Raw genomic sequence first — 69,797 nt, forward strand, 5'->3', positions numbered from 1 at the left:
AATGCCAATGGAATAATACCGATCTTTGCTACGTCACTAGTTGGAATAAAGGGAGGAATGCCACTGGTAATCAGATGCGCCATTGTTTGGGGGATGAAGAAGATGTTATCTGATAAGGCCTATATTAAAAGACCTTCGGCAAGTCTTACCATGGGTTCAGTCACTATCTGCATTGACACCACTGGTCTAGATCATGTTGCTGTTGACGAGGACATGAATGGAATAAGAAAAGCTATAGAATGTTTAAAAATTGCTGGTATAAACGTCATATTGGTTTCAGAAGATATTGAATCGGTTTCAGCTGACATAGCTAAGAATTTTGGCCTGCTTCCTGGCTCGAATGGATTGGTGCTTGAAGGTAAAGAGTTTCGAAATTACAGCGATGAAGAGAGGAAGAGTAAAGTCGGTAGCATCAAATTCATGCGAAGCTGCTCACCTTCTGACAAGTTCCTTCTGGTGCAATGTTTAAGGAACGAGGGCCATGTAGTGGCAATGGTTGGGGGCAGAACAAATGACGTTCCAGCATTAAAAGAAGCAGATGTGGGGATTGTGAAGGAGACCAATAGCAGTGAAATGGCCAGAGAAAGTGCTGACATCATCATCAGATCAGATTCCGATTTCTGTTTAATGGTAACAGACGTTGTAAAGCTGGGAAGGAGTATATATGAAGGAACTCGGAAGTATATCCCATTTTTGCTCACCATGAGTATTGTAGGGCAGTTGATGACTACCATCATAGCGTGTTCTTTTGAATATTTTCCAATTTCGATGATCGAACAGCTATTGGCAAACTTTTTTGTGAGTTTCCTAGGTGCCCTTGCATTGCTGACTGAGCCACCGACAGAGGAACTGATGAAAAAGTGCCTGATGATACATACAGCAACATTTTTTAACAAGGCTATGTGGAGAAATCTTGTCTTGCAAGTTATTTACCAGACTACCATCTTAGTTATGTTCCAATTCAAAGGCCAAGCCATCCTGAACATCAGCCAGAAGGTTAGTGATACCATTATCTTCAATAGCTTTGTATTTTGCCAAGTATTTAACCTATTCAATGCAAGGGAGATGGAGAAGAAAAATGTGTTCAGGGGTGTTCTTCGTAACGGATGGTTTTGGGTGGCTGTGGCCGGTATTCTGGTAGTCCAGGTGACTATTCTGTGGATTGAAACTCGCTCCGTCAGCAACCCAATATGGAATTTGGTGCCGTGGCTCGTCCCTAGTCTAATTGGAATGGGGACGTTGGCCATTGATTGGGCTTCGAAGTTTATATTGGGCTTCATCATGGATTGATCGACTAAACCATCTGGCTCGCATATATCTAAGGAGTAAGAAAGGATAAGACTGGGATTCAAATCTAGTTTATTTTCAATATGTCACTTTAGTTTATTTAAGACGTTGCGTTTTGTTAGTTTTTAACGGACGTTGGTACTTTATCAGATTTTAAACCATGGTAGTGAAGCAAAATAAAATGGTTTATTTGAGTATTTCTCTCTAATTTTTAGCTTAATATTTCTCTCCATTTTTTCTGCCTTATAATATTTGATTATTTTAGAACTTTAGATATCCAATCGGCATGATAAACAAACTTCTTACTTGTACATCATGAGTAGCCAACATGTGTTGCAGTGATATTTTATTGTTCTCCTTTTTTTTTTTAATGAAAAGCCTTACATTGGGTAAATTTTTAACCGCGCTAAAAGACTCTGGCTTTATTGGCATAAACTACCAGTCTCTAAAATTGAAGTCTTGGGTTTGAAATCACCCTCCCCAAATGAATAAAAAAAACAATTATTTTTTGGGTATGTTTTAACCAACCTCATGATCGGATATCCTTTTTCTTCTTGCCTTCTTCATTTTTAGATAATTTTCCATTCTAAGGGATCTCTCTAATCATTGTCAACGCTCGCTCTCTCAGGTTCTCAAATTTCTATCACTCATCTCACACAATGGTTGCATGTTTGCGTTTCCCTTTTCTCAAGACCGGAACGGTGCGTTTGCTAGAGCTTATAAATCATGCAGAGCAAAAGAATAATTCTTGTATAAATACCTCAAATGTTCCACGAGTTTGTCCAGCAATCCACTCTACTTCGCTACATGGATTAGTTTAGCGACCTTTCGGAAAGAAGCTGCCTTCTTCAAGTTCTCCGGTTGAGTGCACTATATAGCAAGGAGTAGAGCGATAATCAAAATTCCAAAACCTAAAACTTTGTACAGATCTAGTGAAAAATTAAGAGAGACAGTTTTTATATTTTCATGTGTCTATTTTTATTTTTTTTTATTAGGGTGGTGGGAGTTCGAATCCAAGTTTTTTATTTAGAAAACTGGACTATATGCCATCAGGCTCTTGATTAAATGAAAAGTGTTTTGTATAACCTTAACGTATGTAATATTCTATAGCTGGCTCTTAATGGCTTCAAAACACGTGACACTTAGCCATTAAATCAAATATTAATCCCTATTAAAGACATGTCTCAATATGGTGATCTCAAATATCTCGTTCATATGAACAAATAGATTGTGTGACAACTGACCACACCTACAAAAGATACGCGGGCAATATTAACTTAGACTACTTGGTGGAAATTATATATGTTAAATTCTAACAAACATATGCTATAGAATAATATTATATTAATGTATAAAAACTCACAAGTAATCATGGAATATATTAAATGAAATAATCACATAATAAATAACATGCACGGAGTGTATAAAAAACATGTCAACGCATCTAATATTATTTAATATATTTTTTTTCTTAATTAAACAATAAATAAAAAACAAGTGCCCCTTGACAGCAACTTCGTGGCCTAATTAAATGGCGTGCCTTGTCATAGACCAGCTACCGAATTTTGGTTCAAATCCGGAGAGCAGCGTTACACTTTTTTTTTGTTTTTTTTTTTTCTTCCTCCTGATCATGCGTTTACACCTTTTGTACCGTAAAATTCAGCGACATTTTATTTTGAATTCCATTAAGGTACCGGAATGTTCTTGCGTGTCACTGTTTAATAAGGTTAAAAAAAAACCCGGTTATTATCTAAGTGATTGTTTTAAGCTATTAATTAGCCCTTAATGCCTAACCATTTAATGGTTAAGTGTTTCAGCCATATGTGTGTGTGTGTGTGTGTGTGTATATATATATATATATATATGTATGTATGTATGTATATTCAAAGGATAGTACGCTCTAAGTGAAAAAGGGTCTCTATCATTGCCATGGGGAAAGTTTACGTATTACAAGATCGAAAATTATTTATTTGTTAGCATTTATTTATTTTATCAAAACGATTATTTTCTGTTAAAATAAGTTTATTATCATCGTAAATAATTATTTTCATTGCAAATAATTCATCATAAATGCTCACTAATTTTTGTAGTGACTCTGATGCCACACTTATAAACACAAGCATGTTAATGACTCCAAACACTTAAATTAGCATAGATATTTCACAATCCAATTGAAATACAGAACTCATCAAAACATTTATCAAATGTGAAAAAAAAAAAAAATCAGAATCATCAAGTCGCATAACATTAACCATAGCTTAATCAAACTGGAACTATCTGTCTTAAGTATGTAATTGTGTCCAAGTAATTGATTGTCTAAATCGTGAAGAATGAAAGACAAATGTGTCTGAATCATACAAAACCATTCTTCGTTACGATATATAATATATATTATAAATTTATGATCATAAAGCATGGGTTTTCATTACTTTCTTTTTCCACCAACATTATGTATTGTCCCGTTTGGGTTGAGAGATGAGATAAGATAGTTTGTAAATAGTAGTAAGATAAGTTGAGACTCAACTCACCTCTCAATCCAAACATATATAAAGCAAAACTTGGAATGTTATTCTAATTTGCTTTCCTTTGGGCTAACTTGATTGCATATTAGAGGCTAGCTATATACATATTGAAATTAACATATTTATTGCACACAATTAAGTCATGTTATTGTTGATGTCCTGTTTCGCGTGCCTGAGTCACTCCACGCTAGCAGCTCTCGGGCTCTTCCTTGCGAGGAGAATAGGAGAGCTCGGGGGCGGTAATACCTCCGATGCTCAAATTAGTCTAAGGTTATGGAAGAAGAAGAAGAAGAAGAAGAAGAAGGAATGGAAGCTAGAATGAAATGGCAACAGTGTGAGAGTAACCCCCTCTCAACAAAGAGAGGGGTATTTATACCTGGCCGGGATGGATCCCGAGGTGATATGGACAGAAGGGCGGCCCCGTATTGTCACCACATGTTCCTCCTGAACCCTGCTCCACGCCAAACCTGTCAATCCTAGCCTGGACCGTTGCTGGCTTCCAGGTGGCTTTCCTGCGGCATGCTTGCCCCTGCTTCATTTAATGTGGCATGGCCCCGAGGTGGTTGTGTCAAGGGAGAAGATATCCCGATGGTCGGCCAGCCTTGGTTGTCAGATTGCCCTGTTAGGGTCAGGGGTACTCCTGTCAGCTATCTTGATCCCGTGTCAAGTAATGTCGTTCACCCCATCTTCCAGTCAGAACACCTAATCCCATGTTTCTCATCCTGAACTCTCTGGCCAAGCCGTTCCATCCCAGGTCTTAGGCACAGGCTTTGGGCCTGTTTGCTGGCCCACCTTAGGTCCCGTGCCTGGGCTGGGGCCTGGTCCCCATCCCAGCTTGGTTCTTGGGGATTTCTTCATTCACAATTATAGTGTCAAATATTAATTCAATTCCCTAGATGATATCCACGTACGTACCATGCACAGAAATTTGATATGAGGATTCAATAACAAGGCCGGGAAGTTTTCCGAATTCTGATGTAGAGTAAAATGTATATATTAATCGTCGATTAATACGCGAGTGGAGCAAAGAACTGCAAAAGAAATTAGAGTAGAGCGCCATGCAATTACATACATGCAGCCCATTGAACCGAAGAATCAAGCATGCACATAATTAAATATGGTATTGAACTAGAATATCTAATTATGAATTGGATCATGCAACGAGTAATTGCATGGACGCCGGCCAATATTGAGCGAAGACACCAGAAGGTTAGAGATCAGAGACGAAAGTGAAGAATCATGACCTTCGGACTGCCAAATTGGACAACGTGATCGACCAACATCTTCATGAACAGCAGATCTCTGATCTCTCTCTCTCTCTCTCTCTCTCTCTCTCTCTCTCTCTCTCTCTCTCTCTCTCTCTCTCTCTCTCTCTCTCTCTCTCTCTCTCATGCCACAACGTAGACTTGATAATCAGTCTCTTGATATGAGGTGGCAGGGTGTGCACTTAAGGAAGAGAATACAATCATGTCTTAAAAATTCTTTCATTTTTTAATTAATAATTTTATTTATCATCTTCACACATTACACACCACATATATTTTAATTTTTTTTTTATTTTTCCTATAACATATGTGGTGTATGGATGATAATTAGTAGAACAACTCAATTAGTTTAACAAGAATAAAATAAAATAAAATAAATAATTATAAAATAAAAAATAATAAAAAATAATATTAAAATATGTAAAGTTTGTGGTGTGTGATGATGAGTAGCACACCTACATACATTTTACATATTTTAATATTAAAATTAGTTTAATATGTGTGGTGTAAATATTTTAATATATTAAAATATTTTTAATTAGTAGTTTTCTACCGTGGGCATCTATTTGTATTAATTTATTATTTAATTAACATATTCTCAGAATATTAGTTTCAAGTTGATATATTTTGTAATTACTGTCTCAATATATCGATGTCCCGCGCCGGCCCCGTCTTTCCTGAAAATATAGTTTAGAACCTATTATTATTGACAACTAGCTAGAGGCTTTTTTTATTCTCACAAATTTCTCTTTCTCCGTTGTATGTCCTCCTGGTTCCTCTATCATCCATAGTCTTTTCTCTCGTCTTTTCTCTGTTCGTTAGTGGGAGTATCGCCTCCAATGATATTTTTGGAGTAAACTATCGGCAGGCAGTGCACGTAGTACCGCACGTCCTCGGAGACTTCTTCAACCCTTGACAAATCATTTCTCTTCTTCCCATCATCTTCCATGTGATATATACTAATATCCTCATCCACTGTACGCTTCGTCTCGTCGTTAGGCTTTTGACAAACAGAGATCATGAAATTGGTTCACTGTATTTTGTCCTCTCTTTTTTGTCCCCCAAAATCACACTATTTTGGCTCTTGAAAATATCTACAGAGGTGTAGGATACGCTTGGACAATAGAATGAGATGATAATTTTGTAAATAATAGTAAGATGATTTGTGAATAAATGCGGCTAAGAGCCACATGGGTGTGCACTAATAATAATAAGACATGTAGAAACTCTACGAAAATTAAAGATGAAGCTACATACAATGAATATGTTTCCCCCCTCCCCCACATATCCAAAACCCTGTCTTCACTCTGTTGTCCCCACACACCTATCGTCGTCCCACTCACCCCAACCCCCAACCCTCGTCCCCGCCCACCCCCAAAAAAAAAAAAACCGATCTTATCTCTGTTCCCCTCTCTCTCCTCCTCCCCCACCGTTGATCTCATTTTCTCCCCCCGCTCTCTCTTACTAAAATTCTCTTTGACTAAGACTCTCTCTCTCTCTCTCTCTCTCTCTTCCCTTCGAACAACAGTTTACTTTGTAAATACTGATAACGTTTTATGCTTATGGTATATTTTAAGGGCTAGACTAGGTGTATTTGTTGCTCTATAACAGGTTGTGACCTTTTGGCAATGGCTCGCCCATTTTGAAATATTGAATTAATTCATTCTAGACGAGTTGTTGTCACTGATCATCTTGAGGAGACTGTTCTAGTTGAGCATCTTGCCCATATAGTTGCATATTACTCCCTTGGTGGACCAACAACATATTTTCTAGATATTATCATCCCTTTGGATCCAAAATTTTTGGTTACTTAGAGTTGCATATACATCTTCTATCTATGAAGGAGTTTTTTTCCCTTGCATGTCTTGTTCATAAATATTTTTCCTATTTGGTAAGAGTTTTTCAATTTTAATTTAATCTTTTTGCCCTAGTTCTTGACATTAGTCCGGTAATAAAGTTGGTTTTCTTTTGTAATTTAGAAGCACTTACATCTTTGGTGTTACCATCTCATTTCACCGCTTGGAATAGTTTGGCTTAAACTACTTCGATATTTTGGTGACTTGTACATTTTGGTTAGTAAAACCATCTTGATGGAGATGAAGATGGGTTTGAATCTCTTGAAGGAAGATGAGATTTGTCGAGAGAGACGAAGATGAAGATGAGTTTGAATCTCTTGAAGGAATATGGGATTGTTGAGAGAGACAGATTGAGAGGTTTGATGCATCGAGAGAAAGGCTCGGGGGAGAAGAGAGGAGGGTAGAGAAAAGAGAGGAGAAGGGAGAGGAAAGAATGGACTCACACCCATCATAAGTCGAATGAATCTATTACGTGTTGCTCTTTTAGTGGTGGGCGTAAAAGGGAAAATGGCACCCCGACTGGTATGAAGATTTTTTCTTTGTGAATAGTGAGATAGTTTGATTTAATTATTTATTGAGTTTTGAGAAATGAGAGATAAAAAAGTTGAATAAAAAATATTATAAAGTTAAAATATTATTATAATATAATTTTTTAATATAGTTTTATTTTTAAATTTAAAAATATTGATTTTTTTATATAGAAATTTGAAAAAGTTATAATGATTAGTTTGAAAAAATTATAATGATTAGTTTAAAAGTGTTTTTTTGTAAATTATAAAATAATAATAGTTAATTGTAAAATCAGTACCTGTTTTATTCCTTTTTATAATTTGAAACCTCAATTTAAACTTTTGCAAAATTAATATCTAATGTTAAAAAATTCGCAATTAGCTAGGTACCTCTGTTAATCTCTTGTTAAAAATTTATGCTGCGTGGCAATCCCACACCCTGCTGGCTTTTTAATGATAGATTGACAGGTCAAGTACTTTCAAGATTTTTAAGATTGGATATTAATTTTGTAAATGTCTAAAATTGAGATCGAATTACAAAATTATAAAAATCTAAATACTTATTTTGTAATTAACCTTAATAATAAGTACGAAGGAAAGTTACACTTCACATCACTAGGGCTTGGATTTCTTTGACATTGGTACATATGATATTGTAAGATTTCTAAAACTAATCTCTAAGGTTAGGTGCCCATTTAAAAAGTGTAATGATGCTCTTCCTTCTTATCAACAACGCATTTTATTTCAAAAAAAGAGAAAACAACGCATTTACATGAATCTATGCTGACGTTTCTTGTTTCAAGGATAATGATAGATTAACAAATGTGCAAAAGTACAAAAAATATTTAAACACTGATTTACAATTATTCTACCACTTTAAAATAAAATAATATTTTTTTAAAATTCAAACATATCACAATTAAATTCAAAGTCAAAGGAACTCTTAAAAATCAATTTTTATTATGAAGTTGTCGACAAATTGTATAGTCTTCAGCTTTTCAGTACAAGACCATTTCCTAGGAAAAAAATAAAATAAAAATCCCTATACATGTTAGCACTCTATTGATTTGGTTATAGAAAACACTGACGTAACACATACTTACCTGCCAGGCTTCAACTAGACATACGACATGTGTGATATTGATATACAATCAGCTTTTGAAAATAAAAAACTGTCAACCTTCTCGTTTGGCATATAATATAGAGCCGTTTAGCACGAGGATGGCTCCAGATAAGACTAATGGCTCTTTTTTATATTTTTATATTTACTTTTTTAATATTTTTAAATATTTTTTAAAAAAATTTACGACACCATTAAAAAATATTTTTTTAATCATTAAATAAAAATAAAAATTAAAAAAAATTATGAGGATCGAGTCCTCGGTGAGACTAGTTTTATTTTATAATATAAAGATTTTCCTATACATCATCTACTATCCATCTTCACACATCAAATCTGACAAAATTTTTTTTTTATATCAGACTCATGCATCAACTTTCGACCTCTCTTTCTCTCCTCAAGCCCTCTCTCTCTCCTCAAGTTCTCTCTCATCAAACCCCCTCTCTCTCTCTTCTCCACCCCTCTCTCTCTCCTTAAACTCTTTCTCTTCAATCTCTTTCTCTCCTCAAGCTCTCTCTCTCCTCAAGCTCTCTCTAATGGACATTAAGATAGACCTAATCTTAAAGTTCCTTTACAAGTTTCAGATGTTCATATCACTCTCTCTCAAACCTCTCTCTAATTGTGCTTCCTTCAAGCGAGATTGAGATGGAGGGGTTGGGGCAAGAACTGGTTTACTTGTTAGTGAATCCAGTTTGCCACATAAGATGTAGGGTGTATGGTAGTAAATAGTAGTTGATGAGTAAATTAATTTATAATATAAAAAATATAAAGTAAATAAGAAGGCATTGAAAAAACAAGTAAACTATACTGTCTAGTTTGATTATACAGATGAAATGAGATGAAAGTTAAATAAAATATTGTTAAAAAATAATTTTTTAATATAATTTTTATTTTGATATTTGAAAAAATTAAATTATTTTTTGTATTTTATTTAAGAATTTGAAAAAATTATAATGATTAGATGAGATTGTTTATTTTCAAACCTAAAATTACTTAAATAAGGAAAATTTACCATATAGGTCCCTGGAGTTTGAGCTTTTTCCAAACTAATACCCATGGTTTAAAAATTTTCAAAACCAACCCCTAAGACTTGGTCCGTACTTCAAAAAAGTCCGTCCATACAACCTCTACTAAATCAATAACGGAAATATGATTTGACAAATATGATGCATCACATATCCACGCTAAATGTGCATTTCAAATAGGTAGATTATTGTAAATGAGTTTTTAATCTTTTTTAACTATTATGCAGTTTAAATGAGATATTTTGTTGAAAGTTGAAAAAAATATTATTATACTATTATTTTTATTTTAATATTTAAAAAAATTGAATTATTTATTGTGGCACTCTCAACCCCACGTGTGATTTGGTAGAAGTCGTGACATCAAAATGATGACCACAAAGATCATACACCCCATCACCATGTGCTAGTGTGTGCAAGCATGCAATATGTGTGCAAAGTTAAGTAACAGAAAATTTTAAACTTTACAACCCGAAACAAAGTCCTCCAAGAGGTTAATACAATCATCTGGGTGGGAAAATAAATAAAACGGTAACAAATCCCGCAACAAATACAAATAAAAGGGATCTCTAGCCAAATCACTCCTCCTCTACATCAAAGTCTACGGATCTACAAAACAAAACCGTAAGTAGGAATACCATAGTGAGATTTTGCAATCTCGATAAGTAATCAACATGCAACAACTAAGAGTTTAAAACATGAGTTTATACAAAAAACAAAGTAAAACAGCCATACAACCAAAAAATCACAATATCATTTCTTCCACCCTTTCCCAAAATAACATGTTTAAACCAAACACTCACACCAAAAACCCATTTGGCCCAAAACACAACATTTTTTATTACACATGCACTATGGTCTCCCATAAGGACCATCTGCATATCCTGACTCCTTTTGTCACACCACGCGTAACGTCCATGCGTATGACTTCGTAATGAGCGATGCCCACCTTTGCGCCTAATGCGTTTGTGACCAAACATCATCTAGCTCCAGCTAGCAGAGGGGTCACAGAGTCAGCACGAGAGCGTTACCATCTCGTTTCAGCCCTTTGTCGCCTAGCGACAACCTAGAAGACATCACTCAGTTTATTACGCTCCTGAGTCACCAAATCAACTCCACCAAAATAATGCCCCATCTCAGGTTGGGGTCTTGATATGCACGCACCCATGTGATATCCCCAGTACACGAAAACGTAGTTTTCAATTCACACAAAACGACATAACACAACACAGTTAAATAATTATAACAAATAGTAATTACGGTAAAGATACAAATGCATGACAAATAGTATATTAAATGACATGGCATAACACACATAAGACAATATTCAACATCACAATAGTCATAGTATTCACAGTTTCACAAACCAACCTACATATGTAATCCCATCCTCCATCCGGCCCATGGCCCAATTCCCAACCATTACTACGATATCAAACCCAACACTTCATCGGGCCCAAAGCCATTCTTAACATAACCAGATTGCACACAGTGTTAGTGATAAAATTATATTGTAAACTCAAGGGTCACATTGGAGAGGTACTTACAATGCGTACATGTAAAACTGGTTGATCGAGCGAGTGTCGATCTACAGCGTCCCACCATTGGATGAGCGCGTGCGTCACTATGTGGATGAACAATTAGATTATTGTAAATACGTAAACTAGAAATTAAATACAATGCAAGGCAGATTTGGCTCACCAAGATGACGCCAAAAGTAGCAGAGTAACGGCGGGGCAGCAGCGAATACGGGCGAGATAGAGGGCCTTTTGTTGGTTTTTCTCGAAAAGGAGGTCAGATCTAGGTTGCTAATGGGTGGTTAAGAGATTCTCATGATGGAGGGTGGCAGCATGGTGGGGCAGTGGCCAAACATGGGCCGTAGCTCACGGGTTAGGCTGTTTCGAAGGAAAAAGATGACGGGAGAGGGAAGTGGAAGGCTAAGGGTGGTTGTGCGACCACTGAAAGCCGCTGACAACGGAGGCTCATGGCAGCGCTGGGTCAAAAGACTTCCTAAGGCTACAAGAAGGGGGATTCGAGGGAGAGGAAAAAGGGTAGATGCTTACCGACGAGGTGCTGAGTCACGGCATGTGTGGCTGCTCGGTGGCTAGAGGGTGGCGCAAGGCGGTAGATTTGACAGTGCACAGTGGAGACCCGAGAGGGAGAGAGATAGCGTGAGAGGGAAGGAGAGCTTAAGAAGGAAGGTATAACCAAGGGGTGGAGGTCCAGCGTGCACGTGGGTGGTGATGCGCGGCTGTAGGCGGCGGATTTGGGCCGCGATGTGGGGAAATCGTGTGAGAGAGAATGGGCTGCGTGAGGGGCATATCGGGGAGATGAGTGGCTGGGTTCGGTAGAGGGGACGGTCACCGGCATGAGGGGCTCGGTGCTGTGGTGGTGGTTGGACTGCGACGACGCCGCTGGGCTGAAGAGAGGAAGAGAATCGATGAAGGAGGAAGGAGGCGTCGACAACTGAAGAAAGACAAAGGAGAGAAAGGGAAAGTGGGAAATAGGGGAATTAGGGTTCCTCTTGGGGATTTAATCCCAACCATCCATCTAAGGGTCCTTAGATTAATCTAACAGTGGTGATTAATCCTGAAAAATAAAATAAACAATAATAATACTAATAAATAAATTAAAACACCCTAATTTTTAGGATCTCACATTTATTATATATTGTGTGGGAGTTTGAGAAAGTTGTAATAATTATATGAGATGAGATAGTTTAGTTTTGTGTAATCAAACAAGCTCAGTATTTTCTAAACATCATTGACATTAATATATATCTATATATAAAAAAATTCACTAGTAATCATCTCCTTAACCATTAAGAAGAAATAAAAAAATAAAAATACATGAGTGAACATATTTGATAGCCATATTCAAGAGTTAGAGTGGTGCTACTTTGACGCTTAAAGTAGCCAGCTCCAAGTGACCGCTAGGTCAAAAACACATTTTCACTTTTTTCATTTTTTTATTCATATTTTTTTATCATTTTAAAACATTTTTAAAAATATAAAAAAAAACTTCAATACAATAATAGTCACTTAAATAAGAAAATACAAAAAATAAAATACAAGAGGTGTCAAAATGAGGGGGCAAATTAAGTGGGCAAAGTAACATTTTTCTTAAGAGTTATACTATCATTTTCCTTAAAAAAATTAAAAATGCACTGTCGCCATGCACAATTAGGCTCATTTGGAAAGTGAGATGAGATGAAAATTTTGTGAATAGCAGTAAGATAGTTTATGAATGGCAGTGAGATACTTTGAGTGGAGCATTTTTAGGGTTTTGGGAAAAGAGAGAGAAAAACTTGAATAAAAAATATTATAAAGTTAAAATATTATTAAAATATAGTTTTATAATATTATTTTTGTTTAGTGATTTGAAAAAGTTTAATTATTTTTTATTTTTTGTACGAAAGTTTGAGAAAGTTATAATGATTAGTTTGAAAAAGTTGTAATGATTAATTTGAAAATGTTTGTATTTAAATTATATTTGAGGATAATATAAGATAAGATGAAATAAGACTTTTGAGATGAGATCTATTATCAAACAAGCAATTAAACAAGCGTGCGCGAAAGAAACGGAATTATGGGTCTAATGGGCTGAATTTAGCCTCATGGGAAAGAGAATTAGCATTTGAGTTTAATGGACCGATCTCATGGGCTTACTTCGGCGACTGCATGGTGAGATGTTGGGCTAATAAGAACGAGGAGTCCACGTTAGACGTAGCATAAATATTTACAGCCTAGTTATAGTCCAGGTCGGCCTTCATCCTCTCTCCCGTCTGGTCAAAACTCTTCTTATAAAGTAATATACGTAGGCTTCGAAGAAAACTCCTAGAAAGAACTTTTGGAAAAAAAGAATTAAAGTAAATGGTTTGTAAACAAAGGAAGAAGATCAAGCTGTCCTACAAGAACTTATGTCGTACGTAGTATGTCTACTGTATGCTTCGACGAAAACTGCGTCAACTCTTTTTTTTTCCCTGTTTCTTTTGTTTTCAGACATACTTCAGTACGGGCTTATACATATATAGAGGCTGAATCGACCGTGATCCAAGATGACTATGACCTATGCCACGCCACCATTAATATCATTAAAAACCTAAGTGCATGCTAAAAACTAAAAGGAACCCCAATTAAAGTACTTAAATCTATAGCTTGTAGTGAATAAGATTTCATCATATAGATTGTTTGGAAGACACTGGAACTTACAGCTCCCGAATGTATTGGAGCATGAGACAGAACAAGTTTAATTTTTAAATAAAGGAAAGGAGCCATATATTGATGCAGAATAATTTAGTTAGTCTGTTTATCATCTTTCGTTGCTGTGCGGTCCATGTAAAGCTGCACATAAGACAAATATACTCAGAGAACAATTTTCTCTCCCTTTCTTTGCGTCCTTTCTGCACTTTTCCATTTTCTTTATTCTGTTACATGGTATCAGAGAGCCCCTCGATCCTAAGCCTACGCCATGACATCTGACTCTGAAAACGCAGCCCCTAAAACACTTCACAATTCATCCTCTACCGAAAGGTTTCTCAAATTTTTAGATCCTTTCAACCCCTTTCGTATCGACAATGGTGACAACCCCACTGCTGCATTGGTTTCAGATTTATTGACTGCTGGCAACTATGTCAGTTGGTCTCATGCTGTGAGTCGCGCCCTTCGAGCCAAAAACAAGATTGGCTTCATCAACGGGACTCTTTCTAAACCAACTGATGCTACTAATCCACTTTTGGAAGCATGGAAATGATGCAATGACTTAGTCGTCTCTTGGCTTCAAAATTCTGTAAGTAGCTCTGTTAAAACCAGCCTCGCCTTGGTTGATGATTCCAGGGTTCTCTGGCTTGAGCTTCAGGATTGTTTTACACAACAAAATGGTCCTCGCATATTTCAACTTAAATGAGATCTTGCTAGTCTCTCCCAAGGTCAGGATTCTGTTAGCCTTTATTTTGGTCGCCTGAAATGTTTATGGGATGAATTGGCTATTTATGACCCTCTACCTGCTTGTGATTGTGGCAAGCTAAAGATTATCCATGAGCGTTATGATTGAGATTGTGTTATACAGTTTGTTATGGGCTTATCTGACTCTTATTCCCCTTCTAGAGATCAGATCATGCTACTTGAACCCTTACCTCCTCTCAATCGAGTTTTCTTTATGATCCAACAACAGGAGCATCAACACCAAATGCTTAATCACTCCCCCTCTTCAGAACTCATGGCCATGATGGCTAACACCAATTCCTCTCATCCTAAACATGTCTCGAAATCTACCAATTCTGGTGGACAGAAATCAGCTCGCCCTTATTGCACCCATTGCAAAATTCAAGGTCACTCACTTGATAATTGCTTTAAAGTTGGGAATGCTTCACCTCCCCTGTGCATTCATTGTAACATGACCGGGCATTCTGTCGAGAAGTGCTATAAATTGCATGGATATCCCCCAGGTCATAAGCTCCATGGCAAGAACAAGAGTTTTGCTACTACTGTTACTCCTCGGTCTTGTTTAAGTGATGAACCCGATGCAGAACCTGCTGAGACAATGGCTTTGACCAAGAATCAATACAATCAACTGATTGCTTTGCTACAATCTAAGGACACCAGCTCAGCCATGGCCACCATTTCCGTTGCTCAACCATCCTCTTCCCTATCCCCTAATCATCTCAGTACATCAAAAATTTCTGGTATGATTGCTTGTTTCTCCTTTCAAACACACAAATCTATTTCTTCGCACACCACTCCTTGGATAATTGATACAGGAGCAACATATCACATGATCTGTTGCCCTTCCTATTTTACCTCTGTCACAGCCACAGTTTCCTCCTTGGTTAAGTTACCAAATGGTGCAAATGTTCCTGTCACCCACATTGGTGTTGTCCACTTAACAAATAAATTGGTGCTGAAAAACGTGCTCTGTGTTCCTTCTTTTAATTTCAATTTGATTTCTGCTAAAAAGCTTGCTCTTCATTCTTCATGCTGCCTTATTTTCTTTTCCCATTCATGCTTTGTACAGGACTTAGCATCTTGGACAACGATTGAGATGGGTGAAGTGAGAGGTGGCCTATATCACTTGCTGCGCTTTGGTGTGTCACCCTCAGCTTTGGTTGATGTTTTACTAGCTTTCCTTCACAAAGACCAGCTCATTAGTAGTTCTGTTAGCTGCCCAAATTCAATCTGTGATTTATGGCATTGTCGTCTTGGACACATCTCTTTCTCTAGATTACTTTTAATTGATGATCCCCTTGTAAGACAGAATTTGCATTCCAATAATCAATCACCTTGTTGTGTTTGTCCTTTAGCCAAACAACATCGTCTTCCTTTCTCCCTTTCCACAACTAAATCTCTGCATGCTTTTGACATTGTTCATTGTGACATTTGGGGTCCAAACTCCATTGTTGCAATTGATGGTTCCAGATTTTTCCTCACTCGTGGATGATTTTTCAAGGACCACATGGGTCTATATGCTGCAAACTAAGTCTGTTGTGAGATCTTGTATTGAGAGTTTTTACAACTTGATTGAAACACAATTTCAAACAAAAATCAAAATGTTTAGAAGTAATAATAGCAAGGAATTTCACATGAAGGAATTTTTTACCTCCAAGGGTATTATTCATCAAACAAGTTGTGTTGAAACACCCGAACAAAATGGGATAGTTGAACGTAAACATCAACATATCATGAATGTAGCTCGTGCCTTAAAGTTTCAATCACATATCCCTCTCAAATATTGGAGTGACTCTATCCTAACTGCTGTCTACATAATAAATAGAACCCCCACCCCTTTACTCCATAATAAAACCCCTTATGAAAGTCTTTTTCATAAGCCCCCTACCTACCATCACATGAGAGTTTTCGGTTGCCTTAGTTTTGCTTCTACTTTATCCCATAGAAGAAAGAAGTTTGATCCGAGGGGGAGAAGATGTGTTTTTTTGGGTTATCCATTTGGAGTGAAAGGTTACAAATTGTTAGATTTAGAAACTGAACAAATATTTCTCTCCCGTGATGTTGTGTTTCATGAAAACATTTTTCCCTTCAATACAAGTCTCTCCACCATTAATAATCCTCCTACTTCCTTTGTTCCTCGTCTTACTCCTACTCCTTTTAATATTCCATCACAAACCCTCTCTGTTTTCCCCTCAAATTCTCCTTCTTCTCAGTATTCACCCATGCCAAACTCTTCACCATCCTGTCTTGAAACCTTACCCACTTCTGCTTCCCCTTCCACTTCACCTTCTAACTATTCTTCCCTTCCCTCTCCACCACCACCACCTCTCCCACCCCCTCCTCCTCCTCCTCCTCCTCGCAAGTCAACCAGAACTAGGAATGCACCCAAGTACTTGCAGGATTTTCATTGTGACCAGACCTCTCTCACGTCTTCAACCCAGTTTTTGACCAGGCAGCAAGGTCCTCTACATGGTACACATTTCCCTTTAGCTAATACTTTGTCTTATCATAATTTTTCTCTTGCTTATCGTGCCTTTTTCACTAGTATTTCCACCCACCTTGAACCTCATACCTATAAACAAGCACTGAAACATCCAGGCTGGTGTCAAGCCATGGACAAAGAATTAGCAGCTTTAGAAGCAAACAATACTTGGGAGCTTATAGACTTACCCCTTGGCAAAGTGCCAATTGATTGTAAATACGTTTACAAAGTGAAATATAATTCCAATGGGTCAGTTGAGAGGTTAAAGGCCCGCTTAGTAGCAAAGGGTTACACCCAACTTGACGGGGTAGACTATCACAAGACATTCTCACCTGTTGCTAAGTTGGTTATCATGAGATGTTTATTGGCAATTGCTTCAATCAAAGGCTGGCATTTACATCAATTTGATGTAAGCAATGCCTTTTTACATGGGGATTTAAATGAGGAAATATACATGAGAAAACCTCCCGGTTATACCAAAGGGACACCTACCCAAGTCTGTAAATTACTTAAGAGTTTATACGGCCTCAAACAAGTTTCGAGGCAATGGTACTCTAAGTTCTCTACTTCTCTAATTGATTCTGGTTTCTCTCAATCAAAGGCTGACTATAGTCTTTTCACCAAGGAATTCAATGGCTCATTCACAGCTTTGCTTGTATATGTCGACGATATTCTTGTGGCCAACAATGACATCAATTCTGTGAACCAGTTGAAGTCTTTCCTGGACAGCAAATTCAAAATTAAGGACCTCAGTTCTTTGAGGTATTTTCTTGGCATCGAGATTGCAAGGTCTTCAAAGGGCATCCATTTGTGCCAAAGAAAATACACTTTGGATATTTTGGCAAATTCTGGAAGTTTGGGCAGCAAACCAACTAAGGTTCCTATAGAACAAAATCTGAAATTGACTCAATCTACTGGCACTTTTTTATCTGACCCGAGTGTATATAGAAGATTAGTGGGTCGCCTTTTATACCTCACCATCACTCGGCCTGACATCTGTTATAGTGTTCAAACATTGAGCCAATTCATGGCTCAACCCACTGATATGCATTTACTAGCTGCCCAGAAAATTCTCAAATACCTCAAGGCTGCACCTAGTCAGGGGCTACTTCTTTCCAGCTCATCCTCTCTTCAACTTACTGCATATTGCGACTCGGATTGGGCCTCCTGCCCTGATACCAGGCGTTCAGTAACTGGCTACTACATATTTCTGGGATCATCCTTGATTTCTTGGAAATCTAAGAAGCAATCCATCGTCTCTCGTTCATCTGCCGAGGCAGAGTATCGATCAATGGCAGCTACTTGTTCTGAGCTTACTTGGTTGCGTTTCATTCTCTCCACACTTCAAATACCTCATCCTCAAGCTGCTTTACTGCATTGTGATAACCAGGCTGTCATTCACATTGCTGCTAACCCTGTTTTCCACGAGAGAACTAAACATATTGAGCTCGATTACCACTTGATTCGTGACAAAATTCAAGATGGAAGTGTCTCTACTCGATATGTTCCTAGCAACCTCCAGTTGGCTGATCTTCTAACAAAGGCTCTGCCCTCCACTGTTCTTCATCATCACTTATCCAAGATGGGAGTTCTCAATCTCCACTCTCCATCTTGCGGGGGGGTATTAGAGCATGAGACAGAACAAGTTCAATTTTTAAATAAAGGAAAGGAGCCATATATTGATGCAGAATAATTTAGTTAGTCTGTTTATCATCTTTTGTTGATGTGCTGTACAGAAGGGTATTTATGTATTTGTTCTTTAATAGTTTGTTAGAAGATTCCTTTTTGCAATTGTATATATATGGTCCATGTAAAGCTGCACATAAGACAAATATACTCAGAGAACAATTTTCTCTCCCTTTCTCTGCGTCCTTTCTGCACTTTTCCATTTTCTTCATTCTGTTACAGAATAAAGTAAAAAATTTCATATGGAGGGCTTGTAGTGACAGTCTACCTACAAAGATTCATTTATTTCAAAATTATGCAAATGTTCGACTGTTCATCTAGTTAATTGGGAGAAATATTTTGGAACTGATATGGTTATGTTGGCCTCTTATGGACGGTTTAACTCTGTAGTTTGGGAATTGATGCAACAATCTGATACCACTATCCTCACTCGTTTTTTGATTATTGCTTCGGGAATTTGGTTGTTTTTAATTTGACACTTTTTCAGCAAACAAAATTTACTGTCTATACAATTGTGGATAGTTGTTTCGCTTATGTTGAAAACTATAAGCTAGTCTGGAACTATCGACAGGTTCATAAAAATTTATCCTTACGTAGTTGGCATCCTCCTCCATGTGAGGCATGGAACCTGAACTTTGATGGGGTTGTTTTTTATTCTTTAAAACATTCTGGAGCGTGTGCTATTTTGCAAAATGAAAGAGGGGATATGATTATCGCTATGTCTCGGAAGGAAGAGGGGATTTATGTAGTGGATGATATTGAGACTTGTGTTGCCTTGCGGGGCTTCAGATGATTTATCATATGGGACTTTCACATTTGGTATTTGAGGAGGACTCTCTTGTGATTGTGGAGGCACTTAATTCTTGTTGTAAAATGTTATGCAAAATACACATACCAACGATGGCAAGTAAAGTAAAAGCAACACAATCAAGAACACAACACACAATATACGTGGTTCGACAAATTACCTATGTCCACAGAGCTGCAGAAATATTATTAATCAGAGGAGATTACAATCACTCAATCTCAACTCACACTCCCTATGACTTTTTGCTCTCTCACACAATATACATTCACTAGACAATTGTTCCCTTTCAAAATATGCTTGAGGCCATTCAACACAAGTCTAATATGACATATATATAGTGAGTGGCGCTGGAAACCCAAATCTGGCAAAACTGTGTACTTCGCTCAAGCGGCGTGTCAAGCATGCCTCAAGCGAACAGCCAAATGAACATTGGCTCGAGTAGAGTGTCAAGCGAACACTAAGGTTTATGTCTCGCTCGAGTGGAGCGTCGAGCGGGACTCGAGTGAACTCTCGGACTTGATCTTCGCTCAAGTGGTATGTCGAGCGATGTCGAGCCAACTTTCAGCAAATACCTTTTTCAGCTCCAAAACCAGTCTCCACATATACTCCAACAATTCCAACCAAAAGCAGCAATTAAGTTTTAGCTCTTTGATACAGGAGATACAACTTCTATTATCCTCCTTTTATTTCATTGATGTTGATCTACATATTGGTAGACAAGGCAATGAGTAGGCTCATCGCTTAGCACGACATCATGTATGTTATGTGAGTGATACCATTCAATGGTGGTATGAACCTCCAGATTTTATTTTGGGTAGCACTATGGTGGATGCTGCTGGCCTTGTTGTTATGTAACTTCCTTTGTTGTTTATGTTTGGATTGGAAGACTTTCTGTATCTACTGATTATATATGAATGTCATATGTTATTTCTCAAAAAGAAAAAGCTAGCTAGCTGATTCGTGTTTCCGGCATGAGTTCTTGAAGGATCTTGCTAGGAAATTATCAAGTACAAAAAAGTTTATAACTCAGGAAATATTTCCTCCTTAGGAAAGTCAACCCCCCCGCCCCCCCCCCCCCCAAACTCCGGGGTACGTAACCTTTTCCTTGAGCTTTCATGGAAGATCCTAGAAAAGCAGAAGCCCTTGTAAATGCAATCACTGGAAGTCAATGTCTTCAGAAGGGGATGCATTCAGAAAATATCCATCTGCAAAGTTTTGTTGGGGGACATAGTATGCCTCGATAGGGAGTATAATTTGGTCCTTGCTAATGGTTTGTTCATATCTGGTGAATCCCTAAAACTGGATGGCGAACCCGTTTATGCTATGTGGTGCAAAGGAGATTGATGGAAGTGGGCGCATGCTAGTTACCTCTGTGGGCATGGACATAACATGGGGTGGTGATCATTTGATGCACTTTATCAGCGACCATGCCATGCCCCTTCAAGGCCACACTTCCAGCATAACTTGAACATGTGAGCAGCAACATACAAATTATTGGGCTTCTAATCTATTTCTTCTCCTTGTAGTGTTGTTCCTTTGTTTTAAGCTTGGAAGAGATGATGCTAACTCTAATCTCCCTGAGCTAAAAGGGAAACCAACTGAGATAAAGGATATGATGAACAAAGTTTTCATGAAACCAAATGCAAAGATCGTTGTCATGACAACTTCATTTGCCATGCCAATTCTGGTTGGTATGTAATGGAAGGAGTACCTTTTGTAATCAAACTTGCTATTACTTTTTGGAATAGAAGGATGCTATCTGGCAAAGACTTTGCCCAAAACCCTTTCACTTGTCTCTCCATGGGTTCAGTTACAAACATCTGCTTTGACCAATATGCTTGGCCAACACTCGACCAACTGGGAGATAACAAGTGCTTGGCAGAAACAATAAACGCAATAAAAGCTTTGAAAAGGGCTGGAATTAGCATCATATTGATTTTAGAAGATGAAATATCGGAGGTGGAAGCTATAGCTCTCAATTGTGAAATGCTTCCTTGCTCAAATGGAATGGTGCTTGAAGGTAAAGACTTCCGAAATTACAGCAAGGAAGAGAGGATGAATAAAGTAGATAATATCACTGTCATGAGAAGCTCCTCACCTTCTGATAAGCTTCTTCTTGTGAAGTGTCTGAAGGAAAAAGGCCGTGTAGTAGCAATGGTTGGATACAAAACGAATGATATTCCATCAATAAGAGAAGCTAATGTGGGAATTGTGATGGGGATCAGTGAGATCCCCAAAGAATATGCTGACATTGTCATCATGGAAAGAAATTTCAGTTTCTTAGTTGAAATTGTAAGGTGGGCTCTTGATAACCTCCATCACAAGCGTGTGTCTTGGATATTCTCCTATTACGGCAATCCAATTGCTTTGGGCAAACCTTGTTGTTGCCCTTCTTGGCGGTCTTGCGCTACTGACTAAGCCACCAACAGATCTTCAGAAATCGATGAACAAGTGGCCGCCATTGAGACAAAATAAACCACTTATCACAAAGGCTATGTGGGGAAAGCTTTTCAATCAAACTCTATATCAGACTACCATCTTAGTGACCTTCCAGTTCAAAGGGCAAGCTATCCTACGAATCTGTAAGAATGTTAGTGAAACCATGATTTTCAATAGTTTTGTTCTCTGTCAAGTATTTAACCTAGTGAATGCAAGGGAACTAGAGAAGAAGAATGTGTTTCGGGGCATTCACCATCACCGATTGTTTGTTGTGGCTGTGATCGTTATTCTTGTACTGCAGTTTGCTTTTATTGAGATTGAAAATATCCTGGTGGGCAATGCAAAATTGAATTGGGTGCAGTGGGTGGCATGTCTTGTAATTGGGATGGTTTTAGGGGCAATCGATTGGGCTACGAAGTGCATACCAGGCTATGTCATGGGATTGGTTGAGTGGACCATTTGGCTCATGTATTTGAACCTAGAGTAACAGTACTCTCTGCTCTGTTAGAATCTACTCATCATGAGGTGAAGCTCATCAAACTCAGACGCTGACTATCCATCGATGGGCGGTAGCACCTATTTCAGGTTTTACTTTACTTTTTTTCCCAAAGAATTTGCTCGCTTAATTTAGGTTCCTGTTAGGGTTCAGTGCATCTCTAAAGAAATTTATAAGCATGCAATGAATACATTGCAACTGGGCCATTTGAGTGCCAAGGTAAATAAATGCTCTTGCACCATGAGCACTTGGCTCTTATATGCCCTAGTTCAAGCCCTCCCTAGACTTTAAGTCCCACTGATGATCATGTATAATTGCCAGGCCAACCCCTTCCTAGAAGTTAAGCAACTATTCATGATCATGGTTATTAAATCACATTGGAAGTAGGTTGTTTGACACTTCTGCTTCCAATCTTCACAAAAGATACGATGGCAACTTACACCTCAAGGGCTTCACCTTGTTCCTTTCCTCTTCTTTTGATTTTGTGGCTGGCTAGTCAAGTATTTGCTAGGAGTTGCTAAGAGCAACTAAACATTTGAGCAAGAAGTCGCCAATGAATATAGGTAATAGGATAAATACAATTGAGATTGACTTAGCTGGTGTAGATGATAGACTGTCCCTAGAATGGGCAGAAAATTGAAAATCGATAACCCAAACTGAAGAAAAAGGGTAGAAAATGGATTTAGTTTCGTGGAACATCTATCCAAAGAAGATCGTTTCTATGCACGAGACAGTTTCTGACACCTACTTAACTGAAAATTATTAAACTTATGGATCAGAAGATAAAGCGTAACTGGTGCTCCATAGAAATCTCCCACAACTAAGCCACAATCTACAACTGTGATAACTTTGAATCTGCCTTACACCTTCAAACCGTAGTCACCAGTTTCCAACATATTACGCAAGGTACTAAATAGAAATTTGAGCAGATCCAACACATGCATCTCGATTCAATTGATCTCACACATAAACAACACCTAAAACCTATATGTTTTACACCTATCTCAGTAACTTTGTAAGTTGAGAACAAAACAATAGAATGACAACTCTGATTAAATCTACTCCATTAACCTAACTATCAGATGAGCGTAAATGAAATCTAACCTGTTTTAGTATACAATAAACAACGAATTGGGCATCAGTGAGTGCATATATGTCGGTGAGTTCAAGAGTTTAATGTAAAAGAATAAAATCTCACCATAGAAATCTCTATATACGTCTATTCTCCATCCTATGAAAACACACCTTTTACTTTTAACATAAAAGTAACCTTAAGAGAAAGGGGAAAAAACGACCTTGGATGACAAAGAACGGAAATCAGATACAACATCTAGGAAAAATTATGGACCATACTTCCATCTCCAAGTTCAGAAGTTATCAAGTTTGAAAAGAAATTGATTTACAAAAAAAAAAAAAAAAGGTTTGAAAAGAAATTGGAATTTCTTTTATTCGAGTCAAACAAAATGAGTCCATTGCTAGATCCACCTCATTTGCGAACCAAAAAGTTTCAATTTTTCGCTAAGAAACATATAACAATCTCAAAGCGATCAAAATCTCCTCAAAAAAGCAAGCATGCTTTTCACACAGCCTAGAATTCCATGATAATATGTAAGATTAGCCATCACAAAATTTTCAATAAAGGAACTAAATTTTTTTTCAAATTTCATACAATATATGAAAACAAATAAGGATGAGAAAAAACGCAAATTAAATATTCAAACCAACAGAAAACGAGAAAAAGATCCAACTTTACAAATTCAAATACAAATCCACACACCTAAATCACGAAACATCAATAAAAACTGAAAAAAAAAAATCAATTCAAAGTCGGAAACAACAATAACCCACGGCCACAAAGACCCAAGAACGACCCAGAAAAATCTGTAGCCAACCAATCGAAATACTTAAAAAATAACCCAAAAACCCACACCGAAACCAACACCAATATCATATATTAATCACAAATCAACGAGTATTTAGCAACTATCCGATATTAATCCTAAGAGTACTGTTACATACAGTCGTGGAATGTACAAATATTATGCAATCGCTTTGAAAAAGAATGAGATTTACTATTTAAAAATTATTATTTTTTCATGTGAATCTCATATTTATTTATTTATTTCAAAGCGACTATACAGTACTTACACACTCACGACTACAAGTATCATTTCCCTAATCCCAAACTCTCAGCCGAGCCTCTCGCTTTGTCTCTTACAGATCACTCAGTCAACACCACAGAATGAGCAGCTCTGTCAGCTCGTGTAATAAATAATGGGAGCTGCTACGGCCACAGAAAATTTTTACCGAATGACATGTCTAGTTGACTTGGCAGGCCACGTTTCATAAAAGAAAAGTAAAAAATAAAACAGAAATAAAAAGCTGAGTCCCACGTGATTTTAACCAAAAAAAAAAAGTCAAAATCAAAAAAAAAATCAAACCAGCCATTCAGCCCACATGATTTTAATAAATAAAAAAAAAGAGTCAAAAAGCAAAAAGAACCCAGGACCAGCCCGTCCCTACCATTCATCCCTGCCTCTCTGTATCGTTACAGCGTTCACCGTCTCGGCGCCTTCTCCCTTTAGTTTCAGCATAGATCTCTACTTACAGTCCAGCCGGCATCGTTTTTCCCTTCTTCCAAGCGGTGATCTTTCTTTCATTTTTTTCTTTATTTTTATTCAAATATTAGGATTTTTATCTACAAATATTAAAAAAAATCAGTGCTCAAAATCATAAAATATGTTTGAAAATACAAACCCACTATGACTTAAATAATAAAAAGAAGCTGTTTTTAATGGCGTATCCTGCTAAGCCTTTTGTCTTGGAGAGTTTTAGACCTTAGATTTTTGTGTGTTCAAACTTCATGTATACAGTTTTGGACGTATTAAGTTTTATTTTTTATTTTTAATCAAAACGTATTGAATAATGGATCTTAGATTTTGAAACTTAAAATTTTGGACGTATACAATTTATTATTGTATTATTTTGGACCTTGTATGAAAATGTTTGTTTCCCCACTTTACAACAACAGAGCCTCTAAGTTTATGGTTAGAATTACAACAGAGCCTCCGATTGGCACAGTTTGCTGCTTGTCCCTTATTTTCACTTCTCTATTTTATGTTTTCTGGCATGATTTATGTTCAGCCCCTCTAAGTTTTTGCCATTATTGATGGGTTATATATTGTAATTATTAATTGTTTGAATTACAATTGTTATAAATGTTTTACTGATAAAAAAAAAACAATTGTTGTAAATGTTTTCTGTACTGATTTATGGTTATTGATTTAGCATTATTGTAACAATTAATATGCTTAATTGGAAAAAAAATTAAAGGAAGGAAAGTTGCAGTTTGGATGTTAAAGGTTACCCTGAAATTCATCTACTTTATTTTTCATGTATATCTTATATTTTGTTCCCAATTACAACTAGAAGTTACCTAAGTCTTAGTGTTTTCATTTGTAATTCCAAGGCAACTTCTATGCCTTCAAGTTTGGTATTGTGCTTGAAAATATCAAATGATATTTACCATTGATAATGTCCTCTCTTAACCTAGCAAGTGGAAGGAAAAAGGTGGAGATTTTTCTTCCTTAAATTTCAGGGAAATGCCCATGACACTTTAAGGATAGTACAAAGTTCTCTTTGGTTTGGTAGGATTGTTAACTTATTGAATTATGCTTACTTTTGAAATAGAATTAATGTAATTGTAATGGACGTTTTGGATTTATGAATCAAAATTTATTAATCTTGTTACAGGAGTTTGGACTGAGTGTGGCAATGCTGATTGTGTTCTTATTTTTCATTTATTTTTATTAGAAGTACCCATATAAGTACCCATATAATGTTGATGTAAAATACCTCTGTTATGGATTAATTTAATTGTAATGGAAGTTATGGATTTGCAGTTGCAGTTGCTGGATTAATGTAATTGTAATGGAAGTTATGGATTAATGGATTAATGTGTAGATGATACCAAGAAGTTGCAGTTGCTGGATGGGCATGAATTTGGTGCTGGGGTAGGAGCTGCAGTTGTTGTTGTTGGGTTCTACCCAACTTTGGTTTGGTATTTTTGGGGTTTGGACAGTTTTGAGATGTCCTCTAATATTGACATGTAATGGATGGGCATTTTCAGATTTGTGTATTTGGGTTCTTGTTGTAAATTTGTAAATATTTGGCTTTTGTGAATGAATGGACAGTTTCAGATCTGTGTATATCTCCACATGACAATTTCAACTTCAGTTTTTACAAGATATAGCATTCCATGTAATCGCATTCCATCACAAAATTGTGCACTACAGGATATTGCACTAATTCCATTAATACAAATTGTTTTACAGGAAATTGCACTAAGCCTATTATAGGAAGTATGTTTGAATATTACATTACAATTACTTAATGGACCAAAACACCACCACGTACTCCAATAATTTCCACCAAAATCACACGCCAATAATTTCCACCAAAATATACTCCAATAATTTTTATCAAAATATACTCCAATAATTGTGTCCGTACATAGTCATTTCCACCAAAACATTCTTGGATATCACCACCATTTATACTTGTCCTGATAATCATCCTGATCCGATAGATGTAATTAAGATGGTTGGACCTAAAGAAACAAAACTTAGTAAGAACAACAATAAAAAATTAAAAAACAACATTACTATCTTACGTTGACATTACCTGCACTAGAGGAGCAGTCGCTCCAATACCCAAATAATCTGTTGTATATATCTGCCCGTGTGTATACAATAGTCATAAAAAAAAATATTGTGTCAAATGTATCAAAATGTAGTATCATAATGTGTCCAAGCAAACTTTATTTTTTATATTTTTGTGAAGGTTTACCTGAGAATGAGCAGCAGTCGCTCCAATTCCTAAATAATCCGTTATGTATACTTGTCCGTGTGTATACTATAGGCATAAAAAAATGTTGTGTTAAAACTAACAAAATGTAATAGTGGTACAAACTTTATTTTTTATATCATGTGAAGGTTTACTTGCGAAGGAGGAGCAGTCAAAGGAGTAGAAAAAAATTCCGGTGCATGTGTCCAAACTTGATTTGTTATATCCTGTAACAATATATAATAGCATTATTCACGTAGACAACAAAAAAATATGGCAAAAATATACATATTGATTTCACAACAAAAAACCACGAAAGGAATGAAATACCTGGGTTTGAGGAGATACATATTGTGTGCCGCTCACATTGCATTGATCTGCTATTTGACTACTCTGCTCTCCAAGAACCTCAACAGGGTCACATTGCAATCTCCTTTTTGTACTCACTTTCTTAAGAACCTTCTCAACAGGGTGGGCTTTTCTCCTTGATGGTGGTCTTCCCTTACTTCGAACTACCAATGGACTAAGAACTGCACTTTTCCTGCCCTCCATGGAAGTATGTGGATCAACTGGTTCGCTACCACACTGAGAATTGGTGCCAGGGTACTCTAGCTTCAACTGCTCTATTTGGCTGATTAATTTCACACAGCTGCTCTCAGCCTTTGAAGCATTCGAACACAGTTCATAGAAGGAATTTTGGATCCTGTCGTACCTTTCTCCATTGTGGTTGCTACTCGACTCATAATTATTTTTTACAAAGGTGTATTTTCGCTTTATATCTTTCCTCCACCGATCCAAGATGTATTTTGATAGTACTGTACTTTTGCCTAGCAGAGCCAAGATACGAAGAGCGTGTCTGCATAATATACCCCTAAACTCAAACAACTTGCAACTGCATTTAACATCCATATGATCTTAATCGACCAAAACACTGTACTTTGCATGTTTTATTAAGTTATGACTCACTCGAACCTCATCGGCTACTACATACGTGTATCTTCCATCCATGCATCCCAAATACGAGGTAGTCAAATATAGAAATCCTCGAAATTCATCTTGTACTTCTTTGAACTTGGCAATTGTGTATACTTTTTGAAACTGCTCCTCAAGAGGATAGTGACTGACGCAAGGAATCACAGTATTAAATGAATTGAAATCGGCAATGGCTTCATTCTCCACCTTCCTCCTAAGAGTTGAATCGTACTGATCAACAAATTGCTTTAGAGTGGTCTTTGAGTTAACGTAGTCATCGAAAAATGCATTCATGCCTTCACTCCGTTGTGTAGTTGACATTCCAGCCCAAAATGTGTCTCTAACGTAGGCCGGCACCCAAAAATGTCGGTCACTATATAGTGATCCCAACCATGCATTCTCATGCAAATCATACATGTCGAGGAAATCAAACCAACGTTCTTCAAATTCATGCTCACTTAAAGAGTCATACACGCATTTCTGTAATGCACTCTTAATCTCATCATATTGAGCATGTGACCCAAACTTCTCAGGAAGTTTTTTCATTATGTGCCACAAGCAAAAGCGATGCCTAGACGCTGGAAACACTCTAGCAATTGCAATTTGCATTGCCTTGTCTTGGTCTGTGATGATTGCACTTGGTGGTTGGTCCTTCATACACTTCAACCATGACTTAAACAACCACTCAAAGGTATGTGCATCCTCATTAGATATCAATCCGCACCCGAATAGGATTGACTGACCATGGTGATTCACACCCACAAACGGTGCAAAGGGCATCTTGTAGGCATTAGTCAGGTATGTTGTGTCAAATGTAATCACATCTCCAAATGATTCATACATAGCTCTACTTCTGGCGTCTGCCCAAAACACATTCTTTAATCTCATATCATGGTCCACGTCTATGGAAAAATAAAAATCTGGATTTTTTTTTTTTTTTTGCATTTCTTGGAAGTAGTTACATAGAGCTTCAACGCCTCCAACCCCAAGACGAAGTTGTCTTGCTTTGTCAATATAATTTCGAAACTCCTCCCCAAATGATAGTTTATCGTAACCCCCCGCCTCAACAACTAGAGACTTGAAATTCTTTGACATTCGTATTCCTGCCTCGTCATTTATTTCAAGTCTTTTAGCTACACGAGCATCAACCTTCTTAAAACATTTGAAATGTCTTGCCTTTCCTGGACTACAAATGTGTGTGTGCTCCAAGTTTACTTTAGTCAGGGTATATACACATTCATCATTCATCGTCACATTAATCCTGGCCATACACCCTATTTTCTCCGTTTTTCTTGGCTTCAGAACATTAGCAGCCTTACTCTTTGATGTGCCTTCTCTCACACATACTAAGATAAACCATCTGACATTACCATCATCATCTTGTTTAGAATTTCATTTACACACTCCAAATCCCTCCTGCTTACCATATTTCATATAGTAAGACAAAACTTCTTTTGCAGATGAAAATGTCATTCCGACCTTAGGTTCATCGACTATTTCAGCACATTCTTGCTCATCATCAACTTCTACCTCGTCATACTCATTATCTACATGTTCCATATCAAAATCCATTGCAACTCTAGTGTTTGAATTACCTAAGAATATCCAACCACATTCAACCACATTCAAATCAAGATATTAACTTGAATATTGAAAGAAATCATATACAATCAAAGGGATTTGACATAAACGTGTATGATTTGTTTTTGTTGTAATTATTGACAATGGATTTTACATTAAAAACAGTACACTCAAGGGGACATTTTACCAATCAATTAGAGTACTTTAAGTTGGACCACTTTGTATGTACAAAAAGTGGAGAAACAAACAAAAAGTTGGACCACTTGGTATGCACAAAAAGTGGGGAAACAAACATTTTCATACAAGGTCCAAAATAATACAATAATAAACTGTATACGTCCAAAATTTTAAGGTTCAAAATCTAAGGTCCATTATTCAATACATTCTGATTAAAAAAAAAAAAAAAAAAAAAACTTAATACGTCCAAAACTGTATACATGAAGTTTGAACACACAAAAATCTAAGGTCTAAAACTCTCCAAGACAAAAGGCTTAGCAGGACACGCTATTAAAAACAGCTTCTTTTTATTATTTAAGTCGTAGTGGGTTTGTATTTTCAAACATATTTTATGATTTTGAGCACTGATTTTTTTTAATATTTGTAGATAAAAATCCTAATATTTGAATAAAAATAAAGAAAAAAATGAAAGAAAGATTACCGCTTGGAAGAAGGGAAAAATGATGCCGGCTGGACTGTAAGTAGAGATCTATGCTGAAACTAAAGGGAGAAGGCACCGAGACGGTGTACGCTGTAACGATACAGAGAGGCAGGGATGAATGGTAGGGACGGGATGGTCCTGGGTTCTTTTTGCTTTTTGACTCTTTTTTTTATTTATTAAAATCATGTGGGCTGAATGGCTGGTTTGATTTTTTTTTGATTTTGACTTTTTTTTTTTTCCGTTAAAATCACGTGGGACGCAGCTTTTTATTTCTGTTTTATTTTTTACTTTTCTTTTATGAAACGTGGCCTACCAAGTCAACTAGACATGTCATTCGGTAAAAATTTTCTGTGGCTATTTTCTGTGGCCGTAGCATTTTCCATAAATAATAATGCATCTGGAGAGTTTTTAGAAGAATTATAGAAATATCAGCATAACAGGTGCCCTCCACTGTTCTTCTAATGACAATATTGCCACCTCGGAAAATGACGGGGCTTTTAATAGAAATTCTGTAGGCAACCGGCCTGCCGTGGTTGATGTGGCATTATTTAAAAAAACAAAAATAACAGAAACAGTTCTGCAACCCATCGAAATCCCATACCCACGAACACAGAAGCCATTTGTCTTCGACCCAGCGAAACTCCCATCTGTTATGAGTCCCAACTAAATTGGGCTTGATGAACTCCTATTAAAATGGGCTGGCTTGATGAGCTCCTGTTAAATTGCTATATTTTATTTTTGTTTGAGTTGTTAAAGTAGTTTAGTGGCCCATGGGCTCAGTTAATGTGAGTTAGAATTGGTCCATGGTCTTAATTAGTGGCTGCCGAATTGAGTCATCTTCTACCTGTATATGAAGGGAAAGAGGGTCCTTGTTTAGGTATCTGGAAAATATTCTGAGCATTGTTTTTTTTTTTTTTTAGAGAAATTAGGGACCTCAAATACCCCAATACGCAGCCATTATCATTATTTTCTTATCCTTGATTCTCTTTATTTTTCTATATTACTATTCCTTTAACAAGGTTCATTACAAGTGATATTTAGAGCTAACGATTTTGCCATGGAGTTGAGTAATGAAGAACTTTATAAATGTTTTCAAAATTATCTCCGTGCCCTCTGTGATGATTTCTATAGAAATTCTAATCAAATGGTGCTTATAGTGAAGTCTTCCAAAGGTAAAAACCTAAAAATTTTAGTCCATTCTTTCTTTACTATTTACTATATGAAGCTCAATATTGAATATGTTTATGGGAGACACATTTATCCGTTGGAGCAGCAATAAGTGCGACATAAAGAAGTTGTTTTAAAAGATGAGGTTATGTTATTAGGGATGACGATATTTGACGATGGATATGTTGTTCTTGATACGAAGGGTGAAGAATCTGGATCCAAAAAATTCAAAGAAAGGATGGAAAAAATTATAGAAACTCAAAAATGGCTAGAGAACGAAGAGACTCCTGATGGGGTAGATCTGGCCGTAACTCCTGATGGTGCCGATTCCATATTTGGAATATCTAATTCTAACTATCTCAGATGGATGGATGACGAAAAGGGCGCGAAGGATGAAGAGCCTATCTGTGATTCGAGAGATTCTATGGATTCAATCAAAGAAATACAAAACCCAGTACTGCAGATGACAAATGAATCAACATATGAAGATGAACTTGTAGAGGAAGGAAAAGAAGAGGCAGTCGAAGTGGAGAAGAGATTTGGAGAGAGACGAAGCGAGAAAGAGAAATATGAAAACTCACGGCCATCCCCAAAAATCACTCACATCTCAAATACCCCACCATCCAAAAAATCACAAGCCTGACCCACTTCACATTCCAAAAATCTCTTCGGCGACTCCTTCCTTGGGTCCGAGAGGTGGGCCAAGCTCACTGTCGACCTGCATTAGGTTGAAAATCTGATGGGAGGAAAGCCAATATTCGGGATGGATGGTGACACCAGGTGGGAGATTGACCCAGGCGGAATTTATTTCCATTGTCTTTGTTTTTTGTTCCCTCAACCAATTTTCGGGCCTATGAGGGAAACTCAGAGTCATCTCCATGCTTATAGAGCTACTGATGCGGTGGAGCGGCTGGCGGTGGTGAATCCACACCTCCAAAACCTACCTGACCGGCGTGAACATAGCCTTGGGAGATTTTCTTCTCCGAGCTGGGGTCCATATAAGGTTGCAGTTGTTGGACCCTTGGTAGGGATCAGAGGCGTCGCCAGTAAGAATAGTGATTTCCACGGCATTTTGAAGGGCCAAACCTGCAATGAAGACCATATGCCCGCTGATTATGCCGTGATCCAAGGTACGCATGGCAATATGAGTTCTACACCCAGCTTGTTCTTAAAAATTAATAGGCGAGATTTTTATTTTAGGTTGCTGAAGTTTGAGGTGATAGAGATATGGGGACCAAATTTTTCAGGCTTAATTAAAAGTAAACCAGTCTTAGTGCAGTCTATTGAGGGGGAGGAAGTCGATGAGTCCAAACCTAGTCCCAGGCTATATGGGTTTAATAAACCTCCTTCCCTAGACATGGTTTACGCAAAGGGTGATGAAGTTATGCAGAGGGCGATGGGTGCAAACCTTGTCTCTCATCTGATGATGTTGGTTGACTACATTAATTCGAGTGTTGTAGTTCCTATAGTTTGGGGTGGGTCAAGTGGAAGAATTGTTGAGACCCTAGAGAATGAATTGTTAAACTGTTATGAGAATGGCTGGGAAGCAGTAAAACGAAGATGTCCCTTTGATAGAGAAAGGGGGAAAGAAATGGGGGAAACCCAATTGTTGAACCAAGCTTTTTATAATGTACATCATTTCTTATACTTTGCATTTGATCCTAAAAGGGGTGGGGGGAAGAATTGGCTTAGAGTTGGGTTATTATCCATGCAAAGCTGGTGCACAACCATGGGAGTTGCTCATACTGTTGAGCCAAAACCGGGTCCAATGTTAAATGGGTTTTATAAACCACCCTTGCCATCAAAATTTATTCCCCTCTTTACTGTTGCCGTTAAGAGCCAACGTGTAATTTCAATGCCAAAGAATAGTTCCAGTGAGACTCTAACATACAAGGGTGCTGGTGTTGACTTGTGTCGCCATGAAATTATTTGTATCGTGCAACTTGCACTTCTAAATGCTGTAAATCTAGTTGTTGCTATTCAGGGTGGAAAGATACTTATGAGAGGTTGGAAGCCTGCATTCGAGTCTGCTTACATCATAAAAGTCGTTCATGGTTGCAAACGAGTTAGTGATGCACTATATTTTCAGTTGTTCAGTTTTGCAAGTTGGCTAGGTGTAGTTCTTTGTCTGGGTTTTAACATGATCGTTGTGATGGTGTGCTGGTATTATTTTAATGTTTTTGTTGCACTCATTTGCGTCTCCTTAAGTTTTTCGTTGTTAGTGGGATATGAGACTAAAGCTCTTACACGTGTTGCCCTTGAGCCATCCAAAATTTTTGTTAATACTGGCAACAACAATAATTTTATTGTTGGTATGGGTTTCACAAAGAGCAACGAGTGGATAGGTGCATAGTCATTTAACAGGCGGAGTTTGCAACTTTGCATCACATTGGAGATGGGCCTTGGAGTATGATGAAGAATCGTGAAGACAATATGCCTTTCTATGGTGCAGCATCTTCCAGCAGGTTGAAACCACCCCCCCCCCCCCCAAAAAAAAAAAAATCCTTCCAGTTTTGAACGAGTGTTTCTCATTGAGTTATTATAATCCAGACAGTAGGCTCAATAACTCCAAGGACATGGCCTTTGGATGTAGTAGGCTTAGACGTGTTGTGGTTGTGGAAGTGCAAAAATGCTAGTGAAAATGAACCTTCAGGACAAGGTTCTTTAAATCGGGAGAATTTCTTATGAATCCAATTAATTGGGCTTGATGAGCTCCTATTAAAATGGGCTGGCTTGATGAGCTTATATTAAATTGTTATCTTTTATTTTTGTTTGAGTTGTTAAAGTAGTTTAGTGGCCCATGGGCCCAATTAATGTGAGTTAGAATTGGCCCATGGTCTTAATTAGTGGCTGCCGAATTGAGTCATCTTCTACCTGTATATGAAGGGGAAGAGGGTCCTTGTCTGGGCATCTGGAAAATATTCTAAACATTGTTGTTTTCTTTTGGGAGGAATTAGGGACCTCGAATACCCCAAGGCGTAGCCATTATCATCATTTCCTTATCCTTGATTCTCTTTATTTTTCTATATTACTATTCCTTTAATAAGGTTCATTACACCATCCCCACGAACACAGAAGCCATCGTCTTCACTCCTCACCATCGTCTTCGTCTTCTCCCAAGCAATCCCCATCCCATTGTCTTTGAGAGCTGAACTGGTTGAACAGGGGCAGAACTGGGCAGTTGAAGCACATCAATACCGTCAGAGATGAGGATTTGTTCGGTTTCATAAGGGATGTAGAGATCTTCCGGATCGTCAAAAGTGAAATCAAAATCTCCATTCTCATTCAACCCCAACTCCATCCCCAGATCCGACATGCATGTCTCGGAGCTCATGACATTGTTGTTTTACTTGGAGGTGAACATAGAATCAAGAGGTGGAATTGGAAGGGAGTCGAATGCAGACGAGAAACTCTGAAAGTCAGTCAGCCATTATTAGGATTTTTGGAACGAAGAGGGTTTCAGAGATCCGTGTCCTTTCTTTAGGGTCTTTTCTTCTCCTCCTCTTATGGTGATTTTTTTCTATTTTTATTAAATTTTAGTCATGTTGTAAGCGAGTGACCTTTTGTTTATTTATTAACTTTATTCACAACTTGCGGTTGCCTTATTCTGGCGGAATATTCTCGTGCCCGGTAAATTGACCACTGTACTTTGTTAGCCTCCATCGTTTTGTTTCTCAATTGCATTAATGGACTTCATTTTATATAACAACAAAGATCAACTAATCCTTCCAAGACAAAAAAAAAAATAAAGATAAACTAAGACTGTTTAGATGTTAAGAGTATCTCAAATTATTTATAAATAATAATAAACTGATATGAATAATAGTAAAATAATCTGACAACAGATCTCAAACATACCCTAATACAAATGCTAAGAAGTAAGAAATTTTCTTCTTGTACAAATGGTGAGCCTCCTTCTAAACATGGATTGCCAATGACTGGTGAAAAATACCGTCAAATATTACATGTGCAAAGCCCCGACTCAATTAAAAAAAGTAAATAAATTTGTGTTGAAAACTTCAAATTTCTCTAATGGACCAATCAACCATATATAGTTTAAGCTAGGCTCACTTTCATTTGACGCACGTGATTAATTTGATTATATGGTGCATTTAATGACATAGTTTAATAGATGATTGACACATTAGACTGTAAAATAAAACTGAATAATTTGAATAACTTTCGTGAGCGTTTTAATAATGAAACATGATCATGAGACTTAAATTATGTTTCTTTTCTAACAATCTTAAGATGATCTATTAATTAGTTATGAAGTTAAAAGATCAGTAGTACGTACGTACACTAGCTCGATCTTTTTGAAACATCAAGCAGAGGGTTCTCAAACTTCCGTGTTTCCTTCCCTCTTCTTCTTCTTCTCGGAGGTTCTCAACTTCTCACCCTCCCTCCTAAATCAATTTATAAGGGTTTGTCACACGACATTAGCAAGCAGAGGGTTCCAATGTATGAGAGCATCCTCGTATGCTTGGCTAAATTCATCTTTAAAATTTAGTCAATATTATACTTATTTGCTTTTGTTTATTCTATTTAAATTCAATCTTTATATTAGATTATCAATTTACTCTCTATATAATAATAAAATATTATTAATTTAATAATTTTGTATTTTATTTATTTTTATCACATTTTGTAGCTCAACCAATTAAATGTTAATAACAGTTATATTCTAATTAAAATATTATTAAAAAATCATATTTTCAAAAGTCATTTAAAGCTAATAACAAAAAATATTTGATTAAACTCATTTAAAATTCTATCTAAGTTTCTTAATTACAAACCAAATAGTATTTTTGCTTAGAGTGAGAAACTAATATTTTAATATTTGCTTGGAGTAAAAATTAGTATTTTAATATTTGGTGAATCAATTGTAGTTCTCCATCTTTAACCAACCACCGTAGCAAAAATCTAAATTATTTTAGATTTGTCCAATTTAATGTTGTATGTTTTTTATATCAATTATGCTCTCCATCTTTAGCCAACCTTTTTGTTTGGCCAAGCCAATGAGGATGCTCTGATGGATACTTTGGCTTCGCTAGATCCAGTGATGTCTGTGTTCTTCTTCTGCAATGTCACTCTATCCTCCTTTCTCTTTTGTGCAAAACAATGCCGTTCAATCTGAGATGGTAAAGGAGTGTGTGTGAAAGAAACAGAATTGTGGGCCTAATGGGCTGAATTTGCCCTCATGGGAAAGAGAATTAACATTTGAGTTTAATGGGCCGATCTCATGGGCTTACTTCGGCGCAATAATGGATTGTATAGTGAGATGTTGGGCTAAATTATAATTAAAGTGTAAAAATGTTTGAAGAATAAAATGAGATGAGAAATCTATGAATAGTAGTAATGAAATAATTTGTAAATAGTAATAAAATTATTTGAGTTATAGTATTTTATGCGATTTTGAAAAATGAGATAAAAAAAAAAGTTTAATAAAATATTGCTATAATATAATTTTTGTTTTTGAATTTAAAAAGTTAAATTATTTTTTGTGTTTTGCTTAGAAGTTTGAAAAAATTATAATGATTAAGTAATAATTAAATAAAAATGTTAAAAATTTGAAATTGAAAAATATTTATTTTTGGGTAATGCTTGGGAAGAAAATAAGATGATATAAGATGAAATGAGATAAGATGAAATCATTTCATTTTTCAAACAACCGTCTAATCGGAAACTCAAATAAGTTGATTTCACGCAGTACTATTGAAAAAGTAATGATAGATACAGTCATGAGTTGTGCAAGAACCGCAGTTTTTAATATAATTTAAATCTCATAATATTTTTAATTAACTAAAATCATTTAGATAAAATGATTTTCTACCATTATAATATTTTTGGAGTTTCCAAAATAGAAGAGGCTTACTTTAATAATAAAAAAAATATGAGAGCAATATAAAAATAAAAGACTATATATTTTTTTAGCGCTCCATGGGTCATTGAGTATTGTGGTTGAATTCTACATAATTCATATATTTTGCTAAGAAAACTATTGTTAAAATATCCAAAATCTTTTAATTTTCATATTACTCATATTACTGTAACGTTTTGTTATCATTATAATGCTTGTTAAAATTTATTTTCTTATTCCTGTACATTAAATTATTAATCAATTAATTTCCTTTAAAAAAACAAATGGGCAAACCGTGCTTTGCACGTTATATAACTGCTAGTGTATATATATATATATATATATATAAACTTTCTAGATAGTGGATCAATAATATTACTGGATTAGGTCAGCAACGGTCCCGATAAATGTGAAAACAAATGCAAGTGAAAGGGCAAAATTCATAGGTCAGTTATGTTGACATGATTATATATGTCCAACGAAGTGGAAGAATATTATATGCACATGCAAGTCCAAACTGTCTGCAGACTACGAAAATCTTTGACAGGACGGTTTCAGTTGCAAAAATATAGAGGATAACAGGTTGCTATCTTTTTACTACTTTTATTATTATTATTATTATTATTATTTTAATTTAATAATTTTTTAAGAAGTAATTATTAGTAAAATTATATATTTTTTTATTTTTTCTTAATAATTTAAAATGTTAAAAAAATACTTAGAATAAAATAATAAAAAAATAAAAATTTCATATATACTATAGACTAGAATAATAAATAATGATAGAAAGATAGTAAATCTATCAATGATTAGCTCCAAAAATCAAAAATATATGCTGTACGTACATCCAAGTCCACGCAAAATTGGTTACCTATAATCCACACAAAACTGCTGGCCAGTGATCAATAATCCAAGTCTGCATTTGGATTTTGAAATGAGTTGAGTTGAGTTGAGTTGAGTTAAATTTAAATAATAATATATCGTTAGAATATTATTTTTTAATATTATTATTATTTTAAAATTTAAAAAAGTTGAATTATTTCTTATATTTTGTGTTAGAATTTAAAAATATTGTAACGATGAATTGAGATGAGTTTGGTAACTAAACATACCTGTCTCAAATCTTAATCAATAGAATCCTTTAAATAAACAATCTGAAAGAAGTTTTAGTTTTAGTAAGACTCTGCTGCCGGTCGCGAAGACTTCTCCTGACGAAATGCTGACATTTTGTAATAACTCTTCATGTGGTAACTGATTTCAGTAGGGGTGTAAATTTAAACCGAGAAACCGGAAAACCCGACAGGACCGAACCGAACCGGATCGGTTGGTCCGGTTTTGAACCGGTCCGGTCCGGAACCTATTCCTATATTATGAAAACCGGCCGGAACCGGTCCGGTTTCGGTTCCATAGTTTCCAGAACCGGATCGGTTGAAAAAAATACATATATAAAAATTAATTTTATATATTATACAAAATATTTATATATATAAGTTTTATATATAATATATAATTACATATTAAATTTTTATATATAATATATAATTATATATCATATATGAAATAATTTCATATTATAATTTATAAATTATAACATAAAATGTTAATTTTAAATATGAACATTTGTAATTTTTTTGATCATATGTTATTAATATAATTATATATAAGATAATTTTATTATAATTTATAAAATAAAAGTTTAATCTTAAAGATGAAAATTTAATTGATCATATGCTTTAAACGTAATATATATATATATATATATTAAATTATTAATAACATTTTATTATAAGAAGTAATAATTTATTATGTATTTTTTACATTTTAAAAAAACTGAAAAACCGGACCGGACCGGAAACCGGTAAAACCGGATGTACCGGTTTAGGAGGGTAGCCGGAGCGTAATCGGTTTTGAAAAATGAAAAACCGGTACATACCGGTTCGGTTCTAGATTTTGTCCAAAACCAAACCGGACCGAACCGATTACACCCCTAGATTTCAGTTCAACATCTTCTCTGGTTAAGTGCAGATTCTTTTAGACTAGATTTTCACACTTATGACGTATCTAAATTAACAACCTCTAGTACATCCTAGATAAATTTAATATTGTTATAGATAAAGTCAATAAATAATTTAAATTCATCCAAAATTACCAATTTAAATATACAAACTTATCAACTTAGTCATCTAGTTTTAGTCAAATTTTTACATCTATAATATTTCCATTTGACTGATTGGTGGTAAAACCAATTTGATGAATGTCTTGCATCTATGATAAGATTTCTATATTGACTCGAGTTTTGGAGTTTCACGAGGAGCCGGAGATGTAGCTAGATATGGTGGTATTGGTGTTGCATAAAATGGTATTGCCACTACACATGAAGACCAAGAAACTCATACCGACACCTGTGAGAAAAAAAGGAAACGAGAGTACGTAAAAGTAAATAATAATTTCGTTTCAAATACAAATAATATGGGATCCTGTGAAGAGGAAGCGTGTCCTAGTTGAGAGAGCTAAGGGTTTTATGAAACAAATAAAAAAGGAGAAGAATAAAAGAAGTACATAGAACAGTGGAAGACATGATTTTGGATGTAAAAGTTAAAAGCAGTACTGTAAAAGTGCTAGAAAGAAGGCATCTGGATCCTCGAACACAAAGCAAGCAAAACGACTAAAAAGAGCCTCAAATAAAGAGAATTTTCCCTCTGAACAACCAGCGATATTTTAAGAAAAATCACACATTTTTTCACATCCAACAGACATAATCACGCAATTTCAAATTTAGTAATATCAATGTTAGTCATAGCTAGCAAAACAGATCCGCTTCAATACATACCAACGTTTCCTCCCAAAATACAATTCTATCGTAAAGCTCAAGGGTGAATAGTGGGATTTTACAATGAATGATATTGATAGATTAATTTACAACTTTTATGCAACTATTGTCCGGCTAGAACCGTTTAAATGTGGCTTCGTTTGATGCGACATCGATATAATTAATATGGCTCGGTTTAAAAAATTAAAATTAAAAAAAAAACTATTATGCAACTATTTTATAACTCTGCATAAAGTGAAAGGTAATTTTATAAAGGTAGTGATAAGATTACTATCTTATTGCTACCTATTTATTACTTATATGTATTTAAAATTTTTTATTTTTATATTATTTTCTTTTAAGTATTTTTTTAACATTCTTAATTATTAAGAAAAAATTAAAAATATATATAATTTTACTAATAGTCTCTTCTTTGACTATTAAGTAAAATAAAAAATTAAAAAAATAAATATAAAAAAATAATAAATAAGTAATAAAATGGTAGTAACCTAATTATTTTCCATTTTATAATACTACAATTTATTTTTAAGGCATCTGCCAGCCTTTATAGTGGTATTCAGTATTTACAATGCATAAACAGTACATATTATTGGATTTTTTCTTAAACTTAAATTATAAATTTACAACTTATTCACAATTTTAACATCGTTATTAAATAAAATCATATTTTTAAAAATATATTTGAACTTTAAAATTTGATTTAATCTATTTAAATTAAAAATAATAACATTTTATTAAAAATAAGTATTTTTTTAATCTTTCGTGTACTATTCTCGTGCATACGATACATGTGTGATGTCACCCATCCGGAAGCATCTATATCTCGCTACAGTTCTTCTAGGTACAAGCGGGTTGGTGCGCCAACCCGCGTACCAATTCTTATTTTAATATATTTGTCAGATATTATTTTTATTAAAAAAAAGAAGAAAAAAGACGAAAGAATAAAACATTGTAAATGAGAAAGAAACATTAGACGACTAGAAACCAACTCTTATGCAAGCGCGACAGTCTTCTTTGGGCGTCCTCAGTCTTCTTCGTCGACTATTCTACGCGCGATGGTGCCCTATTTCATTGGATGCTTTGTTGAAGAAAAAAATGAAAAAGTTGGATGCTTTGTTGTTTGCACCCCACTCTATATCAGAAAAGAAGAAAAGAAAAGCAACCTTGATTTGGGTATGGATCTCCAGCTTCCATACAGGTGTTCGTTGCTCCATGTAATGGAAAGTTCTCTTGCAGATAGCATATAGGATTTTTTGCCAGATGGTTTCTCCAACTTGAAGCTCTGTTTATTATTTGGAACATAAACAAAAGGGAAAATTTAGAGATGTATGCATAATTTTAGTTTTTTCATCCATACATCTTCTCTAACAGCATTGAAGCTTTATATTGTATATTGAATATGTAACACTTCCCTTTTGCAAACATCAAAATTCTTTGGAACAAAGAGTATCTGAACTAAGATATGCATGGTGAAGAGGTATGCAGAGAATTTGTGCATGAGATCATGCGAATGAGAAAAATGAGGGGTTTTGGAGATCATTTCAAACCTACCTTCTTGCCAGCATCTATGAGAACCAGATTGCAGAGAAGAAGAAAAAGCTCCTTCTTTTTAGTAAACGTCAGAGGAGTGACCAACTTGGAGACAACATCCTTGTAATCATCCGGGAAGAGAGAACGAGAATTGACGACCTGAAAAGGCACGCGAAGAAAAAAGAATGGAGCTTTTAGGTGGAAGAGAGAAGAGAATGGAGGAGTCTAGATACAAAGAAGACACGCGGATAAGAGAAGTAGAAAGAGAATGCAAAACAAGCGTTTTAGAAATTTTCATCTAAGTTAGATCCCGCCCAAAACTCATTCACATAAGGTAATATCAAAACGAGTCGTTTCATTAAATCATTCTATGTCAGCGATTGGTGTAATTCGGTGCGTAAATTTGACTGAAAGAAGAGTTTTTCATCTAGTATAGATGAGGGGACAAATTCTTCAAAAAAATAAAAATAAAATAAAAGAAAAAAGAAAAGAAAAAAAGATGGTGTTAAGAATATTTATAAATAGTAGTAAAAACATAGTAAAAAAGTAATAATAAAATAATAAATAATAAGTAAAAAATAATAAAAAATAATAAAATAAATAATAAATAATAATAAAATAAAAAATAATAATAAAAATATTTAAAATACTCTTAATACTCAAACGTAACCTAACCTTCATTTTAAGCTACGTCCACTTGAAACTTCGTGAGACCAATTGACATTCGCTCTATTTCTCTCTAAAAATTAATCAAACTCTCTATTCATTTCTCTTTTCTCTAAAATAAATAATGAGACTTACTGACACCCTTTATTTCTCTTTATTTTCTCTTTATTTACCTGACACACACTCTCTCTCTTTAATTTGTGGAACGATTGACCCATTGACTCTCTCTCTAAACCGTCGGAAGAAAAAAATTTTTATAAATATATTTAAATTTATCTTAAACATATTTTAAATTCATTTTAAATGAATTTTATCAAACTCATTTAATAATCTTAACTCACTATTATTTATAAAAAATTCAACTCATCTCAATTAATCTCAACGTCATAAAAAATTTATTATCTTATTTTATTTAATTATTATAATTTTTTAATTTTTAATATAAAATAAAATAAATAATTTAATTTTTTTAATCTTAAAACAAAAATAATATTAAAAAATATATTATAGTAATACTTTATTCAAATTTTTAATTTTAATCTGAACTCATTCCATCTTATCTTATCTACGAAAACAAACTATTCGATCTTTCAACCTTAGCCCGCGGGAGTTGAGGTCCCAAATATTTTGAAATAGAAATACTACTACCATCAGTATTAAGTTTCACCCAACCCTGAGGAGGTCGGATCCACCTCACCACACGAACCTGCTTAGGTCTAGGTAATAAGACTGGGATTTCCAGACTGTAAAATAGAAACATCCTTGGTAGAAATATCCCAAAGCTTCCAAGCGATAATAGATGGCAGAAGGCCAAAAATAATCTACACCTGGGAAGACTTACTCGCACGGTTGAACTAAAAATTTGCTTGTTCGTACCATGTTTGAAAAACACCCATCTGCACTCCAAGCTGTATTCGGCCAACCACCAAATACGTCTAGCAAAATCCTCGGTACATAGCACACGATTCAGATCCTCTGTACTTCCCATAGTACAACAATTACATTTAGAAACTATAGGGATGCTAATCCTTTTAATCCTTTTATCAACGCTCAAACAATTATTAACAATCTTCCACATCATAATGAAACTTTTCCTAGGAATGTTAATATGCCAAATCTATTGAGCCCAAGGTAAAGAAGGTGCCCTAATCCTAATACAATCCGGAGCACTTTTAGTATTAGAATTCCCCCTATTATCTTTCAACCAAATTAAAACATCTTGCCTCTCCTTCCTCTTAGCCAAGAACTGATACAGATCAAAAGCTTTCTGATGAGCCACAAGGCTTTCTAATAGCGGAATATCCCACCCATTTTCAATACGACATTCTTTTATTTTTAGCAAAGGTTTCTCAAGCATTGAGAAATGGCCATTAATTTAGAGGGCCTCCCTCCTCCCAATTATTATACCAAAAAGAAATATTACCTTCTTTCACAATCCATTTAGAAACGTTAAGAACATCCGGGATACTACGGACAATATACTTTAAAAAATGGGTCCACTTATTAGGCACCAAAAGGGATAAGTAACTACCTCTAACATACTTACCTTTAAAAAAATCCGCCCATAAATTTTGACCCTGCATGAGATGCCAAGCAGATTTCATATGTAAAGCTCTCTGAATGTCCCCAAAATCCCAAATACCCAAACTACCTTCTTTAGTAGGACTACAAATATACTTCCAAGAGATCCTCTTCCTCTTATCCATACCATCAGATTCACCCCAAAAGAAATAGCTAAGAAGCTTAGTCAAGGCCAAGTGCACAACATTAGAAACATGTAACACAACAAGAAGATAAATGGCCATACTAGATAAAACATGACGTAAAAGAATAGTGCGCCCACCTGCCGAAAGCATTTTTATTTGCAATTTTCTTATTAACTTTCGCAAGCAACTCACCAAAATGACTAGCCTTAAGTCTACCCACCACGATAGGCACACCCAAATACTTAAAAGGAAAAGACCTTCAGAAAAATCTGTACTACGAAGAAAGGAAAGCTTCCTGGAGAAAAGAATTTTATTAGAAAAATAAATAGTACTTTTATCTTTATTAAGAACTTGACCTATCCAATCTTTATAATGCTTCAAAACCTTCATCAAACTTCGCATAGACTTCTTACCATCATTAGCAAAAATAACAATATTATCAGCATACAGAAAATGGGAAATAAGAGGGGTACCTCTACCTTGAGTAAACTGACCAGTTTTATCAATATGAAAGTATTGTTTGTGAAGGTGAGAGAGAACCTCTTGCATAATGATGAGCAAGGAGAAAGATGGTCACCTTGCCTTAAACCACACTCACCTTTAAAAACCCCCCAAAGAGGTACCATTCATCATAATTGAATACTGGGATGAGGAAATACATGACTTAATCAGATCACAAACATGAGAAGAAAAACCAAAATTAGCTAAGACATGTAACAAAAAATTTCAATCCACTCTATCATAAGCCTTAAACATATCAAGTTTCACCAAAATATTTCCTCCATTAGATATTTTATAAATAGAGTGGACCATTTCCTATGTTAAACTAATATTCTCAAATATACTACGACCCAGAATAAACGCTCCTTGCTCTTGAGAAATTATCTTGGAGAGAAAATTTGCCATGCAACCCACTATAATCTTAATACGAATCTTATAAATCACCGAACAAAGGCTAATAGGCCTAAATTAATCAAAATCAGAAGACTTAGCCACCTTAGAGATTAGGACAATAAAAGAAGAAGTGTAAAATTTGGGAAGTGAGTGATTTTGAAAAAAATCAACAATGGCTTCCGAATGTCCTCTTTAACAATATCCCAACAAACTCTTAAAGAAACTAGAACCAAAACCATCTGGGTCAGGACTGCTAACAATGAGAATACTAAGAAGAACGTCCTTAACCTCTTTAATAGAAGGAGCTCTACAAATAGCTAAGTTCTCCTCATAGAAGATAACCAGAAGAATCAAATCACTTAAATTAGGCACTTCATGATAACTTCTATGACCTATGATTTTCAAAATACTCGACAAATACCTAATGAATGTCTAAAGGAGTATTTAAAACAGTGCCATCATCCAAGCATATGTCCTTAACCCTCTGATGAAAATTGGAGTTCAGGTAAGTATGATATTTAATCCCCATCTTTATAAACCAACTTTTCTTGGCCATATGAGAAAGACGAGTGTCCTCTCAACCCATCCAGGTTAATAACTCCAACTTAGATGCTAGGAGATCACTGTCATCCTCTTCATTAAAACAAACTTGGAGACGATTTTTCAAATTATCAATACGTTGCTCTAACTCTTTAATAATGATATTAGTCCTATAAAAAACACACTTATTCCACTCCTTAAGCACCCTTTTCAATTTAAAAGATAAATTACTAAGCCCAATACCAAGCCCATATTGCTTCCATACCCCCAACACAAGACAAATAAAGTCTATATGATCAGTCCACATAGACTGGAATTGAAAGGGACTAGGCCCATACCTGAACGAATCCTCACCCATTGGGATCATCAATGGGGAATGATCAGAGGTAGTATGAGCCAACACCTAGGAAAAAAAATATTAGAAAAATAATTTAAAAAGTTAGAATCAATAAAACATCTATCTAACCTTACCCAGGTGCGAGCCAGTCCGCCTTTATCATTGCACCAAGTAATCTTCAGTCCTTTGTAACACATTTCCATCAAACTACAGATTTGAATGCACATGTTGAAATCTTCCATAGCAGCAAAAGGGCGGGTATGACCACCTTTACGTTCTGAATCATCTTTAATAATATTGAAGTCTCCATAAATAACCCATGGAAGGTTGCCACTACCAGTAGCGTCCAGATCCTCCCAAAGAACTTTGCTCTCAATTTGATTACACTTAGCATATACAATTGTAAGAAGAAAGACGTGTCTGTCTCTTCAACTCTCACAGTCACTTGTTGATTAGAACCTGCCAACCATTGAACTGAAACAGTCGAATTCCACAACAGCCAAATTTTTCTACCTTGTACTTCATTAGTGATAAATAACTCACAATTGAACCGACCCAAATAATTAGAAATTTTCTCCTCTAGCGAAAAAGGCAAAGGCAAAGCTATATAATATTAGGCCTATAATTTTTTATGATTTTCCTTAACCGCACCTAAGAAGTACCAACTCGCCTAATATTCCAAAAAATAAAGGGACTTATCATAGATTAAGTTTGGAAGGGCGAATTACTACCTTAGTAGAGCTCATTTTCTAAAACTTACCCACTATATTGCTTGTACCCTCCGAGTCAGTACAATAATCATTTTGCATGTCTTTTTTTAATCCATCTCTTTCAAATTCAAGTTTTGATTGGGAAGTATCAGACATTTCCATTTCATCAACATTCTCAACAGCCATGGTTTGATCCTCTAATATAATCAAACTGAACCCATTTGCAGCACTGTTCGTACCGGCGAGCTGTTGCTCACATTGGGTGTCATGCCCAATCAATTCCTCCCATTGATCCACATGCATAATGGCATGGGACTCATGCTGGCCCACAAAATGCTTCTCCTGTTGGCCCACTAACTGCTCCTCACTCTGGCCTACAGAATTCTCGTCCGGATGGCCTACAAACTAAACTTCACTCTGGCCTGCAAAATATTCCTCCCATTGGCCCACAAAATGCTCCTCACGCTCTATCTCAGGATGATCATCTTGGACAAATAGAACAACTGCTTGCAACTCACACTAGCCCAATGCACTTTCAGACCCACTGTCTGCAGACCCAGACGTGAGATTAACTCTTACACCATGCAATTCTTGAGCATTCGTAGACCCTTGCACCTTCTCTTGTTGATTTCTAGAGACATGAGTAACAAGCAGACCCGAACCAATTTCATCATTTTTGTAGTATGAATAACCCCATCTGCATTAGAAAAAAAGGTGAATTATCAAAAACATCCTGCACTACAATATCAGTAGTGATCAACTTGGTGCCCTCGAATTCTGGCAGTGCATTTTGCATCAATTGTGATCCCTCAACTCCAGTTTTTTCTCCTTTCTTAACCCAAACGTAGCCCCCTTTAGTTTTGTTTTTTTTTTAACACTGCCATCATGACAAGTTAGAGCATTATTTCCCTGACATTTGCAAAAGGAACAATATGTAGGTAGTGTTTCAAAGATAACCTTTGGCCTCCTACTTCCTTGCATCCCTAGTTTTCCTATCCAAAAATATGAAACATGATCTTTAGAAGAATCAATCTCAAGACATATTCGTGCCCCATCTGTTCTGGTTGCACAAGTTGTCGAATTATCATGCTAAATGTACTTCCTTATCAGCACATAAGAAACTTAAGCATAGACGAATGAAAGAAATTGGGTGGAAGTCCAAGAAGAAATACCCAAACCGACACATAAGGGGGTTCGAGATTTTCATCAAATTCTATCGTCCAAGCAAATGGTCTATATAGAACCCCATTCATGTCACAAGACTCCCTAGATAAGGCTTTGTTGATGTCAAACTCGGCTGACATTCAAATGAAGACGTTTCTCGATCGCTGCATGGAAGAAACCATAGGCATACTGGACAGACCCCATCGACTATGGATGAAGGCTCGCACGATGTCTAAGGATGGTCTCTGCCAGAGGAACTTAAGCAACATGGAGAAACAAAAAGGTTGGGTAGTTTTATTGCTGAAAACGTAAAACATAATTCACCATCTATGATTTTTGGTGGATGGAAAGGCACCTTTATCTCTGACAACGGATGCTGCACGACAAATATAAGATCAGCGAACAACCGAGGCTAAACTACCGAAGGCGGCAAGGCATCAATGGCTACCATGCAGATCACGTAAAACCCTAGCAAGCGCAAAAACAAAATCGCAACCCTAGCAAAGTGTTTTCCAGCTCTTATGTTTGAAATTTTTGGAAGAATCGATGCATTATTAGCAGAGTATAATAGAAGATCCTTGAAATCATTATAAAGCGCAATTACTTTTTATTCCTAAGCAATTTGAGATTCCACTAATCATCTTCTATGCTCATCTAGGGTATTATGACTTCTTCATTTAAATCCCTAATGTTCTTATTAGGCTATTACATTGTATGTGGCACAACTTAAGTACTACATTTCTGGTTGGATTGGCTTTGATGCCATATATGTAACAATCTTAGGAAAATGCAAACTATCAGCTTTAAGCTCATGTATTTCAAAAGGATTAATCCATAGGTATATTATTAGAACCCGTTGAGATCATTATAAATGGCATTTTGTTTTTCCAAGAATGGTTAGATCTCATTCACCATGTTTTATGCCCATCTATACCATGCTCATCTATCCCAAGAAACGAGGTGACCCCTCCCTTTAGTAAAATCATCCCAATTGTATGCTACTTCTTGCTATAAAGAACCACAATGAAACCCTAGCTCTGCAACCAGGACTACTGTCCCTCCATGAAGCTAAGACCCACAATAGATGAAAAATACTTCCATACAGCTTGATCCAATTCACTTAAGCTCAATACATGATCTAGATCTCTAGCTGAATACCAATGCAATTTTCACTATCATTATTCAATGTTGAAAAGCCAAGTTGTTTTAGCTTGTTAAGGAGCTTAAAGTGACAATTAAGTTCTTTGGGGAGGCTCTCCAAATTAAATGGGCTTTTCTTGTGTACTTACCTAAAAAAGAAAATTATCATTGATTTGTCGAGTAAGTTTCTTGTCTTGGTTTTTTGCAGGATAGAGAAGTCATAGGAAGTGTCGGAATTTCTTCCGCACCACCTGATAATGTTTGCCTGCTAAATGTAAATTTGGAAGATGAGAATGACAATGATACGGCCAGTGATTCAGAACTCAATCAAGCAAACATTGCCAGTATGGTAAAGGAGATGAACTTGGTTTCCTTACAGAAGTTTGGAGGCATCCAAGGAGTAGCAAAGGTTCTACATACAGATTTGAACAAAGGAATTGATGAACGAAACCTACGCATCTATACAGCCAACTCACTCTCCCCAACAGATCAGGCTAGTCCTGGGCGCGGTTTCATAAAAATTCTTATAGGAAATCTCAATGATGTCTGCATTATCATTCAACTCACCATGGGGGCAGCATTGGCTATTATCTTTGGTGCTATTTTTCGCCAAGAGGGTGCTTGGGAGATCGGGATCATCATCATTGTTTCCGTTATTTTTCTACTTGTGCTTCCTCCTTCTCTAGATGAATTCTTATCTGAAAAGATCACAATGATTTCAGGACAGGAAATACCATTGGGCATTCAACGAGCAAAAGTTTATGTCATCAGAGGGCAGGGACTGAGACAGGAAGTACACATCGGGGATATCTTCGTGGGTGACATAGTATGCCTCGAGGAGGGGTATCGAGTCCCTGCAGATGGCATGTTGGTGTCTGGTGAATTCCTAAAACTAGATGATGGTTCTACCATAGATGATCAGAAGCCATTTCTCTTCTATGGTGCAAAGGTTATTGATGGAGAAGGTCGCATGCTAGTTACATCTGTGGGCAAGAACACGAGATTGGGTCATTTGATGAGCCAGGTAACCCATTTCCCTGACAAGATCCCCGGTGCTGTGGCTATTTACAAGGTGAATACTATATCCCAAATAATGGGGTTGGTATTCACTTTTCTCATCGCAACAGTACTTTTCATCCGTTTTAAGCTTGGAGATGAAGATGTCCAGTCTAACATACCAGTGCTTAAGGCGAAAACAACTATGTTAAACAAAGTAATCAACAAGATTTCCATGAATGCCAATGGAATAATAAAGATCTTTGCTACGTCACTAGTTGGAATAAAGGGAGGAATGCCATTGGTAATCAGATGCGCCATTGTTTGGAGGATGAAGAAGATATTATCTGATAAGGCCTATATTAAGAGACCTTTGGCATGTCTTACCATGGGTTCAGTCTCTACTATCTGCATTAACACCATTGGTCTAGATCATGTTGCAGTTGACGAGGACATGAATGGAATAAGAAAAGCTATAGAATGTTTAAAAAATGTTGGTATAAACGTCATATTGGTTTCAGAAGATATTGTGTCGGTTTCAGCTGACATAGCTAAGAATTTTAGCATGCTTCTTGGCTCGAATGGATTGGTGCTTGAAGGTAAAGAGTTTCGAAATTACAGTGATGAAGAGAGGATGAGTAAAGTCGATCGCATCAAAGTCATGGGATGCTGCTCACCTTCTGACAAGCTCCTTCTGGTGCAGTGTTTAAAGGAAAAGGGCCACGTAGTGGCAATGGTTGGGGGTAGAACAAATGACGTTCCAGCATTGGCAGAAGCAGATGTGGGGATTGTGATGAAGGCCAATAGCAGTGAAATGGCCAGTGGAAGTGCTGACATTATCATCAGAGATTCCAATTTCGGTTTAATGGTCGCAGACGTTGTAAAGCTGGGAAGGAGTATATATAAAGGCACTCGGAAGTATGTCCCATTTTTGCTCACCATGAGTGTTGTAGGGCGGCCGTTGATGACTACCATCACAGCCTGTTCTTTGGAATATTTTCCAATTTCAATAATTGAACAACTATTGGCGAACTTTTTTGTGAGTTTTCTAAGTGCCCTTGCATTGCTAACTGAGCCACCAACAGAGGAACTGATGAAAAAGTGCCTAAGGGTACATACAACAACATTTTTCAACAAGGCAATGTGGAGAAATCTTGTCTTGCAAGTTATTTACCAGACTACCATCTTAGTTATGTTCCAATTCAAAGGCCAAGCCATCCTGAACATCAGCCAGAAGGTTAGTAATACTATTATCTTCAACAGCTTTGTAATTTGCCAAGTATTTAACCTATTCAATGCAAGGGAGATGGAGAAGAAAAACGTGTTCAGGGGTGTTCTTCATAACGGATGGTTTTGGGTGGCTGTGACTGGTATTCTGGCAGTCCAGGTGATTATTTTGGGGATTGAAACTCGCTCCGTTAGCAACCCAATATGGAATTTGGTGCCGTGGGTCGTCCCTTGTTTAATTGGAATGGGGATGTTGGCTATTGATTGGGCTTCAAAATTTATATTGGGCTTCATCATGGATTGATCGACTAAACGCATTGGTTCTATGTTTGGAAGCTGAGATCATTCTAAATGATGATTGTTCTTCTATAAATTTCTCTCTAATTTCTAGTTGCTTGTTAAAAAGTATACCATGGAAGGGTTGGGTGAGATTTATAGGTCTATTCCAGATATTGTACTATTTTTATTCCTTTTTAGTCTATGAGGTTTGTGTATTTATAATATAATGTTCATATTCTTTATGAGTTTTACTTTCTAGTATGGCCGGAAATAATTCTTTGGTCACAAATATATGTTTACATTTTCATCGCAACAAATTACCATTTGTGAGTATAATTAAATTTTGGCATATCCGACCAAAGCTCTTAATATTTTGAGTTACTTTCTTCAGCGACAAACAAATTGCAGGACCAATTTTACTTTTTCCGACTCAGTTAACTATAGTTGGCACAATTTTACTATGAAATTTTAGACTTTTTGCGACAACAAAAATGGCCGGAAATAAGAGTATTTCCGACTTACATTTTGCTCGCGGATTTAATTATTATATGTTGCCACAGATTTCCAGGGAGTTATCTACGGCTTGGTGCGGTGGGAAAAACTCAATTCCGGCAAGAATAGTGACTAATTGTGACAAAATCACTAGAAAAAGCATAATTTGTTTTAGTGACTCCAAACACTTAGCATAGATATTTCACAATTCAATCGAAATACCGAATTCATTAAAAAATTTATCAAACATAAAAGGAAATCAAAATCAAGTGGCATATTATGATTAATCCTAATCAAACTCGAAATATCTGTATAAGGTAATTCTGTGTAATTGTGCCCAAGTAATTGATTGCGTAAATTGTGAATAATGAAAGAAAAATGTGTCCGAATCATACAAAAATATTCTTCACTACGATATTATTATTGAATTTATGATCATAAAGCTTGGGTTTTAGTTTCCTTCCAACCGTTATGCATTTATTTCCTATTAAGCAAAACTTGGAACGTTGTTAATCCTTACATTTCAGCGAGAATTTTTTTTTTTTTTTTTTAGTTTTGTATTTAAGGAATGGAGTTATCATATAAATCTTACAAATTAAATCCTGACACATAAATAATATAGCTGGATAATATATTCTCACATCGGCTCGTGAATAAAATGAGTCATATGTATATATACACTTACCTGAAGGAATGCAAACTCAGATGACGAAGGTGGAAGACAAGGAGTTTGAGTTGGGAAAATCTGAATTTAATGCAGCAAGTCTTAGAAAGGAATTCTATAAAGGTATCGTAGTTAAAAGGATAAAATATAAAGCGCCCTAAAAAAATTCTAAGGAAAGATTCAAGGCATGACTATATCTAAATATCCAAATACAATTTGGGTAGTCTCGATATTTTGGTTTCTAGCTCTTATTATGGTTGAATATCAGCCTAGAGAGAGCCGGACGAAATCTAGACAGATATCTACTCGAATTTGAGAGTGTGGATGTGGATTCAGATATCCCCGGATACCCAAATCCACATCTGAATTAAGTCAAGTAATTTATTATATTTTGCTTCATTTTGGGGCAAAATATATATTCTTACCAAAAGGTAAGAAAAAATGGATATGAAGGTCAAAATGGAATATAAGAGTATTACCAAGTTTGAGAGGATATGGCATGACATGAAAATTGAATAAAAATATTTTAAAATGAAAATATTATTCGAATATAATTTTTATTTTAAAATTTGAAAATATTAAACTGTTTTTTATATTTTAATTAGAAGTTTAAAAAAATTGTAAAGATTAGATGGAATGATAGGAGATACTTAGTGAAAATAAACTTCAGCCTAAACATTATACCTACTGCCGGCACTTGCTCTGCAGCACCTTTGACCTTTGGTGTTTCGCAGCACACACGAAGGCGTCTAAAGATATTAATTTAACTCCCTCCCAATGTACCGCAGAAAAAATATTTGATATAATGATTCAATAACAAGGGAAGGTTTACGAATTCCGATGTAGAACAAAGAACTACAAAACAAAGTAGAGTACCAATTACAGCCCAATACTGAACCGGAGAAGCACATAATTCATAAATATGGCATTCAACTAAAATATCTAATGTATTGGATCCAACGAGAAATAGGAAGCCATTATTGAGGAAAGACGAGAAAACGTTAGCTCGAAAGAGGCGAAAGTAGTGATGAGTCTGAAGACTCATGACCTTCGGACTGCCAAAGTGGGCAGCGTCATCTGGAATGCCGGAACCGTGGATGGTAGATTTCTTCATTCTCCCGGAAGAGGCATAGGGTTGACTTGTGGGAGAATATATAAAAAGTCTTTCCACTGGGTTTTTTGATTCGCGTTTTCTACCGAGGGCGTATATGTATATATATAGGTTGCAAATTGCCAAGAATAATGCTAGAGCTATGGGGGCTCCCGCTGGGCTCTTTTTTAGTTTTTTTTTTTTTTTTTTTTTTTTTTTTTTTTTTTTATGTTTTCAAACAATTTAAAATTTTTTAAAAAAATATAAAAAAAATATTTTTTATTTTATTTTATGATTAAGAAAGTATTTTTTTAATGATTTTTTTTTTTTTACTTTCTAATTAAAAAGGTATTTTTTAATAATGTGCTAAATTTATTTTATTTTTAAAAAATATTTAAAAATGTTAAAAAAATCTATATAAAAAAACACATAAAAAACCATATGCTAAAAGCCGGTAGGACCCCAGCATTGTCCAATTGCCGAATATGTTGTTCTCCTATTGTTTGGTGGTCCCAGGAAACTATTAATTAAGCTCTTTTGTGTTCCGTGAGTTAAGGATTTTTTTGAAAAAGTTTCTGTAAAATTTCTTTTCATTTTATCTTATTTTTTTTAAATATTATTTAAATTTAAATGCTTTCAAATTAATCATTATAATTTTATTAAATTTTTAAATAAAAAATAATTTAACTTTTTCAAATCTTTAAATAAAAATAATATTTTAATTTTATAATATTTTTTATTCAACTTGTTCTATCTCATTTATTAAAATTTCATAAATTCAAAAGATCTTTTTACTATTTACAAACTATCTATTATTATTCACAAAATTTTTATCTCATCTTAATCGAATGTAATGGACAGTTGGTGTCTGGACTCTGACTTCTGGAGATGAGAAAAAAAAATCAAACTCAACCAAACGCATCGTTTTCCTTATGCCCTAAACCTTCATTTCGTGGGTTCCATCTTCATCCTTAGAGCATTAGCATTGGATTCATCATTTTCATATTCAAAATTTGATGAAAAGTACATGTTTTTCATAAATCAAAAACATCTCTATCCATAACCTCACATTGAATTAGCTATTGGATTCATCAAAATAATAATATAATATTATTTTGTTAATAATAATATTTTTAATTTATTTTTTTCGTATTTTAAAATTACACTAACTATATTTTAATTAATAATTTAATTTGATATTTAAATTATTATTTCCTAACTTAAATATATTGTAGCTCAAAATTAAGAAAAAATTATTTAAATAAATAAAATAATGGTTATAGAGTGTGAATAGTGAGTCTTCAAATTTAAAGATGAAGATGAATGTACTGTAGCTAAAAGCTTGATATTTGAGCATATGGTGAATCCAATATCATGATTTTAAAGTTAAAATCATCAAATTTTAAAAATTGGACTCATTTGATGAGTCCAATACTAGTACTTGTGAGTTTCATTTCAAAAACTTTACGGAGGTTGAATCGTATCAGAGATATTTACACTACAATTGTTCATTCTAGTTTTCTTAAGTCTTCTTTTAGTTATTTTTTGTTTACTCTCTGTTTCTATTTTCTGTCATTTTTTTTATTAGTTTTACATGTGAGCAAATTATGCTGGAATCTATCTTGAGTTTTGAAAGGAGTAATGGCTGATTTTTCCTCCCTGGATTTTACTCTTATCGATTGAATTTGCAATATCTTTGTTTTTTGTTTTTTGTTTTTTTTTTTTTTTTTTTTCATTTCCTTGGTCTGTAGCACTAATTTATTTGTTAAAGTTGAGCTTTAATTGGAGCAGCTTTAATCGAGCCCCCCAAAGAGCACGCATGGAGATCTCTGAAGTTTGATTTTGGACCCGATTAAATGAGTTGCCGCCGGCATGGAGATCTCTGAAGTCTGGAAGGAGTCCCAATGCGCAGCGAGTCCCAAAGCGTGGGGAGAAGCCATGGAAGATGTTGGAGTATGTATGGATGAGACGACTGGTGGTTTGTGCTGGTGATTTCGTCCTCATTTTCCTTGATGCAGAGAGTGAAGACTCATGCTAGAGCTCATGGGTAGGGAAAATGGAAGGCTTGGCATCGGGTTAGGCTTGGACTACGTAAGTGGTCTTCTTCTATCGCGGGAGGGAGTATCGCTGGAGGGGAAATATGCCATGAACCGTTTTGACATTTCACCACAATTTAAGGAATAAATGATTGAAAGCTCCCCATTCGTCCGCATGCAGCCCCCCGTGAGACTATACTTAGCAATGCTCATAAAAAAATTGGTCAGGTGAAAATAATAATAATAATAAAATTACTGTAAACGTGAGTTGGTGCGCAAAAGAGAGAAATTATTTCGATTTGTTTGATATTAAAAATTTATCTCATCTCATTATTATAATTTTTTTTAAATTTTTCTATAAAATATAATAAATAATTAAATTTTTTTAAATCTTAAAGCAATAATAATTATAAAAAATAATATTTTAATAATATTTTATTTAATTTTTAACTTTTATCTCAATTCATCTCATATCATCTTATCTCAACTCACTATCTAAACCGATAAGATAACAATAATTGTTTGGCTATTGGTGAATTTCTTAGTAGAATATCTTGCAAACACGTGGCCGATACATAGCTACAGTTTCCCACTACTCACGGTAACAGATGAATGCCTGATTGAGTGCAACTATTGTACCATCTAAAGTTTACCATTCGTATGGTTATTTTGACGTGGTGCCATCATGTGATCTTATTACAAAATATTTTAAATAAAAAAGCGTTCAGAAAAACAAAAGAGAAGTCCTGTGGGACGGTCGAGCTGTTGTAGACAGAAGAACAACCCTCCATTGAGACAGCGACATGTAGGAAAAAAAAGTAATAGACTAGGTAGACCACAATACACAGAATCACCACACGCAAAATAGGCAAAAATCGTTATTTGGGCAACGCTGTCTGGGTTTCTTTGCATCGGCACCAAGCCCGCCGCCCAAGATCGGATGCGGAAAATTCTGGTCAAGCTATATCAGATGGGCAGGTCCGATCCTCAAAACCCTTACACTGGCGTTGACCCTCCGCTTCTCTCAACGAAAACCCACAAATAACATACCACAAACCACGGCAATGCCCCTTCCCACTTACGAACCCAAACCTCACACAGAAAGAAATCTCTTCCTAGTTTGTTTTCAGAGATGAGATGAGATAAAATGAGATGAGTTGAGATTAAAGTTAATAAGTTGAATAAAATATTGTTAGAATATATGTTTTAATATTATTTTTATTTTGAAATTTGAAAAAGTTGAATTGTGAATTTTATTTTGTGTGAAAATTTGATAAAGTTGTAATGATGAGATGAAATGTTTCCAAAGTTTTCAAAGTTTTAGATTTTAGTCTTGAAAACAAACCAACATGCGAGACCTTCACGGCCATGGAGTGAATTGACTAGTTTGAAAAAGAAATAAAAAAACCTCGTGAGTCACAAAGAAATATTGCAAACCATAACCTACTCTCGCACAACCACCATTTGACCAAAACTACAAGAGCGTGCTTCCAAATGGCAAGCCACTGGCTCATATTTGTCAGACTCTAATGCAATATATATGGTCTGGTGATTGGTGAGGATGGAATTCTTTTGGTAAGAAAGAAATGCATCATGTGTTTCTGCCAAAAAGAAAAAGAAAAAAAAAATATTCTAAGGAAAGAAGGAAGAAGGTGAAATTCTGTGGCCAGACAAGGATCTAATAATACTTAACATCAATGATCCATGCATGAAGAAAAAAACTAGAAGATTGAAATATATGATCAGCCACTTATGAACCAAAACAAAAATGTTTCTGATCAGCTTGCAAAATTGAGTATGATTTTTTGCTTTGAAATCCTTTTGTGCTATGTTTCCAAAATGAATTAGTTTGGTGAGCATTTAATAATTTAAGAAGAGAGGAAAAACTTGAAGGTTCATAGCAATGCCCCCTCGCCAACATGGCCATGCCCAAAAAACCCCCATGCTCTTTACGAAAGCCAAACTCGTTATCCTCTATGGGTATGGGTATGGATATCGATGAGCATTGCTTGGATTTTTTTTTTCCTGCAACATTTTATGACAAATCAAAGAAAACATGGCGGGAATGAAAGTTGTGGGCGACGGAAATGGAAGACAAAGGAGTGAAGGAGGGACTGTATGGGTCTCTGATCAGGTGTTGCAAGTATATACTAAATACTATAAACGGCATATGTGGCACACAACTATTGGAGAGCTACTTAATGAGGAGGAGTAGCCAGACCGCTCCCTAGGTTTTCTCAATACAAAAAGAGAAAGCCTAAAACCGTACGTTCTCTTTACCATTTTCGTGTTTATGTTTTTTTTTTAATGGTGCTTTGTTTTGATCTTCTGTCATTGAATTAGAAGGGATGATAAATGTGATTTTGTATTACATTTTAGTTGGAAGGAATGTGAGATGTTTAAAGTAGATGACATAGAGGCTTTGGCTATTTTAAGGGGTCTTCATATATTTAGGTTTTTCAAGTTCGATTTTGGAAGGAGATAAGATGATACTAAAGTTAAAGGTTGAATAAAATATATTTTTTAATATTATTTTTGTTTTAAAATTTGAAAAAGTTGAGTTGTTTATTTTATTTTGTGTGCAAATTTAAAAGAATTATAATAATTAAATTAGATGAATTGAAAAGAGTTGTGAAAATAAATAAGACCTAATGTTTATTATTGGAGCTTTTGGTTCTAAGGAACCTAATCTTTGAAGGGAAGAAGATTTGATTGCAGAAATTCAAAGTCTCATTCACCGATTTGAGGATGGCTTTATGTTAGTAGGCAAGGAAATGAAGCAGCTCAAGTAGTGGCATGAATATCAAGATTTTATACAATCTAGAGTTTTACTAGATTCTAATTTGTAATTGTATTGACTTTGTTATTAGCTTTTATTATGAATGAAATTTGTTTTGTTCTAAAAACAAAAAAACCCGTAAGCGTGAAGCTTCGTGTAGTTAAGTAGGACTGTTCATTCCAGTCCCATTTTTTCCCTCCCCAATCCGAAACCCATGAAACCGGATTCCGATTCTGACTTTCAGGCCGAAACATATTCAGACCGAGACTTGGTACTCAGTTTGTTTTTTCCCGTTTTGATGTTTGAATGCTTTTTGCTTTGTTTAAATTATTTTCAGGATTTTTTTTTTTTTTAAATTTCGTGATGTTTAGAGTTGCGTGTGACACTGGTCATTCCTTTAGACTTTTATGATAAATAATTGTTTTAAATTCGAATGAATGAATGAATTTCTCCTATATTTGGGGTCCACACCGTACCTACCTCTTGTTTCCGTCAAAGATTTTGCATGTGCATGAGTGCGAACAAAGTCAGTGGTGTCAATCACCCGGAGCCTTCACAATCATCCTCGTCAGATGGACCCTCGGACCTGTCCCACTCCCACATGATCGTGTTGGTTGTGGCACGACTTCGCAAAATCAAGATCAGACCAAACTGATTAAATTTATGTCAAGATCAGACAAAACCGCGTTAACTTCGAGGCGTTCACGCGGTTCTAGATGGTCAATAAAGACGTAATGGAAGCCTAGGGCCTCGTTTAGATGATCATTTTTAGGGTAGGTTTGAGAGATGAGATGAAATATAAAATTTTTATCTTATTTCATCTCATTATTATATTTTTTTTTAATTTTTATATAAAATATAATAAACAATTTAATTTTTTCAAATTTTAATTTAATAATAATATTAAAATATAATATTTTAAATTTTCAAATAAAATATAAAATTTTATCTCATTCTCAAACATATCCTTAGACTTAGCCTTCAAACACACTTAGAGCAAGTTTGGGGATGGGATGAGACACAAAATTCTCATCTCATCTCATCTCATTATTACATCTTTTTCAAATTATCATACAAAATATAATAAACAATTCAACTTTTTCAAATCTCAATTCATATTTTTCAAATCTCAATACAATAATAATATTAAAATATAATATTTTAAACTCTCAAACAAAACACAAAATTCTCATCTCAGTCCTCAAACCTGCCCTTTGCCTACATTTTAAGCTACGTCCACTTGAAACTTCGTGAGACCAATTGACATTCGCTCTATTTCTCTCTAAAAAGTAATCAAACTCTCTATTCATTTCTCTTTCCTCTCGAAAAATAATGGAACTTACTGTCACTCTTTATTTCTCTTTATTTTCTCTTTATTTACCTGACACACACTCTCTCTCTTTAATTTATGAGACCATTGACCCATTGACTCATTGACACCGAAGAAAAAATATTTTATAAATATATTTAAATTTATCTTAATATTTAAATATATTTTAAATTCATTTTCAGTGAACTTCATCAAACTCATTCAATAATCTCAACTCACTATCATTTATAAAAATTCAACTCATCTCAACTAATTTCAACGTCATAAAAAACTTCTCATCTTATTTTATTTAATTATTATAATTTTTTTAATTTTTGATATAAAATAAAATAAATAATTTAATTTATTTAATCTCAAAACAAAAATAATATTAAAAAATATATTCTATCAATACTTTATTCAAATTTTTAATTTTAATCTAAACTTATTTCATCTTATCTTAAATACGAAGACAAACTATCCGATCTTCTAACCTTAGCCCGCGGGAGTTGGAGGTCCCAAATATTTTGAAGTTGGTTTTGACGTAAAAAAATCATCCCGGGTGAAGAAGAGTCGGTAAAACCCCAACGAGAGCAGACATAATACTGCCCAACAAACACTTCGGTAAACTTCAAACCACAATCCGGCATCCTAAACACTTGGGGAGCACAGTTTCATAATTCAACAATAAGATAGAAATCATGTAACTTACAGCGTCCAAATTATTTATAAATAAAAATAAAAAATAATTTTCTAGTCATTTCACACCACGCACACAAAAGGGTGATGAAATGACAATATATGGTACGATGACAACTACCACTACTGATTACAAATTGGTATTAGGAGCCCAATCATTGCATTTGAAAGCACTGCGCGCTAAAAAGCAACCTATAACATATTGAGATTTATTACTTATTATTCATTTTCATACCTAATTTTTATAACTTTTTAATATGATATAAGAATATTTTTTATATAATATAAAATTATTTTTTATAATGTATCGATATTTTTTATAAGATATAGAGTTATTTTTTATAAAAGATAAAATTATTTTTTATAAGATATAGAGTTATTTTTTATAAAAGATAAAATTATTTTTTATAAGATATAGAGTTATTTTTTATAAAATATAAAATTATTTTTTATAAGATATGAATATAGAGTGATAATAATGATTGATGAAGATAATTTTTGTAATAGGAGTTATCACCACTTTAGCCACTGTGACGGCTCGGCTGGATGGTAGGACTAGAATAGGCATAATAGCCGGAAAGGTTAGAAGTGGGCCGACTATCTTTCATAAATAAAATATATAAAGGCATAGAAAGGCCCTAAAAATATATCACTAAGAAGATCCATTAACCATTGAACTAACGTAATTATCAAAAAAAATTATTTTCATGAGTTATTATTTATAATTTTATATCTCACACTTTATGAAAAATATTTTTATATTTTATAAAAAATATATATCTTATAAAAAAGTTATAGATGTAGAATATAAGAATGAATAGTGACTAATGCATAATAAATCCCAATCATGAAATACACTTGAAGATTAAAAAAAAAAAAATGTTACAGCTATATTGATTTTCACATTGGATGAAATTCTGAATTCTTGCCATTCATTTTAACATCTACAAAATCTATTTCTCAGGTCTACACCATTCTTCAGAAGAATATCGTCCTAAACACTGGAAACATAATGCTGCAACGATGAGAAGGACTTTTGATTCCATCAAGTATTGGGAAATTCCCTCAAACAATACGTCCACTTAAAGTTAAAGAGAATTTCTTACTTCCAGAGCGTTAGAGCACCCCTCTTGCAATGAAAACATAATGGCTTCGTAACAGTCTACTGAATCATCTTATAAAGGTGGTAGTGGTAAATTATGAGATTATAAAATCCAAACAATGTAATTAAAAGAAAGACTAGGAAATCAAGAACTATACTTTGTAATTCGATAGAAGATCTAGAGGATCCATACAACACAAAGCAAATGAAACAGTAAAGATCATCAAATCTGAGCAATGTCAGATTCAAAACCCAAGAAAACATGTTCTACATTCAAATTATTAACATAATCAAAATGTGATTTCAGAAGAAACATCATGCATGGGAAATACTTCTTGAAAAAAGATTTGTTTAAACGAAAAAGTAGTATAGATACTTTCAAATGCCCAAGTAAAAAGGTACAAATGTTGGGGGTAAATCATGAAGGTCATTATTTCTTGAAACGAGCTACCTCGTTGTCGTCGGGGAAGAAGCCCATGAGTTGACTGGCCGAGCTAGTCTCGTACATATTGTAATTGGTAGAGAACTAGTTAGTTACTTGGTTACTCATTTTCAGTTACTTACTTTAGCTTTATTTCACTTTACTCTTTCTGCATAAATATTGTACACCTCTCTTTGTAAAAGGTGAGTTCGTATACAAAAGAATCACAGACTTTCTCTTTCAGTCTTTCTATGATTTGCTTCACGGTATCAGAGTGGATACCTTAGAGTTTTGCTTTTGTCCGTTGCAAAATAGCTTCAATAGCCTCTGTCTCATTAAGTGTTGAAAATTTCAAGTCCATCCCATTTAGAAAATGGAGATTTGCTTGGATCCATACTGGTGTCTAAGGTGCTTACAGGAGACAACTATCATAGGTGGTGCAGATCGATGGAGATGGCTTTGAAGGCCAAGAATAAGATGGGATTCATCAATGGAGCAATGAGGTTCAGCCGATTGACATAGACCCCTTATATGTTGTGTGGGAATGCTGTAAAAGCATGGTGCTTTCGTGGATCTTGAATTCAGTATCTAAAGAAATCGGAGAAACAATCATCTATGCAAAAACAACAAGAGAGATGTGGGACGATTTACGAAATCAATTCTGCCAAGGAAATGGGCCAAGAATCTTCCAACTGCAGAAGGAACTTTCCTCTCTGACTCAAGAGCAAAACTCAATAAGTATTTACTATCGAAAATTCAAATGTTTGTGGGATGAGTTGTTGAATTATAATCAAATACCTAACTGCACATGTAAAGCATATAGAAACTGTAGTTGTGGTGCTACACACATGTTTTTGGAGTATTAGCAGCATCAACACATTAACATGTTTCTTATGGGATTAAATGTGGAATTTTTTCATATAAGAGGGCAAATTTTATTGATGGATCCATTACCACCAATTACTAAAGTTTTCTCTTTAGTGATTCAAGAAGAGAAACAGAGGGAAGTTGGGTCTGTGGTTAGATCTAGAGTGGAAACAGTAGTCTTTATGAGCAAAAAGGTTGAGAATGCAAGGCCAAATCTTGAAAATTCGAGATCAAATCTTGGAAAGCAGCAATATAGAAGGGAAAATGTTTTATGTACGTTCTGTGGTATGAAAAATCACATAGTGGATAACTGCTATAAGCTGCATCAGTATCCTTCAAACTTCAAACAAAATTCCAACTTCAAGCAAAGGGGAAGAGTTTCATCAACAAATCAAATAATGGCTCAACCTGCAAGTACACTCCTTGAGGTTCAAAATTCTATGTCTTTCTCTCAAGAAAAGTATCAGCAGTTACTTGCTCTAATTCGCCCACAACCATCTGATGCACAAAATACCATTCACCAAACAGCCAATGTTCTCCCAGTTCAAATGTTTTACCTACATTTTCAGGTAAAGCTTATTTCTCTTCAAATGATAAAACATCAGCATGTCTTTCAATTTTTTTGTCCAATAAAATTGAATCTCCATACTCTATTTCAAACACCTAGATCATAGATATAGGTGCCACATACCACCTTATAAATTTAGTCAAGATATTTACTACAATGACACAAATCCTAAACACGTTTGTTAAACTTCCAAATGGAGAAAATATTACACTCACGCATCTTGAAACTGTACAATTATTTGATAGCTTAGTTTTGAAAGAAGTATTATGTGTACCAAATTTCTCATATAATCTTCTTTCAGTTACTAAGCTAATCAGAATTTTTGTTTCATTTTCATACCTGAGGTTTGTTATATTCAGGGCCTTACCCCATGGAAGATGATTGGGAAGGTAGAAGAGCAGCTGAGTTATATGTTCTGCAGCAATCATTAGTGAGTGCAGTCAATAATTCCATTGTTTTACCAAGTGTCAATTCTATATCTGATTCAAATTTAAGACTTTGGCATAATAGGTTAGGTAATCCATTATCATATAGATTGCTTGTTCTTGCTAAATCCATTCCAAATATTTTTTTTCAGAATAAAGTTGTACATGATAATCATTGTGTTGTGTGCCCTTTGGCAAAACAAAAAGGTCTATCTTTTCCAACTCATCATATAAATCTACTTCTTCCTTCCATTTGATTCACTATGATATATGGGGCCCATTTTCAATATCTACTCATGATGGTTTTAAGTATTTTCTAACTATTGTTGATGATCACTCAAGATCAACTTGGGTATATCTAATGAAACCCAAATCTGAAGTAAAATCTATCTTTATAGGCTTTTATAATCTAATCCTTACACAATTTCAACAAAAATACAATATGTAAGGACTGACAATGGTTTAGAATTTAATATGAATGATTTTTTCTCTTCTAAAGGTATCATACATCAAACTTCTTGTGTTGAAACTCCTCAAACTCAATTGTTGACAGCAAGTATCAACATCTTCTTAATGTAGCAACAGACTTAAGATTTCAATTTAATGTTCCTTTGAAATTATGGAGTGAGTGTTTTAACAGTAGCTCACATAATCAATCTTATTCATTCTCACATTCTAAGTGATTGATCACCACATCAGATTCTTTATGCTTTAGTCATCTAAAATTTTTTAGTATTTGTGTTATAGTCATCTAAAAGTTTTTGGTTGTTTGTGTTATGCCTCTACTTTAACTCAAAACAGATCCAAATTCTCTCTCAGGGCAAGAAATTGTATCTTTGTAGGATATCCTTTTGGAACAAAAGGATACAAATTATTTGATCTTAATTCTCAATTTTTTTGGTGTCTCGGGATGTCATATTTCATAAATCCATATTTCCATTCCAAAATCAGATTCATAAATTTCCATCCTCTTTGCCATCTGATATTGTCTTGCCTAATCTCATTCCAGATTTTTTCTAAGTCTCCTAATTCTTCATCTTCCATATCTCAAAATCCCCCTTTAAATTCCTCATCTATCACTGCAAATCCAAATGCTCATTCACTTCAAGATAATAATCATTTTCCTCCACTTGGAAAGTCAACTAGGCAGCACAAAACTTCCAGTTACTTGCAACATTATCATTGCAATCTAGCAGCATCTACTTCTGCCAAATCTTCTACAGGCTCAACTTCAATACAATCAAGTAATAAATATAACATTTTTTATTTTCTGTCTTACAAACATTTATCTCCTTCTTATTTTTCTTTTAGTGTTTCTATCTCATTTACTCCATTACCTGAATTTTACCATCAAGCTGTTAGGCATTCTCATTGTAAAGATGCTATGTCCACTGAATTACTTGCTTTAGGATCAAATAACACACGAATCCTAACTGATGTACCACTTAAAAAAAAATTCCAATTGCTTGTAAATGAGTATATAAAACCAAGTCTAATGGGTATACACAAAGGGAAGGCCTAGACTATCTAGAAACTTTTTTTCCTGTTGCAAAAATGGTAATAGTTTGCTATTTTTTATCGTTAGCAGCTATTCATGATTGGCATTTGATACATTTAGATGTCAATAATGCTTTTTTATATGGAGAATTGAAGAAATGGTTTACATGAAACCACCTCCTGGGTATCTAATGAAGGGGACACAAGGGTTTGCAAGTTGCAAAAGTCTATATGGAGCAAGCTTCTCGGCAATAGAACTCAAAGTTCACTACAGCCTTGTTGGATTTGGGATTTAATCAATTCAAGTTAGATTATTCCTTGTTTACTAGGAAGAAAGATGATTCATTTGTTGCATTATTGGTATATGTTGATGACATACTATTAGCAAGTAGTGATTTGGCAATTGTACAGTCCATTAAATCATCATTGAATGCACACTTCAAGTTAAAGGACTTAGGTCCTGTCAAGTATTTTTTGGGCACAAAGATTGCTTGATCTAAGAAAGGTATTTCTCTATGTCAACGCAAGTATGCCTTAGAGTTACTTTCAGATGCTGGTTTGTTCGGATGTAAGCCCGTTAATTTTCGAATGCACACTCATTGCAAGTTATCAAAAAATGATGGTGAGTTACTTGAAGATATTTCTTCTTATAGAAGACTTATTGGTAGATTACTTTATCTCACTAACTCAAGACCTGGCATTACATATTCAACACACCATTTTTGTCAATTCCTTGATTCTCCTAGAGTTCCACATATGCAAGCAGCCTTCAGAATCTTGGTGGTTGAGGGAGCTAAAGTTTCTGACAACATTAGTAAATAGAGGGTTCTGATCTATGACGGGGTACTTTGGCTTCACAGGCACAACGATGTCTATGCTCATCTTCCGCAATGTCACTTTATCCTCCCTTCTCTCTTGTGCAAAACGATGCCTCTATCTGTGATGGTAAACAAAAGTGTACGAAAGAAATGGAATTGTGGGCCTAATGGGCTGAATTTGGCCTCATGGGAAAGACGATTAACATTTGAGTTTAATCGGCTGATATCATGGGCTTACTTCGGCCTAATAATGGACTGTATAGTGAGATGTTGGGCTAATAAGAACGAGGAGTCCACGTCAGAAATAGTATAAATATTTAGAGAAAATCTTAAAACCGGTCCATCTGCTCCTTCTAAAGTAACAACCCTCCAATTAAGGACTCCCACGTAACTCCCCTTTCTGCTCATTCACATGTTATTCATCTTTATTTTCGTAAGTCCATTCCCTCTCTCTCTCTTCGGTCTTTCTCCATGTTCCTCTCTCTCTTCGACTTCACTCTCTCTTCTTCACCGTCAACTTCCCTCTCAAGCCCAGATTTCTCAAAGTATTAACAAGAGGACTAATTTTACATGCAACATTGAAACGTGGGAAGAGAGGGATTGCATTTCTAGAGAGAGAGTGAAGAGAGATTGTAGAACAAGGTTTTTGGGTTTGGTAAATCCCTACAATTTCATTTTCCTCCTTGCTTTCTCTTTTTAGCTGAAGTTGCTAGAAGTTTTAAAGAGAGGAGGTGTACGAACATCATTAATGGAGTTAATGCATGCGGTGTAATGGAGATTTCTAGGAAAAGTGGCTAAACAAACTTAGAATATCAGCCAGAATATTGGAGCTCTGTCTGGAAACTAAATCCAGAAGAAATGGTCAAACTCGAATCATTTGCTTCAGAGGATGCTGTTAAGGGTGAAAGATGTATGAATAATGAATGCCTTTCTTGTTTGCCAAACCAGAGAGTAGATGGAAATGAAAAGGAGAGTTGGTGAGCTGCCGTGGAGTTATTTTGGTGAAGAAATCTAGTGTACTGACTTTATTGTAAATTTCCTTCAATTGATGATGTGTCATAATTTTATTGTTGGTTGTTTATGTCTTAATAGCAGACTGGCCGCTCAAAAGCGGAACTCAAATATTTATAGTGTAGGTCGGCCTTCACCCTCTCTCCCGTTTGGTCAAAACTCTTTCTTATAAAGTAATATACGTAAAGCTTCGAAGAAAGCTCCTAGAAAGAACTTGTGAAAAAAAAAAATAAAAAAATAAAGTAAATGGTTACAGGAAAAAAAAAAAAAAAAAAAAAAAAAAAAAAAAAAAAAAAAAGTTGTCCTACAAGAACTTATGTCGTATGCAGTATGTCTACTGTAAGCTTCGACGAAAACTGCAACAACTCTTTTTTTTACCTATTTCTTCTGTTTTCAGACATATTTAACGTGGTTCTATAGAAATCACATGTACAGGTTTGAATCGACCGTGATCCAAGATGACTATCATGTACGAGGGATGACCTATGCCACGCCACCACTAATATCATTAAAAACCAAAGTGCATGCTAAAAACTAATAGGAACCCCAACTGAAGTACTTAAATTATATATATATATATATATTTATATATATTATATATAGTTAATAAACTCCAAAATGACAAAAAAAAAAAAAAAGATTATTTGTGATAAATTATTTGTGATGAGAATAGATTCATTTTAATATGAAATAATCATTTCCATAGCATATAATATATAACTGATTATAAATAAATATTTTTCTTATAGTTAATTAATTATACGTTCGTATTTTGTTATTTCAGTAGATTTGTTGCTTTCATTTCAACCTTGGGTTGTTAACCTTAGTGGGCTTGGGTTCCTAAGTTAGATTTGGTTGTTGTTGTGTTTTTTTTTTTTTTTTATTAGTAATGTTAGGTGAGAAATGATAAACTACCAACTAATTTACTACTCTTAAACTACTATTGAATAAAATAATATTTTTAAAAAATTGATTTTGCGTTTTGATTTTGATTTGATGTATCTAAAATTTGAAAAAATTATATTTTATAAGGAAGTAGTAGATAAATTGTAAATGGGTTGTTAGTGTATCACTACTCATGTTAGATATAGTTATAGGTTATGCACGTGTCATATATTTTTTTATAAATTAATAAAATCTATCATTAAACAATTAATTTTTTTTTATATATACTGCATATTTACTCTTTTTTTTTTAAATCAATACATGATATTTATGCACTCTATAATTATAAACCTTAATTCTCTCCTTTTTTTTGTTTATTATTTGTTTGGTCCGGACTTCTGTTAAGGATTCTGACGACTATACATTCATACAGGTGAATGGCTTGGGAAAGAAAAGAAGCTTCCGTTTTTCCTTCTCACCCACCCTTCTGCATTATTATATCAAAATCAATTTATAAGGGTCTGTTACACGACATTAGCAAGCTGAGGGTTCCGATCTATGACGGGGTACTCTGGCTTCGCAAGATGCAGTGATGTCTGTGTTCATCTTTTGCGATGTCACTCTATCCTCCTTTCTCTCTTGTGCAAAACGATGCCGCTCAATTTGTGATAGTAAACGAGAGTGTGTGAAAGAAATGGAGTTGTGGGCCTAATGGGCTGAATTTGCCCTCATGGGAAAGAGAATTAACGTTTGAGTTTAATGGGCCGATCTCATGGGCTTACTTCTGCGCAATAATGGACTGTATAGTGAGATGTATAAGAACGAGCAGTACTCTACGTCCGCAATAACATAAATGTTTGGAAAATAATAATAGCTATGTCCCCTGAGCCTGCTCTCTTAATTTGACTGTTTATGTATTTTATTTTATTTTTAATATTTTTTTACTTAATAGTTAAAAAATTAACACTTAGTGTATTTGTATTTTTTAAAAAAATTTTAATACTTTTTTTGTTGAATGTAATGAGCATATTTATTAATTATTAATTTGTACTATTAATATCTGCTTCGAACAGAAATTTTTTATATTCTAAATTTCTTTTCTCTTTCAACCGGGCAAAGGTGACTTTTCAAGTTGAGCCCGTACTAATACTCTTTATAAGGCTGTTTACGCGGAATTGCCCAGCTATGCTCCAAAGTCAAAAAACAAAAGAGAAATGCTATGCTCACCGTTGGGGTTCCGGCTAGAGCTCCGCTGGTAATTTTTTTATTTATTTTTATTTTATAATTAAGTAAATATTTTGAATTTTTTTATTTTTTAAAAAATATTAAAAAATATTAAAAAATTCATATCAAAAAATATAATATAATAAAAAAATACAAAATACATCAGCGAGAGTCCAGTTGGAGCTCTCAGCGGTGGGCGTAAATCCACCCAAAACAAAAACCTCGTACGTACCTACAATATTAATGCATGGCCCCACGCGGAATTGACTGCAGCTGTTGAATCTTTCGGCTTTTTCGAGGTATTGGACTAGCTAGTCTAGCTTAAGTTTTAGAATCTTTCGGCTTTTTCGAGGTATTGGACTAGCTAGTCTAG

The 69,797-nt window shown here is 35.0% G+C and overlaps 3 protein-coding genes across 3 annotated transcripts; 2 read left to right on the forward strand and 1 right to left on the reverse strand.

Annotated features, from left to right (window-relative positions):
- Positions 1-21,994: 21,994 nt before the first annotated feature.
- On the forward strand, positions 21,995-22,426 carry LOC121265652 (putative calcium-transporting ATPase 13, plasma membrane-type). The gene has a single exon (XM_041169342.1). The coding sequence runs from the start codon at positions 21,995-21,997 to the stop codon at positions 22,424-22,426; it is 432 nt and encodes a 143-aa protein (XP_041025276.1).
- Positions 22,427-26,978: 4,552 nt separating this feature from the next.
- On the reverse strand, positions 26,979-29,824 carry LOC121265653 (protein FAR1-RELATED SEQUENCE 5-like). The gene is made up of 7 exons (XM_041169343.1): positions 29,677-29,824; positions 28,247-29,583; positions 27,611-27,940; positions 27,436-27,507; positions 27,284-27,349; positions 27,119-27,169; positions 26,979-27,011 (listed from the first exon to the last, which is right to left on the reverse strand). Exons 1-7 carry the CDS (start codon positions 29,822-29,824, stop codon positions 26,979-26,981), a joined length of 2,037 nt encoding a protein of 678 aa, XP_041025277.1.
- Positions 29,825-48,123: 18,299 nt separating this feature from the next.
- On the forward strand, positions 48,124-51,562 carry LOC121265654 (putative calcium-transporting ATPase 13, plasma membrane-type). Its single transcript, XM_041169344.1, has 2 exons — positions 48,124-48,183; positions 49,244-51,562. The coding sequence occupies exons 1-2, from the start codon at positions 48,124-48,126 to the stop codon at positions 51,560-51,562; spliced, it is 2,379 nt and encodes a 792-aa protein (XP_041025278.1).
- Positions 51,563-69,797: the final 18,235 nt, after the last annotated feature.

Source organism: Juglans microcarpa x Juglans regia, chromosome 5D (genome assembly GCF_004785595.1).
Source record: "Juglans microcarpa x Juglans regia isolate MS1-56 chromosome 5D, Jm3101_v1.0, whole genome shotgun sequence".
NCBI lineage: Eukaryota > Viridiplantae > Streptophyta > Magnoliopsida > Fagales > Juglandaceae > Juglans > Juglans microcarpa x Juglans regia.

What these genes read in the sequence shown, in the direction of transcription:
- LOC121265652 (XM_041169342.1), top strand. Translation starts at nt 21,995, where the DNA reads ATGTGGGGAAAGCTTTTCAATCAAACTCTATATCAGACTACCATCTTA.
- LOC121265653 (XM_041169343.1), bottom strand. Translation starts at nt 29,824, where the DNA reads ATGGATTTTGATATGGAACATGTAGATAATGAGTATGACGAGGTAGAA. An exon ending in ATGTATCTCCTCAAACCCAG is followed by an intron (nt 27,508 to 27,610) that starts GTATTTCATTCC and finishes ATATTGTTACAG; the next exon opens with GATATAACAAATCAAGTTTG. An exon ending in CGACTGCTGCTCATTCTCAG is followed by an intron (nt 27,170 to 27,283) that starts GTAAACCTTCAC and finishes ACACACGGGCAG; the next exon opens with ATATATACAACAGATTATTT.
- LOC121265654 (XM_041169344.1), top strand. Translation starts at nt 48,124, where the DNA reads ATGTCTAAGGATGGTCTCTGCCAGAGGAACTTAAGCAACATGGAGAAA. An exon ending in TGGAGAAACAAAAAGGTTGG is followed by an intron (nt 48,184 to 49,243) that starts GTAGTTTTATTG and finishes GGTTTTTTGCAG; the next exon opens with GATAGAGAAGTCATAGGAAG.